Source organism: Cupressus sempervirens, chromosome 10 (genome assembly GCF_028749045.1).
Source record: "Cupressus sempervirens isolate cs-2001-9-10 chromosome 10, ASM2874904v1, whole genome shotgun sequence".
In the NCBI taxonomy this organism is placed as follows: Eukaryota; Viridiplantae; Streptophyta; class Pinopsida; order Cupressales; family Cupressaceae; genus Cupressus; species Cupressus sempervirens.
Genome location: NC_143127.1, coordinates 161094341 through 161166429, shown reverse-complemented (window position 1 = coordinate 161166429; position 72089 = coordinate 161094341). Strand labels below are relative to the sequence as shown.

Below are 72089 nucleotides of genomic sequence, written 5' to 3'. Positions count from 1 at the left end.
CCAATCCAGCTCAAGATTGTTAGGATTCTCTGATTCAAATTGGCTCTCTTCCTTTGATTTATCTTGGAGTCCCCTTAGCTTTGGGGATTCAGCTAAAGGAATATTGGCAAGATCTTTTGGATAAATTTCAAGTAGGGTGAGCCATTGGACTCATAGATGGTTGTCTTCCACTAGGAGAGTTATCCTTCTCAAGACTATGATTCAGGCTCTTCTAATTTATAGGTGTCTTGTGCAAGCTCCTCCCATTGGGGTTATGAAAGATTTTGATGCTCTGTCTCGATAATTCCCTTGGTCAGGCAATCTTCTCTCTTCTAAGTGGAGCTTAGTCAATTGGGAAATAGTTTGCTTGCCAAAGTTTGTTGGGGGTTTAGGCCATAAATGTATGGCTCTTAGCATCAAGGCTTTAGTTGCTAAGTTATACTAGAGGTGGTGCAATAATTAGGATCAGGATTGGGCTAAGATTTTGGCCCAAAAGTACTTTCCAGGAGTGGAGTATCAAGATATTCCTAGGTTGGGTCTAGATGGAAAGGGTTCCTTTATTTGGGATACTCTTAAAAAGGGAGCTCCTCTTATCAAGGAAGGTCTTTTCTAGATATGTAATGAGGGATCAAGTGCATTATTTTGGCAGGACTCTTGGGACGGCCATCCTCCCATTCTTTCTAGCTACCCTCACTTCCAGGCTCTTTGTCAGATTTTTACTACTGTAGGATGGATCAAGGTGGCTCATTTCAAGACTATCAAATTGTGTGGATTAGTGGATGTGGCTTGTTGGAAGGATCCTAGTGAGTGGCCTTTGGGGGGTTCCTTGGAGATTTGAGCTGATTTGGCTAGTCTCTTTTCTGATAGGTTGTGCAGCTCCTCTAAGGACAAGGATTTCCTTGCTTGGGGTCCAAGTCCTAAAGGCAAGTTCAGTGAGGCCCAAGGTTATGCTTGGCTAGATAATCAATGTCAGAATAATTGAAGTTCCCTAGTGGAAGAAGGTTTGGAATAAATTTTCTTGGTCGAAGTGTAATTTTTTCTTATGGCTAGTTGCTCAAAAGAAATGTCAGACTTGGGATAACCTTCAAAGAAGAGGGTTCCAGGGCCCTTCTCTATGTTCCCTCTGTATGTTGAATGGAGAGAGTGTTTCTCACTTATTTTTCTTATGTCCTCTCTCTAAAGAAATCTGGCATAAGTGGTGGGAAGCGTGGTGTCATGGGTGCATTCATGTTGAGTCTCTTATTGAATTTTGGGATAGCCTTGGCAGACCTCCGACAAAAACAACGTTCCTCTAGGTGGCTTGGGCTGTTGGACCTACTTTTATTCTTTGGAATCTTTGGCTTGAATGTAATCATAGGATTTTTTGTAATTCTAGTCTAGGAGTCACTAATTTGTGGCAGATGATTATGAACAGACTCCAAGAAACTATCTATGCCAAGTGTGATATGACTGAACATGTGGACCCTGGAGACTTCAATATTGTCAAGAATTTGGGATTGGTGGACAAAGGATCAAGATGCACAAGCGATAAGAGATCTCAGTCAATCAAGAGAAAGGTTTGTAGGGTGGGGAGATGGAGACAGCCACGGATGGATATCCTTAAAATTAATACTGATGGATCTTCCCGTGGGAACCCTAGGCAAGTAGCTGTGGGGGGGATTGGAAGAAGTAATGATGGTAATGTTATTTTTTTGTTCTCTTTTTTTAAAGGAGTTCAATCCAATAACATGATGGAGGCCCTAGCCATTAAGATAGCGATTGAGTGGGGATGCTCTTTAAGCTAGAGGAAGATGTTAGGAAGATGTTGTGTCAGTTAGATTTTTAGATTGTTATGGATATGATCAATAACTAGAGTGCAGATGATGTTAATTGGCAATTAGCCTCTATTATTCATGAGATTCTTTATCTAAGTAGCTTTTTGGATTGGATCTCTTTCTATCATATTCCTAGGAAATGGAATGGAGTGGTTGATGTCTTGGCAAAATGGGCGTTGAAGAAAGGAGATGTTTGGGATATTTCAAGAAGGGATGGACTTCCTACTAAGTATATTGGGACTTTTGAGCAATTAGTAGAAAAGGATACAATTTAATTGTTCTTGTGTTTGAGATTGGTTCCTTTGGGCCTGAGGCGTTTTGTAATTTTTGACTTTGATTGAATAAATTTTTACCCCTCTTTTTCAAATATATATATATATATATATATATATATATATATATATATATATATATATATATATATATATATATATATATATATATATATATATATATATATATATATATATTCATTCATATTTCAACTTTTTAAGTATACATATAACATAAGAACCACAAAAGAATTCAAATTCAACCATGAGATAAATAAGTTATAAATAGAAGAATAACTTGTATTATATAAATTATATATTACTTTTAGAAATAAGTATTTTTAAGATATTAAGTATCTTAAAAATACTTGTATATGTATATAACTTTAATTTTTTTGATTTAGATACATCACATTTTATCATTAACATTTTAAAATAAGAAAAGTCTTTCAATCTTTTTAAATGACAAATAAAAATATTATTTTGAAATATTTGTGAGCTCAATAAGATATATAAAAAATGTAACTATATAATTTTTTAATTTATTTTTAAATGTATATGGTAAAAAAAAGACTTAAAGAATATTTTTATTTTTATTTATTAATATTTTTAATAAAAATAAAATCAATATTTTTAATAGAAAATATAATTATAGTATTATATTATATTTATTTAATAATTTGTATTTATTTGAATTTGTAAAATATTTTTTTGAAAAAATATTTTACATATTAATAAAATAAATATCAATATAAACATTGTACTTATAACTAACAATAAAATAAATTTTAAATTAGATTTATTTTTCTTTTGCCAAAACTATGCTTATTATAAGACAAATATATTTAAATCAACAAATCTAAATCTCCACTAAATCCATTATTATCACTCATTTTGTTTGACCGGTAGAATGAAACATAAATCATATTATAAACATTGCATATTTATATCAACTAATATTTAGATGTGATATATTAAAGAAACAAAATGAAATTTGAATGAGTGAAGTTAGTTAGCTTGATCACTAGTTAAAAATAGTACGATGCCTATAGTCTACGACAGGAACTAATAATTAGGTTCAATTAATATAGGTAAGGTAATAAGCTTACTATTACACTTCAAAGCTCATTTATAATTTACAAATAATTAATCAAATAAAATAATAACAAGTGTCATGTAGTGGCTAGTACTTGCCTTATGAGAAATAAAGTAATAATTTAATAATTGAAGTAATAATTTAATAATTTGTTTGATATATTTTTGTAGCATAATAATTAATTTTATAATATTAATTTTCATTGAAATGACTAATCTTAGAATTATAGTAGCATAATATTAAAATTTAACAATGAGATTTTTATTATAGTTTAGCTTTATTTAAATATTTTATTTGAAATAAATTTAATTTTCTAATTTTAAAATTTAATTCATCTTTTTAAAGTGTCAAAGCTCCCATTAGGTTAACTTAATTTTGACTCTGAATGTATTACACTTTTAAATATGAAATTATTCTTGTGTGCATTTACCATAGATCTTTCACTTTGCACAATGAAATATATTAATGATGATGATGATAAATATAATTTGAAACAAGTATAATGTGCAAATAATTCATTTAGGGAAGGGTATTCTAACTTTTTATTTAAATTAGTATTATGTAAATTAACACTGCATGAATGTTGGCAAGTGCTCTTAAAAGTTGGCTTAAAATGTGGAGGCTTCAGAAAAATCTGTTTATAAGACCTCAAGTTTTTTAGCCAATAAGATAGTTTCTAATTAATTTGATTGATTTATAAATGTAAGAAACATGCATCTTACTATATTATTTTTTATTTTTTAAGATCAGTAAGAGGCTGAAACAAAGATTCATTATTATTACGTGTTGTGATTAATTATTATTATTTATTAAGTTTGTGAAGAGTTGAACCCAAGAGTTCACAATTTAACATTTTGTTGTAGGCTCTTGCCTACTATATAAAATATTTATTATATTATACTATTTGAAAATAATTAATTTTGATTGGTAGATATTGGAAAGTTTAATCACTAGTTAAAATAAAGTGATTGCAATAGTACAATACCTATGGCAAGTACTAATAAGTAAACTAAATACTTGTGTTGGCATGAAAATCTTAGATATTACAAGTGTTTTAGCCTGAAAATAAGGAAGTGAAATAGAGATAAAATCTGTGATTTATTCATAAATGTATTAGAGAGAAAAACTAATTTTCAAAGTCATAATAATATGTTATTACCATTGTTTTAATTTTAAAGTTATATTACTTTTTAATTAATAGTTTCTAAATAAAATTTTATTAAATCTATTCTAGTGCATATGAAATATTTATTATTATTATTTCATTTTAAAAACTAATCTTTTTTTTAACTATACAATAATTTTTTATTCATGATATTTTATGTAAATATATTTTTATGAATATGGATCATCTATTTTAATATTACTTCAATTTTAAAACATTGAAAATTTTCATACAATCAAAGAAAATAAACCCACTATAACATTTTTTTAAATTGAAAAGATTTGGTATGTTAACACTAGCTCAACTGACTAGCATAAAATCTTTGATAAGTTGTGAAAATCTCCCATCCCACCTAAAATTAAATGCTTCAAGTGGTACCTCTTGCTTGATAAGTTGCCTATTGTAATATCCCTTGCCCAAATTGACTGATTTTAGCTCAAGGAATATTGTCAAATACTTGTATTGCTGCCTTTTGATGCTAAGAAATTTAGAATGTTCACAAATGATATTACAATGCCTCTTACAATGAACTAATATGCAAGTGCAATTCTTTTGATATTTTCAATGCATATACATTGAAACTAGATATGGAATGCATACCTACAACCAACTGACATTTTGACAAACAATTGACATACAACTATTATGCTGATCATATATACTATTAGATGGACATTTCATCAAACAAATGGTATGCAACATGTATCTCCTTTATTGAATTCATTCTCATGTACAATGTTGTTATCAGTTTTCCAAGACAAATGGCTTACAATAGTGACTACATTAATGCCAAAATCTAATTTTGAATTATCATAGCAAAATCATATGCCCTAACAAATTATAATGTTAACTACTAATAGCTGCAAGACGAACTTGATAATAGTGATGCCCAAGGATGGAAATGAATCAAGCATAAGTATTGTAGTGCGACATCGTTCTTGCATACTGTAGCAGCCAATAATAAATGTATGCTCCAATTTAAGCACAAATAGAACTCTTGAATTGAAGCTCTCTTGAATACCAAATTCAATGGATATTTCACCACCTCAAATGGTTGCAACACTGAAAAGTTGACATTCTCCAATGGTTGATTGAAATTGGAAACCTTAGTTTCTTCTCCCAACTTTATATTAAATGCAATTCATGATAATTAGATGATTAACAATGAAGCTCCTTCACCCTTCTAGAAGGAAATAAAATATTATTTAATTGCATTCTCTAGAGGCTTCCCCCTTTCCAATACAATAATTAATTGTATTTCTAAAAGATGCCCTCTCTAGAAGCTTCTCCCTTGCAATACAATAATTAATTGTGCTTCTATAAATTAAATTAATTAAACATAAAGCCACCTTTTAATTTAATTTTTTTAAATTACTTTATAAGAAATTAATTTATTCAATTTCTCCTTATTTCTTCACTTAGCCTTCGGAGAATGTAAAGGCTAAGAACTCCACTAAGTTGCTAAAAATATGGGGACATTACAGTCTGCCCTCCCTAAAATTACTTGTCCTCAAGAAACTTCAAGTTTAGATGCTGCAAAATCACCTCATTCTCCCTTGTTGCATCCTCTACTGGCAGGTCCTTCCATTTCACCAAATACTCCCTTATAGTATGTCGCCTCAAGTTTCTTTCCTTGAAATCAATGATAGTCTATGGTGCCAATACCAATTTTCCCTCCTCGTCCAAGGGTGGAAGCACTATAGAAGGAACAAAATGATGTCCTAGAGCCTTCTTGAGGTGTGACACATGAAAAACATTGTGCACCTTGCTCTCCGCTAGAAAATCTAACTCATAAGCCACCTATCCCTCTTTCCTAATAATCCTGAATGGACCATAGTATCATGGCTTAAGTTTCTTAGCACCACTCTTCTTAAGAGTGGATTGATGGTAAGGCTACAACATAAGATGCACCATATCTCCAACCTTAAAAGTCTACTTAGTCCTCTTCTGGTCTGCATACTACTTCTGTTGATTCTGTGCCTTGGTTATATTATCCTTGAGAGTCTTAAAAATGTCTTGACTCTCCTGTAACAAAACACCTGAACTAGGAACTCTACTATCACTCAAAATTAGATCCATAAAATTGGGTGCCTCATACCCATACAGGGCCATAAAGGGTGACATCTAAATAGAAATGTGATAAGAGGTATTGTAGAAATACTCACAGAGATAAATCTGCTTTACCCATGCCTTTTGTTGCCTTGCTATATAATTTCTAAGATATCCCTCCATCCATTTATTCACTATCTCCATCTAACCATCTGTTTGAGGGTGGTAGCTAGTACTCAAAGCGAGCTCTGTCACACATAACCTAAATAGCTCCTACCAAAAGTGACTCATAAACATGTTGTCTTTGTCACTCATAATGCTCCTAGGTAAGCCATGTAATCTTAATATCTCCTTGAAGAACAACTTTGCCACTTGTGTAGCAGTGTATGTAGCAATGATTGGAAAGAAGTGTGCAAACTTCGTAAGGCGATCCACAACCACATATATGTAGTCCCTGCCTTGGGCTCTATCCAATCTTGTGATGAAGTCCATATATAAACACTCCCACTTCCTATTAGGAATCAAAAGTGGCCGAAGTAAACCACCTAGATAGGAGTGTTCCTACTTATTTTGTTGGCAGGTGGGACACTCTCTAACATACTGAAGTACCTTTGCTTTGAGCCCTTTCCATGTGAAGCTCTCTCTAATCTATCAATGTGTCTTTTAGAAACCAGGATGTCCTGCTATAGGTGAATCATGAAAAGATTTCAAAACCATCCTCCTCACTGTTGAGCCTGGAACCAAAAATATTCACCCTTTGTGAATGATGAGCTCATTCACAAGGGTGTATCAACTGTCTTGAATAGTTCCATGTATGAATCTAGTTGTCCACGCATCCTTTGTATACTCTACTAGGATCAAGTGTCTCTAATCCTCTGATATATCTGTTAATAAGCTAAAATGGGGCCTACGTGATAAAACATCAACAACTACATTCCATGTCCCCTTAAAATATGTAATATCAAAGTCATAGGATTGTAACTTGCTCACCCACTTCTATTGCCTATCATTGAGATCTTGTTGCCCCAAAAAGTGTTTTAGGCTATTATGGTCAATTTTGATACAAAGTTTGCTAGCTACCAAATATTATTTGAATTTGGCCAAAGCATGCATAATGGCTAACATCTTATCATATATGTTGAAGCTCTGCTTTGACCCTCTTAATTTCTTGCTCTCATAAGCAATAGGGTGCTTCTCTTGCATAAGCACCACTCCAATGCCCTCTCTAAAAGCATCATAATGTAGCTCAAAAGATTTGCTAAAATCTAGTAATGCTAACACTGGATAGGAAGTCATCAACTCCTTAAATTTCTCAAAACACTCCTATGCCTCAGGAATCCACAAGAAAGCTCCATTTCTCATCAAATATATCAAGGGTGTTGCATGCCTAGAATATCCATCCACAAACCTCCTATAGAAACCACATAATCCTAGAAAGCTCCTTAATTGTGTAAGGTTCACCCATGAAGACCACTCCACAATGGCATGAATATTTTCAGGATCCATGCATATGCCTTCTGTACTAATGATGTGACCCAAATACAACAACTCTACCATACCCAAATCACATTTCGACCCCTTTGCATACAAGGCCTCTCTACCCAATATATCCAACATCGTGTCAAGGTGAACCAAGTGCTCCTCCCAAGATCTATTGTACACCAAGATATCATCAAAGAAGACAACTATAAATTTTCTCAATTGTGGGTGGAAAACCCTATTCATTGTTGCCTAAAAAGTAGCAAGTGCATTAGTTAGCCCAAATGGCATAACTACAAACTCAAAATGGCCACAATGACATCTAAAGGCTATCTTCTTGATGTCTTGCTCTCTAACTCTAATTTGGTGATAACCTGATCTCAAATCTATCTTTGAGAAGAACCAAGCTCCATGAAGCTCATCTATCAACTCATCAATCTTGGGAATGAGGTACCTGTTTTTAACTATCTTCCTATTAAGCACCCTGAAATCAATGCACATCCTCAATGTCCCATCCTTCTTTACCAACACCACTAAAGAAGTGAAAGGAGACTTACTTGGTCTAATGTGGCCCATAGCAAGTAACTCCTTTATGGTTTTTTCAATTTCATCCTTCAACCTCTTCGGATGCCTGTAAGGTGTAATCATGATGAGCTTAGCCCCCTCCTCTAACTCAATGATATGCTCAATACCCCTGTTTGGTGGTCTACCTAGTGGAATGTCATTGAACACCTTAGCGTGTTTAACTCTAAGCTCCTAAATATTAGGAGGATATTCAATCTTTTGTTGTCACTCCTGTGATGGAATTAACATGCACTCTGCTGCCCACTCTACCTGATCATGTCGAATCAATCTAGCCATCCTCTGGAAAGAGACCATTCTAAAATCACTGGCCATGATTGCCTTAAGAATCTATGTCTTCCCATTCACTTTAAACCTCATCTCCATCTCTTTGATATTTAGAGTGAACTCACCAATATTGTGCAACCAACTCATCCCAAGGACTATATCTGTATCTCCCATAGGCATAACATGGAAATCTATCTTAAAGGCATAATTATTAACTTCCAATGGGAGTCTAGTGATCTTACAATCACAATTGAGGACATAGCCATCACCTACCCTCACTTTAATTCCACCAAACTCCTCTGTTTGTATGCCACGCTTCTCCACCAACCTAGCATCAATGAAATTATGAATGGCACTAGTATTAACCAAAGTTATAACTTGTTGTTCACCAAGTACTCCTCTCATTCAAAATGATCCTTCCTACTTAATACTAGTGAGACGAGCTTCCCTAAGTTGCCCGTCTCCTTCCCCATTCATGGACTCCATTTTAGACAAGTTTTCAACCTTGTTTTCCTTTTTTTCACCATTTATTTCCTCTATATCAAACTACTTGTTTGAATTATCTGATTTTGATTCCTCATAGTATGCCCACATAATTTTGTTAGCTTTGTCATTTGGTCTAAGAGGACAGTCATGGTTTGCATCATAGGGTCCCTTATAGTAGAAATATAATTTTTTATTCCTCAAATCATTTAATGTTTTCCTGTCAAAAGGTGTTGGAGTTTCATCTTTAGAATTAGTCCTCTCTATTTTTTTATAAAATGGTTTGTTATCCTTACTAGAAGATGCTCCTTTGGACTGAAATTTGTTTGTTCGGACTGCATATTCCATACTTCTTGCCTTTTTCATAGCTTCCTGTAAAGAAATGGGATCAAATGCCTTTATCCAACCTCCCAGTGGTTCAGATAGGCCCTCAATGAAAAGAACTATCAATCTATGCTTTCAAATGTTTGGCACCATGACTACCAACCGCTGGAATTGACCAATGAAATACTCCAAGTTGACTGTTTGTTTTAGCTGTGCTAATTCCCAGAAGTAAACCTCTAGATCTTTCTTGTCAAATCTTTCAACCAACTTATCCACGAAGTCCTGGTGCTCTGTCACTTGATTATGTTGAAGTGTTACCATACCATGGTACCACCAATCATGTGCTACTTCTTCCGAATGCAAAGTGGCATATATGATAGCTTCAATCTATGTCATTGGCCTTAGTGCCAAGAATATGTCAAGCTTATGAATCCAAGCTTGACTTGTCATCTTACCACTCCCATCAAATTAGGCATAGTAAGCTTGCATGTAGCCCTCTTCAGCTCACTATTTTGACCCCTAGGCATCCTATCCTGTTTGAGTGACTCGTAATGTTCTCTCCTTTGATTTACAAAGTGTTCAAAGGTCATCCTCTCCCGAACCTGCAATGTCAATAATTCTCATTCATCATTTGCAGCCATAAGGATATCTACAAATGTCTCATCCCCAACTTCTTTTGTTGGTTCTTGTACTAGTTCCTCTCTAACAAAAGTAGGACGTGTGGGCCTGTCTGCTATTCTAGAAAGAGTTCTATGAGTTTTAGGTGATCCCACTGCACTCCTATTATCCCCTTATTCCAAATTCCATCTATTTTGTGGGTTCATGCACTCAACCATGGTTGTGTGTGCCTGCAAAGCCTAAGCCATTTGCTCTTGTCCTATAACCATTGCTCTAAAAAATTCCCTTGTTTCTTGATCCTCATTCCTATTGTCTCTTGGTGGGTTATGCTCTTGCTTGTCACCCATGGTGTCTGGTTGCCTGATAACATTTTGTTCCCTATCAAACAAAGCTCGTCTGATAGTGAAAAATCTATGAGAGCCCACCCTAGGTGGCTTGTGATTGCTAAACCCTCAGGATGGTAGGATTTAGCTCTGATACCAATGTAATATCCCATGCCCAAACTAACTGATCTTAGCACAAGGAATATTGTCAAACACTTGTATTGCTTCCTTTCAGTGCTAAGAAATTTAGAATGTTGACAAATGATATTACAATGCCTCTTACAATGAACTAATATGCAACTGTAGTTCTTTTGATATTTTCAATGCATATACATGGAAACTAGATATGGAATGCATACCTACAGCCAACTGACATTTTGACAAACAATTGACATACAACTATAATGCTAATCATATATGCTATTAGATGGACATTTCGTTAGATGAATGGTATGCAACATGTATCTCTTTATTGAATTCATTCTCATGTATAATGTTGTTATGAGTTTGCCAAGACAAATGGCTTACAATAATGACTACAATAATGCCAAAATCTAATTCTGAATCATCACAACAAAATCATATGCCCTAAAAAATTACAATGTTAACTACTAATAGCTGCAAGAGGAACTTGATAATAGTGATGCCTAAGGATGGAGATGAATCAAGCATAAGTATTGTAGCGCAACATCATTCTTGCGTGCTGTAGTAGCCAATAATAAATGTATGCTCCAATTTAAGCACAAATAGAACTCTTGAATTGAAGTTCTCCTAAATACCAAATTTAGTGGATATTCCACCACCTCAAATGGTTGCAACACTAAAGAGTTGACATTCTCCAATGGCTGACTGAAATCAAAAACTTTAGTTTCTTCTCCCAACTTTATATCAAATGCAATTCACAATAATCAGATGATTAACAATGAAGCTCTCACCTCTATTTATTCTTTTCCTTCACCCTTCTAGAAGGAAATAAAATATTATTTAATTGCATTCTCTAGAAGCTTCCCCCTTTCCAATACAATAATTATTTGTATTTCTAGAAAGTGCCCTCTTTAGAAGCTTCTCCCTTGCAATACAATAATTAATTGTGCTTCTAGAAAATTAAATTAAATAAATATAAAGTCACATTTTAATTTAATTTTTTAATGACTTTATAAGAGATTAATTTAATTAATTTCTCATTATTTCTTCACTTAGCCTTTGGAGAATGTAAAGGTTAATAACTCCACTAAGTTGCTAAAAAGATGGGACATTACACCTATAAGGAATCACCAAGCCACACTTGATATTTTCCTTATTTGTAGAATGTTTGAAACTATGAGGCACATTTTCTTTAATTGTAGCTTTGCTAGAGAAATTTGATTGATGTTTTCAATTTCTACTACTAAACATGTTTATACTCTTGATATTATTACAGGTTATATTCATTGGCTTAGAAAAGATGCTAACCTATTTTAGCAAATTCTGTCATCTTTCATCCTTTGGTTTATTTGGAAATTAAGAAATGAGGCTAAGTTTCAAGGCACCGATAGGTTTCTTACTGGTTTTCTTAGAAAACTCACTCATTTCAAAATTGCTTGATATGTTTGTTGCGTGATGAATTTGGAATAGGAGAACTTGTCGAGGTTTCTCAGAGATGGACATGCCTCTATGTTCATTTATGAGATGAAGGATGGTTTTGAATGGCCCAGCATTGTGGATAACCAGACTGCATTTGATGAGGCACTTGAGAAGCTAATTCAGGACATCAAAGATAACAAAGGCTCCAACTTTGATAAACTTGAGATGTTTACCCAAAGCATGGAGCGAAAGAAGGTGGTTTGGATGGAGGGCTCTTTAGGCTGGACCACTCAGATAGCGAATCTTGACGATGTTCTTCATTAGGAGACTCCTCCCCTATTCTTTTTGAAATTTTTTATCACACGTTTTGTTACATGCTCTTTCTCTTTGTTTATAATTTGCACTTATTAAAATTTTGATGACTTAGTACTTTTCTAGCTGATTCTGGTGGTTGGTGGGTTGAGGCATAACCTCCCTTGTATTGTTATATTGACTCTTTGAACTCTTAATCTTTAATATATAAATAAAAAGATCTAAGGTTGAAAACCCAACAAAAAATCATGGCATACCATTCCAAAAATACAAACAAATCATACATGTAAAGTTTTATTTTATATAAAAATGTTCTTGTTATCTTTACAATTGAATTCAATATTATATCTTTAACATTTAATAGTATATTGATGTCAAAATCAAACTTATATTATCATCTTTTAATACATTTATTAAAAAATAATATCTTAATTTAAATTAAAAAACTCATTTAATAAAGATGTGATACAATGACTTTTAAAAAAAAAAAATTGAAGATCTAAAAATATATTAACAAAAAAAAAATATATTTTACATTTTTTATATGTATCATTAGAATATTGCAAATCTTCAAAACATTCTACAATCTTAATAATATTCTAACTTATTATAATATTTTGAATCCTACAAATTATATTCTGAAAGAAAAATCGGTAAAAAATGATTTGTTGAATTTTACAATTGATTTTTTATCCCACAATTAAAATTAACCATTGTAAGATTACTTCATTGGTACTTAGTTTTTTAAGATTTGAAGGAAAAAAAAAGGAATGTTAATATTTAGATTTTAAAGATATATTATAGTTTAAAGGTTAGTATGAAGACTATTGACAATGATTTGACTTGTATATACTTATACTGTAATATTTACATTGTACTACTAATAATAAACATTTATAAATACTATATTCAGTAATATTTATGTACACAATCACAATTACAGCCTTAAGAACTTCAAAGGCAAATCCATATTCTATTTGCATAGAGGCGCGAACTCTAGCTCCTCAAGATATCTAGCTCCTCAAGTTGAAATTAACTATCATTGTGTAATAAAATATAGCTTAAAGTCAATGGGCCCTTGGTGAATTTGAATGGCTCACAAAGAGCCCACTAGGGATCAAGTCTTGCTGAGTGCAAAGCCCAAAGACATCATAAGAAATGAGGCCGGGCTTGTGCCTTGAGTGAATTTTGGGTACCTATAACTTGATAAGTAAGAGATAATTTCCACAGCAAGTCGAATTGTGATGTGAATATCAGGATTTAACTGTGTGATTTTGAGTCAAACTCGATGACCCATGTTTCATGAGTAGTGATTCAACATGAATCCATCTCTCATGAGAATAAATGGAACATTTAGCACTCATTGGATCTAGGTGATGCTCATAAGGGTGAAGCACCAGGACTTCCCGGGAGGTCACCCATCCCAGTACTACTCCAGCCTGAGCACGCTTAACTACAGAGTTTCCTCCATAGTTAAACCCAAAGCTTGCAAATTTGGTATCATCGCTGTAATTAAAGAAGCAGCGCCTAATATGCTTCTGCAAGAATCAGAAATAGTTAGAGCCGTAGTTATACGTACGTGTAAAGAACTTAAACATAGCGATGGAATGATAATACGATCTGATGACAATGCAGCAGTTGTCATTGATCAGAAAGGAAATCCAAGAGGAACTCGAGTTTTTGGTTCAGTTACTGAAGAATTGAGAGAATTGAATTTCACCAAAATAATCTCATTGGCTCCTGAAGTACTATAAATACTGATAAATTATGTAAAAGTAATGTCAAGCATATTCCTAAAAAAAGATAAACATGCCTTTATATTTAGTAAATTATTAAGAATTAGTTCGTCATAGGTAACAATTTGCAAGCTTTGGGTTTAACTATGGAGGAAACTCTGTAGTTAAGCGCGCTCAGACTGAAGTAGTATTGGGATGGGTGACCTCCCGGGAAGTCCCGGTGCTTCACCCTTATGAGCATCACCTAGATCCAATGAGTGCTAAATGTTCTTCATGTTGAATCACTACTCATGAAACATGGGTCATCGAGTTTGACTCAAAATCACACAGTTAAATCTTGATATTCACATCACTACCTATAACTTGTTTGCAGATGACCTCCATAAAAAAAAAAATTTGTACCCTACAATTTATAAAGCAACAGAGACGACGTCAAATTCCACTGCTTAATGGGGAACACAGGGTTTAACACAATGTAGTTTGCGCATTCCCCAGAAAGGTAGGCCGGTATTACAAACAATGATTATTATATAAGTTTGGTTCCACATTTTCGCTCCAAATATGGAGTGGATGGTCTATATTAATAGCCAAAATGCCTTCGCAAAAACCTTAAGAAGTAACGTGTCTATGAAATCAAAATCACTCACGCGAGCAGCAGCGTCAGCAATTGAATCACAAGATGGCGATGAAGTGAATGCCCTTGAGATGAGCACAATGCAAAAGGGTATGCTATTGAAGGACGAGGTAAATCCCACAATCATCTCACTCAATCTTGATGTCTGTATCTCTCACTTGAAGGTTTCTGCTAATGCTAAAACAACAAAACAAGGCAAACAAGTTCATGCCCACTTGATAAAATGTGGGATTGAGTTAGATAGTAATGTTTTCTTAGCTTCTAATCTTGTGAACATGTATGCCAATTCTGGTAGTATTTTGGATGCTCGCAAAGTATTTAACGGAATGTCAAACCCAAACAGTTTCGCAAGGAACGCAATAATTAGGGGATTGGTCACTCGTGGAAATTGTGAGGAAAGCCTAAATTTTTACTATCAAACAGAGGCACGAGGTTTCCTGCCTGATAAATTCACCTTTCCCTCTGTTATCAAGGCCTGTTCGGTTTTGCAGTCTGTTAGGCAGGGCAAGGAGATTCATAATCGTATAATTAAAGCTGGTTTGGAAGTGGATTTATATGTTGGCAGTGCTCTTGTGGACATGTATTCGAAATGCGGAATTCTGGATTATGCACGTCAAGTGTTTGACAAAATGTCTCAGAGAGACGTGGTCTTATGGACTGCATTGGTTGCTGCCTATGCTCAGAATGGAAGCTGTGATGAGGCTATGATGTTGTTCTGTCAAATGGGAAATGAAAACTTAAAGCCTAATACCATCACTTGGAATGTAATAATTGCTGGCTATGCCGAACATGGACCTTATGGCGAGGCCTTGAATCAATTGCGTCAAATGCAACTGGCGTGTATGGTTCCAGATGTGGTTACGGTTGTTAGTGTGCTGCCTGCGTGTGCCCACTTGGCAGCTCTACAGAAGGGGAGAGAGATACATGGTTACATTATTAGAAGGGGATTCGAGGCTGATGTTTTTGTTATGAGCGCTCTTATAGACATGTATGCTAAGTGTGGAATTATTGATTGTGCCCGGCATCTTTTTGACAAGATGGAAATAAGAGACGTGGTTTCATGGAATGCAATGATTGTTGCTTATGGGATGCATGGGCATTGTGAAGATGCCCTCTTTCTCTTCAATGAGATGCAGAAACAACAAATTAGCCCAACTCGGGTAACCTTTGTTAGTGTCCTTTCTGCTTGCAGCCATGCTGGCTTACTAGATGAAGGTTTTAAATGGTTCAACTGCATGATCCATGATTATAACATTACACCTGGATTGGAACACTATGCTTGCATGGTTGACCTTCTCGGACGTGCAGGCCATCTTGACGAAGCACACAAATTTATCAAAAACATGCCAATTGAGCCTGGTATTGATTTGTGGGGAGCATTGCTTGGTGCTTGCAGAATTCACGGCAATGTAGAGTTAGGAGAAAGTGCAGCAGAACATATTTTCCAGTTAGATACTGATGATGCAGGATATTATGTTATGCTTTCAAACATTTATGCTGAAGCTGGTAGGTGGGATGGTGTGGCAAAGGTCAGATTACTCCTCAAAGGGCGAAGATTGAAAAAGAGACCAGGGTGCAGTTGGATTGAAGTCAACAACACACTTCAGGAATTTTGGTAGGAGTGAAGTCTCACCTTCAATATGGTGATATATATACAACATTAGAGAGATTGGATGGACAGGTAAAGGAGGCAGATATGTGCCTGACAGTTTCTTTGGGCTATAGTTTGTTGACAAGAACGAGAAGGAAGCCATTCAGGGTCATGGTGAGAAACTTTGCATTGCTTTTAGGTTTACAAGAACATGCCTTGGAACACTCTCTGGATCACCAAAGACGTTTGTTTGTGTGATGATTGTCATCATCCTATGAAGTACATCTCCAAATTTTTTAAGAGAAATAGTTTTGAAGGAAAATAATTTTAATGATGGAATGTGTTTCCATGGGATTATTGTAGATTAAATTTGAAACAGGCAAATATATTGTTGCATAACAGAAATTTAACATACAACAATCCACTTGTCTTTATAGGCAATGCCTACAGTTACTGCTTGTATTGTTGCTTTGGATGGTGGACACACTAGAGCAAATTGGCAGGGGGATGTGAGTAGTCTTATAATTCTTTTATGCTATATTAATGCATTATTTGTTACAGTTGCAATAACATATAATCTATTCTAACCATCATCGATAGAAAATAAAGCCATAAAACAATGCAGTTTGATGTTCAAAAATCACAATTAAAGGTTACATTGAGTGTCAAAGAGAGGTACAAGATGGACAACATTTATATAAAATCAGCATGGTCAAGGTAACGCAATTGTAGCTCCATTATTTTTATTATTCATTGTTGTAACTAGAAGTCCTGCAGGTCTGGTAGCTTGGTTGACAATAATATTATTATCAAGTTTCAAGTTTTCACTTTGCACCAGGATAAATTCTCTGCTATGTTTAAAATTTAACAGTAATTTTCAGTCAGATGCAATTTTAGCAACAAAGAATTTGAATGGGGATCGAGAACAGGAAAACCAGCAATGGTGGCCAACCTGGCATTTCTGTAGATTGGGGTGCTGGAAATGCGCAGCAATCCTCACAGTGGAAAGGACAGAATGTAGGAGAATTGACAGACAAGCAGGAAGGTGGTAAGGATCCCAATGACGGGGACCCACAGGGTGATGGGGCTCCCATTGAACCAGGGGAATGTCTAAACAATGCGATCCCAATGGAGCAAATGAAAAATCTATGGAGGATAAGGAAAATCCGGTGAAGGGTGTGTTATCCGCTGGGGCCAAGGAAAAACATGTAGGGTGTCCTTGGTCATCTCTTTTTGGAATCAAGCCAAATGGAAGGTCTGCCTTCCTTCAGGTCAACTATATTTCTAAACCCTCCACTGGTAAGTTTTCCATTTATATCCCTGATCGTTTAATAGATCACATGATATCTACTATGACGCTATCATTGGGAGGAAAATTTTTGGGTTCAAGACCCGATATTGATGTGGGGAGGGCTTTTGCCAAAAAGGAACGACAGCTGAAGGGACAGATTGAAGTAGCGGCTATGCCAAAAGTATGGAAATTGCCAACATTGATATGGCAAGATGCCTGCATGCAAATGGCTTTCTTTTAATCTTGTTCGCTCTCCATATTTGAAGAGGATGTAGAGAAGTGCTAATGAAGCCCCTGTAGGGTATTTAGGTCTTGGTTTTGAGAGAGTACGACTACCTTGTTGGATTAAGAGGTCGAGTTGATTGATGAGCAATTGAAGACCATCAAGGACTCATGGATTGAGACAGGGATAACAATTGTTTTAGACGGGTGGAAAGATGCTAGAAATCGTCCATGGATCAATGTTTTGTCAGTGTCCCCTAAAGGGGCAATTTTTTTGAAAGGAGTGAATTGTGAGGGGCAGTGTATTTTGCTAATATTCTCATCTCTACAATTGAAGAAGTGGGTGCTAGAAATGTTGTCCAAGTTGTAGTAGACAATGCAAAGAATTGTAGAGCTGTTGGTTTGTTGGTTGAAGAGAGATACCAGCATATTTTTTGGACACCTTGTGCGGTTCATCCACTCAATCTTATGCTACAAAAGATTCAAAAGAGTATTGAGTGGATTGAGAAGGTGTATTTAGAAGTTGAGGACATCTAGATGTTCATCACAAACCACCACATGACTAAAGGAATATTCAAAATGTTCTCACGTTTGGAGCTGATGAAGTTAAGTGAACTTGAACTCAAGTTAGTTATTTAATTTTAAAAAAATAGCATCTTACAATTTTTTATTTTTCGATTGTGCAATGTGTATTCTTTTTTGAAGTATGTATCTAATAGTTGTATTTCTTTTGTTCTATTTTATGTTACAGGTTGCTGAGACATGATTTGCATCAAATATAATCATCTTGAGACGACTTATGGAAGTGAAAGAGGCACTTTCCAATATGGTAATCAGCAACAGTTGGGCTATATGGAGGCAAAGCAATAGTGAGAGGGCATCCAAAATAAAGCATAGGATATTAGATGACTTATGGTGGGAACATGTGGAATATCTCATTAAGCTCACCAAGTTCATTATGATCATGCTTAGGTACATAGAGATGGATAGGCCTTGCCTTGGAGAGATCTATGATGGCATAAACTCAATGCTTGGGAAGATCAAGCAAATTGTAAATGAAAAAGAGCAAGATCCTCAAGAGACCTTCTTCAAACAATTGCAAGCAAGTTTTGTAGAAAGATGGAACACAATGACTACTTCTCTACATTTGCTTGCCTATGCATTGACACCCAAATACTATAGCACCCAATATACTGATCTACTAGGAAGGCTACCACCCTATAGAGATTTAGGATACAAGGCAGAATTTTAAAGACTCTTTCCTAATGATGATATGTGAGATTTGATTACGGATGAGTTTTTACTGCTGGTGGATGCAAAATCTCTAAGTAATGATGCTCTTCGTCATCGGTTTAGGAAGGATGCTCATAGTTGGTGGTACCTCCATGGCCAAAGATTATAAACGTTGCAGCCCTTTGGAATTAAAGTGATATCACAAGTAAGTTTAATTTTAAAAAGCTTACGATTAGTTTACTTTGTCTTTATAAATTGCTAAAAATTCTAAGTTTCAATATACATAATTTAAATTTTATTTTAATTGTTTACTTGGTCATGTCTTCATAGGTTGCTAGTTGATCTGCTTTGGAAATAAATTGGAGCACATATTCTTTCATCCACTTAGTGAAGTGCAAAAGGTTGCAATCAAAAAGAGTGGAGAGCTTAATATTTGTGCATTACAACTTGTGCCTCCTCTCGCACAAGACTAAAGAATACAGAGAAGGGGAGACAAAGAGGTGGTATGTAAATGCAGAGTTGGCAGAGTTGGATGCTTTTGCTTCTCAGCTTACAATTGGAGGTTTTGATGCCCATACTATTATTATTGCTGCTGATACAAAGAAGGGAAGAGGTGGTATGTAAATGCAAACTTGGCAGACTTGGATGCTTCTTCTTCTCAGCTTACAATTGAATATTTTGAAGATTTTGATGCCCATGCTATTATTGTTGCTGCTGATCCCATTGTCCTTAGCTCTGTTGCTGAGTCAACTAATGCCGAAGAACTAGGAGGAGGAGAAGAAGAAGAAGAAGATGTAGAAGATGAATATGAATACATTTTTAATGCATTAGTTGAAACTTGAACTTGAAACAATGATACTTGAACTTGCTGTTATGATTCATGAATCATGATTTAATTATAATGTTTTGAATCTTTGATGGTATGATCACGATTTATGATGCTATGATTACAAGTTTGAAGTTTATGCATATGGTGTTTTTGTTGTTTAAATGATTAAATCATGACTTTATGATACTATGTTACAGTCTAATTTTAACTTATGCTTCTAGGCTTCATAAATTGTTTATATATAATTTTTTATAATTATTACATGTTTTTGTGCAAACAAACTCAAGACCCTTTCCAAAAACTTTTGGTGCTAGGGAACCGGTTCTTTGAATTCAAACTTTGAGTCGAACTCAAACCGGTAACTAAGGCTTAGATGATGAAACCCCCTGGACGAAAGTGAAGAGTAAAAAGGGGAAGAGCTAAGGGTATTGTAGGTGGTCATCCTCATCCTTCGGCAAATCTGGTCGATAGGGCTAACATTTGGCCTCCTCCTAGTATGGAGAAACTACGAGAAACATAGTTAAGGCGGGGATATTGGAACTCCAAAACGAGCTTTGGGTAGACCAACTTAGAGACAAATCAGAAAACAGGAGAGTAGACAAAATATAGCAGATGGTAAATAGTTAACCAACCAAAAAATGTGTTCCTCGCCTAAAAAATGAAGATATCTCATGGAATATTCAAGGGCTTAATGACTCTTTACAAGAAGGAAGTTCTTAGGAATATTGCTAGAGATCACAAACTAGACATTAGTCTGAAGCAGGAGACCAAGATGTCTAGTGACAAGGTTGAAAAAATAAAAGTCTTCAAGAATGGTGATGTTTTTGGTAGTGGTTTGGAGGGAGCCTCTGGAGGGACAACCATGTTTTGGAACCTTAACCACATTAAGGGAGTGTTGCTAAAAGTTGAAGATAATATTGTCAACATTAGGTTTCATCATATTAGAGATGGATTCACTTGGATCCTATTTAACATCTACTCCCCTAACACTAGGACTATAAGAGCCAGATTTTGGAATAGGTCATGGGCTTGCAGGCGAAATTTTACTGGAAATTGCTGGCTTGTCATAGGAGTCTTCAATACCCCCCTTAAAGACAATGAAATGTTTGGAGGATCTCAGACCCAATTGGACAACAACTAGAGTTGTCCATAGAAAAATTAGGAATGAGCTGATTCAAGTACGCTAGGATAGGGCTTTGGTCTTGCATGACTGGCTGACTAAGTACCTATGTTCTCTTTATTATTTCTAGAGTTGGCTTTGACCTCTTTCCTATTTCCTTCATTGTGGAGCTGATTTGTGGTAAGAGAAACTTTGCCTTTAGATTCGAGAAAATGTGGCTTTCACATCCTAATATGGAAGATTGTATTAAGGAATGGTAGAATATAAATATAGATGGGAATGTTATGTTCAAATTGGTTAAAAAACTAAGACATACTAAGGATACGGTGAGGGAGTTGAACAAGGTCTTTTGGGACATCTTCGCATCAAAAGTGGAAGTTCAACTTGAACTAAAAGACATTCAAGACAAAAATTCAATCTGTTGGTTATAGTATGGACACAATGGCTAAGGAGATGAGACCTTGGTTAAATACTACGATATTATAGCCAAGGAGGAGGTGTTCTAGAAACAAAGATCTCAGGCCTTGTGGCTCTCTGCGGGTGTTAGGAATACAAAATATTCCCATATGATTGCCCTCTAGCATAAAGTGGCTAATAAAATATCTCATATAATTACTGATTTGCTTCTCTTCCTTATTTGTTGATATCAATCTTAGTATGGAAGATCAAATGTGTTGCTTTCAGTGATCCCATCCATTTTGAATGAAGACCATAATAAGTTTTTGTCAATCATCCCTATAATCAAGGAGATCGAGTTAGTAGTCTCTTCTTTCGAAGGTGAGAAAGCCCCTAACCCTAATAGATTCCCTATGTTTTTCTTTCAAAAAATTTGGTACATTGTTGAAAAAGATGTTTATAATGTGATCAAGGAGTTCTTTGGGTCTAGATGCTTATTGAAGGAGATCAATTCTACTTTCATTGTTCTTATGCTTGAAAAGCCAAGTGCAAATTCTATGAATAACTTTAGACCGATCAATCTTTGTAATTCCTTATATAATTTTTTTCCTTAAGTGTTGACATCTAGGATCCTTTATGTGCTTCCTCAACTCATTTCCCCGCAACAAAATGGCTTTGTCCCTATTATGTCTTGAAATTTGCACCCAACCAAACTCAAAGAAAAGAACTAGAAATTTTTGGTAACATTGAACCACTCATAGGCAGTGGGATTTTCCTATGAAACTGAGTGGATCTTCGAGTTATAGGCCGACTCCTTGAGATAAACACCTAAGCTCTTGTAACTATCAAATGAATTGAACTTGGTAGGAAAAGGGAGAAAGATGGAGAAATATACCTAAAACTAAACTTAGCTAATAGGTGATACACCAAAACTCATGAATACTAAAGACATGACTGTTAACAAGATAGTGAAAATCCTCCTATTGATCAACACTTAAATCCTATACTGACTTGCATTAATATTTCATAGTAAGGTCTTGATAATGAGAGTTAAGGAACGTGAAAACATTCACAAAACAATCCTGAAAACAGAAGACACAAATTACAACTTGCAAGCAAAAGCACAAACTGCAACTAGGTGATAACCGAGATAGAATGATAAGGAATCCCGAAAATTCACTTAACATTGAATCGATCAGATATTACTCACACACAGTAATAGAAAGGATTAAGGCTGGATTTTAAATTAGAAAAATATCACTAAATGATTCAGTACATGTATATAGTATCCTCCAAAAAGAATTACAAAATATACAGAAAATGACAAGGACACGAAAATATGTCACAAAATTCCTCTCTGCATAATCAGAACTCCCTTTACAATCACTGTCCAAAAGACTAAGTAACAATCCTCATGGGTCGAATTCATGAAAGAAGGCTCCAAAAAAGGAGTCAAATCTTATAAAAAATGACTCACTGCCTTATAACCCACCAAGTCATAAACTAGACACCCCTATGACTTACTCCTTACTGCCCTTAAAGTTCTCCAACTGATCATAAAGCCCCCAAAAATACCTAGTCAAAACCAAATCAGACCCAAACTGAACCTTAGAAAAACTCCTCATGACTTTAAATGATAATACTAAGTCTTTGAATATAGCATTCCTCATAACTCCTAAGACTAAGTATTGCAACATATGTCATATTGACCCATTAGTCATAAGACAAATTCAAATTTTCCTCTTTCACTTTTATTTGTATTTAAGAAATAACAACAATATTAAAGTGACTTATAAATGTCATTTAATACTTTGTTTACAATATTAACTAATGCAAATAGAAAACCTTAAAGTAATTAAATCTCCCCCTTCCCAAAACTCACAGCATACTTTGGAAAAAAAAAAAGAAAAAAAATTATCCAAAGTTATTGGACTTCAAAAATATTACAAATGACTTGAGGAAAGTAAAATGAAAAAGCTTTCCCAACCCTAAAGCCATTCATTTCATAAACCACATTCTCTGGAAGAGTTTGAGAAACAACTGTGGCTAGGTTTCCTGTGTTTTTAGCAGCCATCATTGGAGGGTTTGTTCCAGCATTTTGCATTTTCTTGTTGTCGCTATTGATCTTTCGGGTTGGAGGTAATTTTCCATTTGGAGCCTCTGCAGAGTCTTCTGTCTTTTCTCTGCTGGACACATTTTATGCTGCTGTTTTTGTGTTGGAAGCTTTTGTGGCTTGAAACCGTCATGCCTGGAAATCTGGATTTGTCAATTCTGATGTACTGGCACGTTTTCTTGCCGTGACTGCTCTCTGTTTTTTCTTTGGCACTTGTTCTGAAGTTTGACGTCAAAGATGGACATATCTGCTTGCGTTAATATATTTTCCTCTGCCATTTGACTCAAAGGTGAAGTTTTCTTGTTACATTTTGAATATGTTTCATGATGTTAAAGACACCATTTTCTGTTGGAACCTTTTGTGGCTTGAAATTGGTTTTTGCTTTGCTTATATCATTACTGCCGCTGCTGCTAGGGTTGTGATTCTTCATTCTGGTTCCTCATATGCCTTTTAAGCTCATGATTCGGCACTTAAAGAAAACAAATCTGAAAGTTCTGGAAAGATGCTTGACAGGAGCTTGTTATTGATGTTTTTCCCTTTACTGTAGATGACTCCTTGTGGGTTTTTCAAATTTTTTGCAATTTTTTGTTGGCATTATTTGGAAGGATTCAAATTTCTGTAGTGTACTTGCAATTACTCCAAATTGTATAAGTAAGAAAAATGCTTCTTTTATACTTGCTGGACATTCCATGTTATTCTTTATTTGGAGGCTTTGACGTGAGCTGTGATTCTGGACACATTTTTTGTTTGATTTTAGCCCACCCTTGAAGGTTTTACTCCACCTTCTTGCTTTTTCTGATATGGAGTTGGCTTCACGGGCTGGAGGTAGTCTGAAAAATGTTTTCATTTGCAAAAGTTTTTAAACATATAACTTTACTCCTGCTATTCATAAAATCTTCCCCCCTTTGCTTGATACTGTGACATTTCTCTGCCTCTTTTGCTTCTAAGAGTCATGATTCCTCATTCTGGGGTTTGCATATTGTAATATGACATGACTTTAGCTAGGAATCTTACTGCCGTGGCTGCACATCTTCTGGGTATCTGTGTTATACATCTCTGAACTTTCATTCCAGCTGTGACTGTCACTTACTACTATTGGAGTTCGTTACAATTTCTGAGCTTTTTTTGGATATTAAAGCCGCCATTACTAATCTTTGCTGTGAATATGATGCAGGAGCATCTTGTATCCGAAATAAAGGGGGCATGTTGAAAGTAAAATTTAAAATTAAGGGAAAAAGGAGAAAAGGAAAAAGAAAAAGAAAAAGGAATTTCTATTTTCGAGGTGCATAGGTGGCGTAATAGAAAAATAAAATAAAAAATGATTGTCATTCCATTTATCGAGGTGTGTACGTGGAATTTTAGAAGGTTGTGGATATTGTGTAGGTGGAATCCTAGAAGGTTGTGGATATTGTGTAGGTGGAATTCTAGAAGGTTGTGGATAAATCATGCATTGGGTGGTAAGTGCCTATTTAAGCAAGGCATATGAGCATTTCTAATCAAGCTGGAAGGTGTGAAGGCTTCAAGGTGTGAAAGTTGGGAAAGTGTAAGCTCTTCTTGTAGAAGCTCTTGTTGTGCAAGTTAGTTGGAAGCTCTTAGTGAGGAAGCCCTCTTATATTGTAAGAATTTGGGGTTCTTTCATTTGGAGAATATTTTAAGGATTTTCAAGTATAATAAAATTGCTTGGGAAGCATTTGTCTCTCTTTGTCTCCATATTGTTGCAATTTTGGTTATGAGATGGTAGGGTGGTGTGGCCCTTCATCAGAATGCCATAGATATTATACTGTCTGCTTTTACCTTGTATTTTCCTTCATGCACATTATGGAAGATTTCAGCAGCAAATCCTTTCTGTTCTCCAACTTTTATATTTATATGTGCTTTTTCCTAACTAATTCTGTATTGACATCCATTTCATTTGTGAAAAGAAATATTGCTGGAATAACTGACTGTCTTTCAGCATGTTCTGAGCTCAAGTTTCTACCTCATGATTCACTCTTGTCTCTCCTTGTTGGAAATTCCTTACATCAGCTTGGAATCACCTCCTCCAGTGGCCCTTCTTAGCTCTCTTGATTTAGATTCTTAGCTTGCTGTTGACTGTCATTATATTTTGCTTATATTTTCAGAGTAAAATGTAACCATTCTTCTGCTGATAATTGTATTGATCTTTCATATTTCCATACTTTTCAGCTTGTCATTGAACTATATTTATGATATTCATGAAATTCTTTTCAGAACTGATTTCAAACAGCAAACAGTTGTAAAAAGGTATCCTTGAATGTTTAATCAATCTTTGCATAGTTGAACCTGTATTGACCAGTGCCCATGTTGCTGCTGTGTCTTCTTTACTTGGTAGCAAAATAATATTCCTATCTTGTTCAGCTTAGATTTATGGGATTTTGACAATAAGATGAAGCCACTCTTGTTAATTCTTGGCAGTTTTTAGTGTTCAAACCTTCCTTTTGTCTTCAATATGCTCATAATTTACTTCTTTGCTGCACCTGTTCTCTTGTCCTCAGAACACACAAGATGTCTATTTGCTTTTTGTGATGTTTATCTTTTGTCAATACCAAAATGCATTCCATTGTTAAGCTTTTATTGTTATCACACTTGGTTGTATGTACTAAAGTAAAAGGTTTCAAAATTGTTAATAATGTCCCTTTGATACTTCTGTTCTTCTGTTCTTAATCAATTCATTGGTGCTTTTTCTAGCGAGTACGCTGGTCTCAATAACCCTTGTGGGAACCTACTGTTAAATTTGCGTACCCGTTAGAAATAGGATGTTGCATAGGAAACAAACACGTTAGTAGTAAAGCATTTTGTCTTGAAAATATTTCCTTCCTTGCTGATATATATTTTATTTATGAAAATGAATGGCATGTTAGGAAAGATGAATGAGGCGAATGAGACACTTGCATTGCTTAGATCCATTGGATCTAACAAATTGCCTTATGAATGCAGGGTCCGGATGTGTGGATGGAGCGTAGCACGAGCAGCGGATGGATGGAAAACGACCAGTCATTACAGGCAATGACTGGTGCCCATGACTTCTACTCTTTTGCTTTCTTTTCTGTCATTTACTTTTGTAGAGTAGAATTGATGCAAGAGCATCTAGTGGTGTAAGGGCAATCCTGTATCACCCAAAAATATCCTTAGTGTTAGTTTCTGTTTAATATGTTTTCATTTTTGATTACCCATTTGGGTCAATTAAAGATTCCAACTCTCATAGTTCCACTATTGGTTTTCTGGGTTAGAGTTTTTGAGCACTTTGGGATACGTGCCAAGGCAGAAAATAGGTTATTTTATAATTGAGCCATAATTATGATGAGTTAGAGGGTGTAAGTTGGAGGGATGATTATACTTGTAATTTAAAGCACTCTAGACAAAGAATCAGGTCAATAGGCTTTATGGTTTGAAAGTTATTGCAGTTTTAAGTTGCCTAGAGACCTCCTAAGAGCGCATCGAAGTCAGATTTGAGGCACTAAATGACCTTGTACGGGCCCAAAAAATGGGGGATGAGCGAAGCTGGTCTATAGGGCTATAGAGCGTTTAGAGAGCTTTTCAGAAATGTAAACAGTTCGTCAATCGAAGTCCTGGATCAAAAGTTATGCCTCCCAGAAGTTGGACTACCATTTTTGGATTCTTCTTATTTTGCACCGACTTCTGACGTGTTTTCTAGAACCTTTTGTTTTGGTGGTGGATGCCAAATGGCATATTCTAAAATGTATTCCTAACCCTAAACCTAATTTGGTTAAGGACATTTTTGGCATTGTAAAGGTAGTTTTTTGGTGGAGTTTGGGAGAAGGTACTATGAGAAGGGTTTTTTCCAGAATTTGATAATATTGTAAGCCCATAGGGCATGTCGTGGAGTCTATTTTTGTTGTACTGAATGTAATAGCATATCATTTCCGATAATAATATTCCCCTTTCTTGTTGTGTTCATTTTTGTCTTGGATTGTGCCTTCATCAAGTGGTATCAGAGCAAGTCTTCCTGAGTGTGTAGACAGAGCGCTGACTGTGAGGCAGTTTGCACAAGGACCGTGTGGTTGTGAGTTTTGATACACGAAGGGAGCGTGGTGGAAGGGTTGAAGTTGTTACTCTTGAGATTAGAGCCCTCTAGAGACAAGTCCAGGCATTACAAGAGGAGATCCGTAGAGGGATGAATGTTACCGTAGGCGACGAAAGTGAGGAAGAAAATGAAGAAGGAAATATTGGGCAAGAAGGGGAAGGAGACGGAGAAGTCCTAAACTAGGTGGAGGAGAGGCTTTTTAGGGCCATTGCCAAGCTTGGAATAAGACCTAAAATTGACGTCGGCATGTTTTCAGAAAATCTAAACCCAGATGAGTTGATCGACTGGATCAATGAGGTGGAAGAATATTTTGAGTATGAGGATATCGAGGACCTTGATAGGGTTAAGTTTGCGAAGGCCAAAATGAAAGGCCATGCCAAAAATCTGGTGGCAAGAGATTCAATTGGAAAGAAATAGGAGAGGAAAGGAGAAAATCACAAGATGGGATCGCATGGTGGACAAACTAAAGAAGCAGTTCGTTCCTACTTATTACGAGCTTGATTTGTTTAAAAAGATGCAAGGGTTAAAGCAAGCAGAAAAATCTGTCCAAGAATACACAGAGGAATTTTACCGAGTCCTTATTAGGGCGGGGCATGCAGAAGCAAACAAAGAGAAGGTTGCTTGTTACCTTGGGTTAAGACCTAGCATTCAGGAGGAGTTAAGTCTGTTTAGAATGACTAACATGGAAGAGGCATACCAATTTGCCTTTACGAGTTGAGGAGAAGCTTAACAAAAAGTTTGATGGAAGGCAAAGAGGGTGCAGTCAAGGAGGAAGGGGAGGTGGTAGGTTATTTGGAGGCTGAAATGAGAACCAGAAGAAAAATGAAGATGTGGGTACTAGCCGAAATTAGAGGAACAAGGGTTTTGACCGCTCCCGTGATCAAAACTTTGGAGATCAGAGAGGAAGAGGTAGAGACAAGGACAAGGTTTAGGAAGAGGAGGTATCCGTGGTACCTGTTTTCATTGCAATGAAGGTCATCATGCCTTTGAATGCCCTCAACGCCAAAGAAGGACAAATAGGAGAGTTGATGGTCAAGCAAGGATTGCTCATGTGGATGATGATGCACAGTATCACATTTAGAGGATGCTGAAAGAGGAGAGGTTCTATTTAATGAAAGGGTCTTACTGAGCGGTGAGATTGAACTTGGACAAAGGAGTTTTTTTTGTACCAGGTGCAAGTGAGGGTAAATGTTGTGATGTGATTGTTGACGGTGGAAGCACTAACAACTTGGTGTCAGAGGAGATGGTCTCAAAGCTAAAGCTCAAGAGGGAGAAACACCTCCAACCCTATTGGATTGCTTGGGTGCAAGATGATCATAAGGTCCTGGTTAGTGAGCAATGTTTGGTAAAGTTCAAGATTGGGAGTTACCATGACGAGGCTTTCTGTGACATCATTCCAATGGATGTCTGCCATTTATTGTTGGGAAGGCCGTGGTAGTTTGATAGGCATGCTATACATGACGGTCATTCAAATACATACTCTCTGACAAAGGATGGAGTTTGTCATAAATTGAAGTCCTTGATAAAGGAGGATGAAAAGGTATGCAGTAGTGCTAGGGTATGTCTTGTTGATGGAAGAAAATTTCTGGATGGCATGAAACATCAACATATATGTTATGCTTTAATTCCTAGAAAAGATAAGGAAGGTAGTAGTGAAATTCCGCTTGAAGTATCAAGTCTATTAAGTGAGTATGGAGATGTCATCTCTGATAATGTTTCAGAAGGGTTGCCGCCAATAAGGAAAATCAGTCATCAAATAGATCTAGCCCATGGAGCTAGTTTGCCTAACAAGGCTTCTCATAGGATGACTCCTAATTGAGATTGAGGAGCTAAACAGACAAGTTCAGGAACTGTTGAGGAAAGGTTTGATTCAAGAAAGCCTGAGTCCATGTGCAGTACTTGCAGTGTTGGTACCAAAGAAGGATGGAGAGTCGAGAATGTGTACAAACTCTCGGGCCATAAATAGAATAACCATCTAGTATCGGTTTCCTTTGCCAAGAATGGATGATCTTATGGACTGTTTGAGTGGAGCTCAGTACTTCACAAAGATAGATCTCAAAAGTGGTTATCACCATATACAAATATGAGAGGGAGATGAGTGGAAAATTGCATTCAAGACCAAGGAGGGTCTATATGAGTAGTTAGTCATGCCCTTTGGACTGACCAATGTGCCAAGCACCTTCATGTAGCTTATGAATGAAGTACTAAAGAAATTATTGGAAAAATTTGTTATTGTCTATTTGGATGAGAAATTGTTGATTAATTTGAAGACATGTAGCTTTGTCAAAAGGAACTTAATTTGAGGCATTATTTGTTGCCAAAAGAATTTGTTTTGTATATTGATCACCAGGCATTGAAGTACCTAAATAGCCAAGGTAAATTAAATCAAAGACATTTGAAATGGGTAGAGTTCATGCAAAGCTATACATTTGTATTGACACAGAAGCGGGAGGTCTAATAGGGTTGCAGATGCATTAAGTAGGAGAGAGTTATTGGTGGTAGTAATGCAGGTTGAAGTGGTTGGGTTTGATGAACTCAAGAATCTGTACCCTGAGGATCCTGACTTTGCAGAGGCTTGGAAGGCTTTTAAAGAACCTATTACTCTAGACAAGACCAAGTGGCTAGATTACATGATTTAGGATGGTATGTTGTTCAAGGGAAGTCAATTGTGTATTCCAAGGAGTTCCATGAGGGAGAACTTGATCAAGGAGAAGCATAGTGGAGCTATGGCAAGACAATTCAGTTGAGATAAGACCATTGCCATTATTAGAGAGCATTATTTTTGACCTCAATTGTCATAGGATGTGAAGAAGTTTGTGCAGAGTTGTCAAGTATGTCAAACAACCAAAGGATTTAGTCAAAATACTGGACTCTATCAGCCATTGCCTGTTCCATCGAAGCCTTGGGGGGACATAAATATGGATTTTGTTATTCGATTCCAAGGACACAAAGGGGTAATGACTCAATATTTGTGGTGGTTGATAGTTTCTTCAAGATGACACATTTCATTCCATGCCCCAAGACTCATGATGTAGTGCATATTGCAGATTTGTTTTCCAGAGAGGTGGTGAGGTTACATGGTCTCCCAAAAAGTATTGTTTCTGATAGAGATACTAAATTTGTTGGGTATTTCTTGAGGACTTTGTGGAAGAAGTTGAAGATAGAATTGAAGTTTAGTTCTACACATCATCCACAGATTGATGGACAAATAGAAGTAGTGAATAGAAGTTTGGGCAATTTGCTGAGGTGTTTAGTAGGAGATAAACCGAAGGGATGGGACTTGATTCTACCACAAGTAGAATTTGCTTACAATAATTTTGTAAATAGGAGTATTGGTAGATCGTCATTCCAAATTGTGTATGGGAGTAGTTCAAGGACTGCACCAGAGCTGAGATGGAGCAAGGGGATAGGACAAGTGTTGAGGCAAAAGACTTTGCTAAACATGTCAAGAACCTACATGAGGAGGTGCAAGCCCATATTACCAAGATGAACCTACAGTATAAGGCTAGGGCAAATCAAAAGAGGAGACATAAGGAGTTCCAATTTGGAGATCAGGTTATGGTATACTTGAGGAAGGAACGATTTCTAGTGGGTACCTACAACAAGCTGAAGATGAAGAAATTTGGCTCTTGCAAAATTTTGAAGAAACATGATTCAGGGAATGCATATGAGGTGGAGTTGCCAGATGGGATTCACATTTCTCCTATTTCCAATGTTGCAAATTTAACAGAATATCATGATGGTGGTGCAGACGAGGAGTTGATGCTGGAGCCATGTCCAATTCCTACTTTTGCGAAGGAAGAGATTGAAGAAATTTTGGATAGTCGTGTGGACCGGAGTACCAAAACCAGGCAGAATGAAGAATACCTGGTGAAGTGGAAAGGATGACCAATAGAAGACTCAACTTGGACATCTGCAATGGAGGTTGCCCATTTGGGTTTTCCTCTTCCAGCTATAAAGTGACAGGGTCACTTTTCAATCTACCCTAGGTATTTGATGTAGGAGCATCCAATGGTGTAAGGGCAATCCTATATCACCCAAAAATATGCTTAGTGTTAGTTTCTGTTTAATGTGGTTTCATTTCTGGTTACCCTTTTGGGTCAATTAAAGATTCCAACTCTCATAGTTCTACTATTGGTTTTCTGGGTTAGAGTTTTTGAGCACCTTGGGATACATGTCAATGTAGAAAATAGGTTATTTTGTAATTGAGTCGTAATTATGATGAGTTAGAGGGTGTAAGTTGGAGGGATGATTATACTTGTAATTTAAAGCACTCTAAAAAAAGAATCAGGTCAAAAGGCTTTACGGTTTGAAGGTTATTGCAGTTTTAAGTTGCCTGGAGACCTCCTAAGAGTGCTTCAAAGTCAGACTTGAGGCACTAAACGACTTCGTATAGGCTTGAAAAATGGGGGACGAGTGAAGCTGGTCCATAGGGCTATAGAGCACTTGGAGAGCTTTTCGAAAATGTAAACGGTTCGTCAATCGGAGTCTCGGATCAAAAGTTATGCCTCCTAGAAGTTGGACTACCATTTCTGGATTCTTCTAATTTTACACCGACTTTTGAAGTGTTTTCTAGAGCCTTTTGTTTTGGCGGTGGATGCCAAATGACATATTCTAAAATGTATTCCTAACCCTAAACCTAATTTGGTTTACTTACGAACATTTCTAGTATTGTAAAGGCAGTTTTTTGGTGGAGTTTGGGAGAAGGTACTATGAGAAGGGTTTTCTCCGAATCTGATAATATTGTAAGTCCATAGGGCATGTCGTGGAGTCTATTTTTGTTGTACTGAATGTAATAGCATATCATTTCCAATAATAATATTCCCCTTTCTTGTTGTGTTCATTTTTGTCTTGGATTGTGCCCTCATCAAGAATATATTACTGTGTGAGAGAATTTTATTTTCAGCATTCTTTTGTAAATATCACTTGTATATTTAGAATGAATAAAACAAGGACATTTGTTATTCTTTGGCTCATAATGAACATGATTTCAATATGGATGAACTGAATTAAGATGTAAAATGCTCGTGTAATTGTATGGAACCTTGCAATCAGAACTAAATTTCAGCATGCGTAGAAATTTAGTAACAATCCCTAGAAGACAGATTTTGAATTCTATTATCACGATCCATGAGAATGTTCATTCTTTGGCTTGCTCAAAGGAACAAGGGTTCCTTATGAAGTTGGATCGCTCCAAAGCTTGTGACTAGGTTGATTGGTCCTTTCTTTCAAAGTCCTCAAGGCTTTTGGGTTTGGAGTGAGGGTGTCACAACTTATTAGGCAACTCATCTCCACTTCATCCTCAAATATAATTCTAAATGACACCCCTTCCGTGTTATTCATGCCCTCAAGAGGTCTAAGGCAGGGAGATCTCTTTTGTCCTAATTTATTTGCCATTATGACTGAAAGCCTTGGTAGATTTGTGTAGAAGTCGGTCTATCAAAATGATATCCAGGGTCTAAAATCCTCTTCTTCCTCCTTGAGTTGCTCTCATGCACAATTTGTTGATGACAGTATCATGATGGAATCCTCTACAACCAAAGAAGCAAGAAAGATGAAACAATCACTAAACATTTACAGGACGGCCTTTGGACAACTCACTAATTGGAACAAACATGCTCTTATTTTCATTTACACTCCTATTGAGAGACAAAGCAAAGTTTCTAATATTCTAGGATGTGCGATTTCTGATCTTCCGTCATCCTATTTGGGGCTTCCGCTTGGTCTAAAATCAACAAACTCCTTATGGGTTTCTCTAATGAACATGTTTAACAAGAAACTTGTTGAATGGAAGGGTTCTTTGCTGAGTCAAGTTGGTAAAATCCAATTGTTAAAATCTGCTCTACATAATTTTCTGCCTTGGGCCTTTTCAAGATCCCCTCCAAGTTTGCTAAGTATCTAGAAACTGTTGCCTTTGGTCGTGGGGCAGAGGAGAAGGATTGCGTACCTCTTATTGCTTGGATCAATGTCTGCAAACCTTAAAACAATAGGAGGCTTAGTTATCAGGAGCATTAGGATCTTTAATAAAGCCCTATTGGGAAAACAAATATGGAGAATTTTCAGCGATTCTAGGGTGTGGAACTAGATTAGGAGTAAATATTTATCTCATTGCCCCTCTTTGGTTGGATTCATTAACTCTCTTGTGGTTGTGAATGACTCTTATTTGTGGGACAACATTTAAAAGGTTAAGGAGATTGCAGCCCTTGGTCTTAAATGGAAGGTGAGGAACAACACTTTTATTCAGTTCTAGGAGGACAAATGGCTATTGGACCAACTTCTATGAAGCCATCTTGATTTTGCTCCTTTTATGGATCCCTGCAAGGCTTCCTTTGAGTCTCTGTTTGGTGAGTACTTGAAGGATCATAACTGGGTTCTTCTATTGGACATTCACCCTTCCTTGGCTCCCTTGCAGGCCCTACTCAATGTTTGGACAGTTAGAAACGAATCTCAGGATTCGATTATCTAGTTTGGTAATCCTTGTGGCAGCTTCATTGTTTCCTCTATTGTCTCCCTTTTGTCTGGTTCTTCAACCAACTCTTCTTTTTGGGCTAAATCCAGGGTGAGATTCCTTATTCCCAAGGTTAATATCTTTTTCTAGAACTCTTTTAAAATTAAGATCTTAACTACAGACAATCTTTGTAAAAGAGGACTCTATTCCCAATAGATATTATTTGTGTGTGGAAGCGAAGGAGATTGCTTGCCATCTTTTATTGCACTATTCATTTTCTAGATAGGTCTGGTCTGGTCTTGGATCTTTCAAAAATGGAATCTATGTTGAATCTTATTCGTGCTCGACACTATTCAAAATTTCTTTTTTCAATGGAGTTGTCACTCTTCAAATCTTGTGCTCAAGGCTCTTTGGGTAATCACTGCTGCCCACTTGATTTGGGGGCTTTGGAAAGAAAGAAGCAACAGGAGATTTAGAGACGTTGTCTCCCCATCCCTTATGGTTGCAAAGAAAGTTATTAGAGCAATTGGAGAACGCATCAATCTACTTCAATTTGAGTTGAAAGGTACTTGTATGCCTTTATGTATGAGGATCTTAGAATTGCAAGAGACTGGAACCTCACCATAGATGTTTTTGAAGGTATAGGCAAAGTCAAGAAGAGCAAGGAAGGTTCACTCTACTAGCTTCCTCCAATCGGCTGGGTCAAAATTAATTATGATGGGGTGGCCAAAGGGAATCCTTGGCCGTCTCGATGTGGGGGAGTGTTAAGGATGAAAAGGCAATGCTATTTTTGTATCGGCGCTTCCCTTGGGACCTTAGCCTAACCACTTAGCAGAAGCCATGGACACCCTTCAAACTACTAAAATTTGCAAGACGTCTTAGTTTCAAGAATGTGTGGATCAAAGCGGATGATAATAACATTATAAAATGTTCAAAAGTGGAACACAAGGCCTCTTGGTTAATAGACCAATATCAATACCTTTGATAAGTGTTTCATGCACACTCTTACCATGAGACTAATAAGGTTGTTGATGGTCTCGCCAATCTAGGGGTCCAATTACAAGACAAAAATATGAGATGGAGAAAATTATTTGAATAATGATATTATTTTGCTCCTCGAATATGATAGATTTAACGGCACAATCGGGAAGATTACTAGAATTAATGGAAACAACATATACCAACGTGGAATTATTGCAGAGAGAAGTGTTTGTCCAATGAGGCAGAGAGTCATTATTTCCTTTTGCATCTCACGTGCATTGTGGGCACTTTTTCAATTTATATCCTAGTTTTTCATTTTGGCCTTGCCAGTTTCACTCTGAATCAACGTTTTCTTAGGCTCTACTAATCTAGAGATAGGAGGAGATTTGAATAGTTGAAAACTTGAACCAGCAGCTTGTGAAAACTAGAAAAACAAAGAGGAGATTTGGTACAGGGTAATTGAAAGTAGAGTTACTCCATATGTTACATCCCAATTTTTGATCCAATTTAAAATGTTCATATAGCTGTTGAGGTTTCATGTGAAGTTAGTTGACAGTTAAAATTTGTTACAATCATGTGAAATAGTAAGATGGTTAATTGTTATAATTTTATATAAAGATGAAATGCTAGCTAACTAGTATGATGATATTTTAAAGCTATTTTGAGAAGTTGATTATTTATCATGAATTCATGGGAATTGAAAAGGCGGTTAGCCGTTATGATTGTTTATGATTAATAACTTGTTATGGTAATATTTCCTTGTAGGGAGCATGTCAAAGGGGTGGAAACATTGTCAAAAAAGAATTGGGCATAGGGGCACCATCATCACTGGGCAATAGGTGTGAATCTTAAATCACCATGGCTAAGGGTAAACAACTAGGCAAGCAAGAGTATACGTTGGACAATATCATGAGGTACTTGGATAACATATAAAACATTTAAATATTTAAACATAATCAAAATTCGTACTTTTGATGATTTATGTTGGTACCCTCATCATTTCATTATATACATATATAAATGGACAAATGTATATAAAGGTATGATGCTACCATGGTATTAAATTACCCAAGCTCGTCTCTCTCTCTCTCTCTATATATATATATATATACTTTGGGAGGATATGAAGATAAAATAAATTCACCAAATTATGCACGTATATAGATATGTGTATCTTAATAGGTATAACCTTGGACACAATAATAGTATGGTGACATCATTCGAAAATAATATATATATATACACATAATTATAAGTTATTCTTTTAATAAGGAGTCCTTCAAATTCTTTCTTTTAAAATTATAAGTCTTTATGAGAGACGATGAGTACACTTGGCGAATTTTCTTCTTTTGAATCAGTGAATCAAGAAGCTGATAATCTTTCTTATAACTGCCATCAAGAGCCACGGCTTCAATTGAAGCTGTCTATATTGTTTTACATTTAAGCTTGATAATGTGCCTAGCAGCTATCATCAATATTGTTTTCCTTTACAAATCTTCCTTTTCTCATTTTCTTATTCTTTCATGCGGTCGATATTGGAAGTGAATCCGAGATTTCTATTTCTGTTATCAAAGGGACTCAGTATTTTGAAATCCGTGTTGGCAATCAGATTTTGAGAGCCGGCCAGTCAGGATTAACCAAGTTCAAATCCATCATTGATTAGATTATGTGAATAGCTTCTATTCTTTATTTGGTATATTTATTGCATCGGAAATCTAGATTCAAGGGAGTTTCAAGGATTTTCAATGTTATTTGTTCAATGCTTGACTGTGAAGTGAAATAAGACTATCAAATAGTTCATTCGATCAGGCTTACCAAGTTATCTGACCATGTTGAGTCTGAAATCGAATGAATATGTCATGTTATGTTTCCATTTTTGAATCAGCTTGTCTTCTAATTTCTAAATTATAATCCTCTAATTTTTCTTGAGACAAGTCCTTGAGTCTCAAGGACGAGTTCATGCCAGTACTAAAATATTATCTTCCATCAGATGAGTTCAACAAATGAATTGATATCCTCTATGAACAAACACCCAGGACTCACCCCGGCTAGATGGCCAAGCAATAGGGTGAAGAGGTGGAAATGAAGTTCTGCAAAAACAAGGAACAGGAATCAGAATTGATATGATAACTTTGTTTTTAAAGAACTATTCAATAAGCTCATGTTTGTCTAATATGTACCCTGTTGCCAAGTCGAGTGGTGGAATTAAGAACCAGAATGCTTAGTGGTTGGACAAGGTGTTCCATGTCTATTCCAGGTAGGGAGGGCCTTTCTCGAATGAGATTTGTGAAGATATTTTGAGGGTTTGTGGTTTGGAGGTTAAGCCCTTGACATTGTTTCCCCTCTCCACAAGATGCCAAGACATGCACCAAACAAAGATGAGTTATGCATTCAAACATTTGTTGGTAACAAGTATTTTACTTTGATGATCTTTATACAAGTAGAAGATATGATGGATTGATTTATATCATTGATTCAGTGATTTTCTTTAATGAATGTAACTTTTCTCGTCAATGTAATTAGTAACCAATTAGATCGATTGATCTTCCAGTTGAACATGGAATATATCTATATGCAAGAGATAGGTTTATCTGATGGATTGCTATTTCAATCTTCTGTTTATGTGAATAATGAATATGAGCGTATTTTCTAACTAAATGTTATTGCCATAGTTAGCAATGGAAGGAGAAGGGATGATACAGTGGTATTTGATGCCCTAAATGATACGATGGTATTTGATGTCCTAAATGATACACTGGTATTTGATGCCCTAATTGATACAATGGTATTTGATGCCCTAAATGATACAGTGGTATTTGATGTCCTAAATGATACAATGGTATTTGATGCCCTAATTGATACATTGGTATTTGATGCCCTAAATGATACAATGGTATTTGATGTCCTAAATAATAGAGTGGTATTTAATGCTCTAAATGATATAATGGTATTTGATGGTAATGGTGTTTCAATATATTGGTATAGCTATTTGTTCCTAAGTGGCATATATGTATTAACCTGGGTTTTGTAGAAACATCCCTAGATGGATTTTGGTTTTGAATTCTATGTTATGCAGATTTTTTCCTTGTTAAAATCATTGATGGTGTTTTCAAATTGTTAGTTGTGAAATTTTTTGTTTAACTGTTTTGTAACCATTAATTTCATTCACATGAACATAACTGTTATAACTATCTTCTTATGAATATGAAGTATTAACTGTATTTCTTGATATGATATGATGTTAGTTAAGACCCGGGAAAAGAGGATGTTACACCATATCTTGAGAAGTTGCATGGGCATGACACGAGGGTTACCAGATTTTTCACCCAGGAATGGACCATTGACACCTTCACCTTATTTGGTAAGGAAATTATTCTTGATGAGAAGCTTATTTTTGGGATTTCTTGCTTACCCATGGAAGGAATTAAGTAGTTTAATGATAGGAAGGTCTCATAGAATGCTATGAGAGAATTCCCAAAGACAGAGGCGGAAAGAGAAGCTTTGGTGAAAGGTAACAACACTTTCTTTGACCTTAAGAAAATTAAGCCTTTGTGGTGGGAAGTTTTAAAACCTATCATCGAATATCTTAGTGTTGATGGTAGATACACTAGGGTTCATGATTATCATTTGCTTCTACTAAATCATTTTAGGCACAAAATTTTGGTTATCTTTTCCATACGTTTTACTCTCTTCCCTTAATGCTAGCATCAAGAATCACATGAAGAACCCCAATAATTAGGCTCTCCACCGAGGACTTATATTGTTAATTTTCAAGCACTTTAGGGCAAGGGTTACAAAATGCCCAATCAAGCAAATCTCGACTGTGGAGGTGGAAGGGAAGCAGAGTTTTGAAAGGTTTGAGAGGGGGTGGAAAACTGATTATGAGGAGGATGTTGTAGAAACTCTCAGTTCTCCCGGTAGAAACATTAAGACCCCCTCCTAAGAAGAGAATTGTTGAAATTCCTAAAAGGATTGTGTTTGACGATGATGAGCGAATGTAGATTGATGAGAGTGTGGAGAAGTACATCCCCCCTTCACTGTTGGTAGGAAGAAATCAGTGATCTCAAGGGCTACCATCTTTAATGTTGAAAATACAGTTGAGAAAAAGAAAAATAGCACCAAAGGTGATGACAGAGGGCTTGTTGGGTTGGAAACCCTGGAAAAGAAGAGGAAGATAGGCACTAAGAAGAATGTGGGGGAAACCAATAATGGTGAACCTATTGAGATGGGTTTTACCACTTTGCTCATTGTGAATTCCAGAGCAGGTATCAAGGATAAAATGGCCATTGTATTTGTTGAGACTTTGAGATCGCTGCAAGGTTTAAGATTGCCTATTTGGTATGTGTGTTCCAAGTGCATCAATCTCTCTTTATATTGTGGATGAGATATGGATAGACATGTCCCTTCATGGGACATGTCCATTCATTAATATTTAATTAATATAACAATTTATGATTTAACTACACATACACACACATATATTTATTATATATATCACACACACACATATATATAAAACTTCAATTTAATCCCTTGAGTTTATCCAACTGAAGCTACTAAACATTAACACTCCCTCTTAGCTCAGGAGGATAAACACATGATAGATATTACCTACTGGCAATCTTTACGGATAATACATTAAGGAAATTTTGATCAAAAGTTTTCCTCTATTTGATATCATGAGTACTGGCCTTCAGAATATCAACATATGATATTCACCGAATACTCTAAGTAATGGTCTCTAGTATATCAACACTTGATATTCACCATGTACTCAATAAGGTAATGGTTTGCAAAATATCAACATATGATATTCATCATTTTGATATCATATTTGAGTATTGGTCCAGAGAATTTCAACATATGATATTCACCAAATACTCTTTGAGTAATGACCTTCAGAATGTTAAGATGCAAGATATTCACCAATCAATGTGATTAATGGTCGCTTGAACATCAATTTGCATTACATTCACCATGTACTCAAAAAATATTTATAAGGTATGTGCACACGCATTCTCATAATGCATACCATATAAACATCCACCATGCAAAGTATAATCTATCATGATTTGCATAGTCATAGTAAAATATCCATCTTAATAGAAAATTAAGTTATTGTAAGATCGTCACCTTTCAATAACTTCTGCAAATAAAAGAGACATCATTTAGAAGTCGTCACTTCCTCATGATGTACATAGGGGGTAGGACCATTAAAATCACATGGTCACGAGGTATATTCATGAAGCATAGTCCTCTTGACTACTACAATTTATTGATCACTAGATAATCCATCTCAACATGGTTTACTCCCTTTGAATCAATATGACCGAGATTAATGAAAGTTGATTGAATCATATCCTTATTTTGTTCCCTCAGACGGATGTGTCAGACTCTCTCTGAACATCAATCTTTTGAGCTACTTATCCAATGTTGCCTCTGATGAAGTGTCAGACTCTCTCTTTTTCCTACAAGAACATTCTTAGAAGAAAGATCAAGGCAAATAACTCTTATAGTACATGTTGAGAATATAAATAAGAGATGATCTCAAGAATAATAAGATCATCGCAATATAGATTAATGTCTAACTCAAATATATGCTTTGAACATATAAACATATATTCAATCTTCCTTTATATATTCTTTAATCCATATTATTTCCCTATAATAATCTAAAGTGACCACAAAAATAAATAAAAGTAATATTGAAAATAAAAATACTTATCTCATTATTTATTTATTTTCCTCTTTTCCACATCTTTATCCACAACCATTCACCTTTCTTTAATTATGATTGCCATTTGTGGTGGTCTCTTGCCTCTATTTAATCATATCTTTTCTTCCTTCCTTATATATGTTGGAGACTATTCATTTCCCAATGCCCCATTGGCATTTCGTGATCTTGTCTCGGTCCAAGAAAGCAATCGACTCTCAACTATCAGGTGTTTGGCCTTGAAACTTTTAGGGTTTAGCCCATGTGGGGCAACACAAATTGAAGTCTTTGTACAAATGCCCTATTTGAGTCCAGCAACTCCATGTATGGCTTATAGTTATTTAAACACACATTTGGTAGTGCTGTTTATATCATCTTTGACGCCCTTCATTTACATTATTTCCTAATTTCTATCTGATTGATTCATTATTAAGATGGGTACTCCACACATTATTAGATAGCATTGAAATGAAGTGTTAACACATTCTACAACCCTTGTGGGCCCTTCTCCCCTTGCAATGGTCTCAACTGTTAGTTCCAAGTCTTTCGCCCAAATGGCTCACAAATTCACAATGAAGGTAAAATATGTTGATTGCACGTATATGTCTACTCATTCCCCCACAGTGTAACCCGAGTGCCCAAAGCACCCTATGTGCGTATGCACCCGAGTACCCTTGCTGACCGAAAATGCGCTGCCGCACCTCAGCCATACCGGTCGAGCACCCGGGTGGTTCGTAGGTGCTCGGGTGCGGGGGTGCTCGTGGGGTGCAGCCAGCTGAATGGCCCAAAAAGTTTTTAAAAAAATAATTTTTTGTTTTCTTTTTAAATTTATTTTTTTTGCATGCTTAGAGAGCACTTGGAATGATTCCATCCTCATTATTGACATTTTGTCATTTTGTTGATTGTACTCACTTTGACATGGCTACAATACATTATTTCATTTCATTGTTTCATGCTACTTGGCTCATTTTCATCATGAGCATCTTTATGATATATCATATATGCTATTCATATTTGAACAATGAATTTTGAATCTTGCATCTTGAACTAAATTATAATGTTAAATGGTCATTGGTAATGGTTGTGAAGTTTCAAGTTTCAAGTTTGAACTTATGGTTTGTGAACTGCATTTCAATTTTCTCTATTCAACTATATTTGGTATGTTATATAATATATTGAAGTATCATTTCATAATTAGCATTTTCAGTCATACATATATATATATATATATATATATATATATATATATATATATATATATATATATATATATATCTCCCCCCTCGCCGCTGCACCCCCGCTGTCCCCCCGCCATCCCCAAATTGAGGCCATTTTTTTTCCGCACCCGAAACTTGTCCCGACGTCCCCCCACACCAGCACACCCTTGTGCCGAGGTAACACTATTCCCCCACATTCAGATTATTTCTTCCAGTTATTGTTTGTTGAATGGTAGAATGCAATCTATTGTAGGTAGTGTAATTTACCCATTAATAATAAGCGTCCAAACTTCCCTTCCAAAAGCGTACTTTTTCTTCAAGAGAAAATGCAAGCAGATTTTTTGGACTCCTCTTCACTTGGGTGGAACACAGGTACTTGTGGCAAGCTCAAATTGGTCCCTTTTCTCCTCTATTTAGTGAAGTCATAATCACTGGCAAAGTGACTAGCTGTGTGCGATGAATTTGTCATTGAGCATTAACAAATTATTCTTGTTTTCCATCAGATCTATGGCATTTATCAGCATATTTGCAATTATGGCTCGCTGCAAGGCATAGATGATCCTCACGTATGTGTTGAGCAGCTTGGAACTTCAAATACTCTTATCACCTTGCGGATTTTTACAGTTGGAAAGCACTCCTTATATATCAATTTGATCACAAACCAGAATTCATCCAATAGCAAGGTTCATTTAGACTCCCAGAAAATTGAATTCCCATTGCGTGTAGAGGGCCTTCTGCAATGAACAGCCAAGTCGAATCATAAAAATTATTCAGTTCTATTGTGAGTGGAACTTGTGGAAGCAAAGCCTCTTCTTTCTCTGAATGCACTGCAAATTACAGCCCCTCATCAATTTGCTTCACCAATTTTGACGGAGGTTTAATCTCTGGAGTCCCATGAGCTTTATCAGCCATTCTCAATAATAGATGGCAAATGATTAGTTCCTTCTTCCAGCTTCTTGTTGAACAACTTTTGCAAATTTTTCAAGCTTCCTTGACTTCTCAGAATTATGAGACGGGATATTTATAAAAGCCCCATTGATTAAATCAACCATTCATTGTACTGTCACTATCATATCCATACATTGTGGATTTTAAGTCTATTTTGGTTAATGGTATTTTAAGTCTACAAACCGATTGATGTAATGCCAGATTCAAGACCTTAGCAGACTTCCCCATTTAATTTTTGCAGTCTTACAGGCCTCAGAGCAGGCTCTGATACCATGTTGAGATTTTGAGACCGCTGCAAGGTATAACACTGCCTGTTCGGTATGTGTGTTCCAAGTGCATCAATCTCTCTTTATATTGTGGATGAGATATGGATAGACATGTCCCTTTATGAGACATGTCCATTTATTAATATTTAATTAATATAACAATTTATGATTTAACTACACATACACACACATATATATTTATCACACACACACACACATATAATTATAATACATACATACATATATATATATATATATATATATATATATATATATATATATATATATATATATATATATGTTTATCCAACTGAAGCTACGAAACATTAACAATATCCCCTGTTTCTGATATTGGCAAAGCTTTCGCTGAGCATGTCCCTGCTTTTCTGGGTGGTGAGGAGTTTGATGCAGTTGGGGATAATACTAAGAAGGCGATGACTCACGGGAGCATAATATGTACATAAATGATGTTCTCAATGGTGCCCTGCAGTCTGTCAAAGATTGTCCCCTGGACTTTTACAGGATCATAAATTGGGTCTTCCACTAAGTTAAAGACATCAAAACCAAACATACAGCTTTCTCCAATAAGCTGGATTTCTTGAAAAACTTGGTATGGAAAAGGATGGTACCTTCTCTGATAATGTTAATGACCTCACTAAAGTAGTGAGTGATTCTGAAGCTATGGCTGCAGATTTTGACAACAAATTTGAGGACATAGATATTCCTAAATTGGAGTCCTCCCGAAGAAAATTGGTGAGGAAAGCTACAATATTCTCAAGGCTTCTGCTCAGTGCTTAAAATTCCTTGTGGGAAAGCTAGAACAGATAAATCAAGAAAAGGCCATTGTGGACGTGGATGAGGAGAAGGCTGCTGGCCCTGAAAAGGTTTCTGGTCTAGGGAAGAGGACTTGTGCTAGCACAAGAAAGAAGGCTCTCAAGACTAACAAAATCATTGATCACCTGAAGAGTGCTGCTGAAAGGATGGAGCATATGAAGCTGGAAGCTGCTGAGCTTCTTAAAACCTTTGCATAGCTTTGCTCTCTGCTGGTTTTTTGTGGTTGCATGTTGCTGGTTTTTGGTTTGTGCTGGCATTTCTCTGCTTGTGCCAACTTTTTTTGATGGTGGTTGTAGTTCCACTGTTTCATGATTTTGGCTGAGCCTTAATGCCTATTTGTTTTTAATGATGCTGTACTGGGTTTTGGGTCCCTTCAAAACATCTTTTTCGCTTAATCAAAAACAACATTTTTCAGTCATCCACAAGTGCAGGCTCATTAAGCACCCCCTGGTGATAGCATCTAACTTTTCCTCTCTAATAGGACAGGTTGATAAGAGATTCTTGTAATCTACTTTGGCAATTTTCCCTCAAGGTTATGGTTCATGATTTGAAAAAATACCAACCAGAAGACCTCGAGTCCTTTTATCAGGGCATTTGTCTAGACACCTTAAATACAACAATCAAATGCATGATTTCTAATTCATGTTTACTTAACAAACTTGGATTATGCTTAAACATACAACTATTCCATTTTTCCACAATATCAAGGATTCCAGAGATATTTTCTAGAGAATAATGAGTAAAACCAAAGTTTTATCATGAAATTAGAAATATGTTATGCCTAAGCTAGCTGCCTCTCTAGAAATTGATAGATTTACATATCTCTTCCAATATACTTATCCTATTCGTTTAGAACTTCCTCTAATTTTTTTGAGCAAATCTACACTCATATAACACATACAGAAGAGACTCGAGTAAGCACATGGTTTACATGAACTGATAATTAAACTGGAAGAAGATTGTACCAACAGGTAAAAATTTCAAGGAAAATTCCATTTAAATATTAAAAGTTGTCCTTCTCTGCTCCAACAAGAAAACCTATTGCCAAGCATTTTGACTACATGGAGGAGAGGATTGACAAGACAATAAGCTTTATATAGATTACACATTTCCATCAAATTGTTTTACTTTGTGTTTGCCAATGAATATTTTCCATTGCACTTTTTAATTGTAGCAGGTATTACCAAAATCTTCTATAAATCATGATTTTACATTTAGTAGGGATTTTGGTTCTATCTTTTTTGTTCCCTCACAGTTCATTTTTTCTATGATATAGGGGAGCATTGATATTGGACCTCTATTATGTTGTCCCCGTTTGTTTTGTGAATGCAAGGATAGGGAGAGAAAACATCCGTTACCCATTACGAGGAAGCCCATCTCATGCCCAAGTCATTCTTGGAACACCCCTTAAAATTTTAATGAAAGGGGGATTCTTAGATAGACATTCTTGGGATGGCTTGGGGATGCTGATATGCCCCACAATGCCTAGGAGTTACTAGATTTTCCTTAATCCTAAGGAACAGTTGATCATTACAGTGGCATCTAAAATGAGACTAAGACATAAAAATAAAAGTTACATAAAGGATATCAATAGCCATGCAAGTGTTGTTAGTACCCTATCATTGTTATCTGACATGTTGGATGATTAATGATGGCTATGAACTCCATGGCAACAATCCTTGCACAAGGAATTAGTAAAAGCTATAATGCTAACAGATGTCTGAAATGTACTCTTGGGCATCCACACATGCATAGTAACATGTGTATGTACAATGAAAATATTTGCAATGTAATTGTAAGAGTGGGCAGTAGGAGATGCTGATATCCTCAAGTAATTCCATACTCAACACATGCTGCACCAACTCTAAAGAAGATTTTGCAGTGTAATTATGCATACTCATCTTGGTGAATTGCTGTGTAACTATGCATACTCATCTTTGTGCACTTCACCACTAACTGAGACATGGTCTATTGTGATTAAGATAGACCAAATTTTGGAAACAATATCTTCACAAATCTTTTTTATGCCTATGTAAAGGGTAGTAAGAGAGGGTACGCTCCCACAATATTATGTGTCTGATTATAAGTGTTAGGGTGTTTGAGTCACTTCTTAGCCTTGGGTGGGATCTTTCTCATATTTTCACATCTTCCTTTAATTCCCCACACCCTTGCAATCCTGCTCTTTTCCTTGGGCATCTGCAAAGCCTAACTGCCCCCCCCTCTTGCATTGGGCATCTCCAAAGCCTAATTCTTGCTCTGCCGCTCTACCTATCTTGGGCGCTAAGGCCTTTTATTGTGTCCCCCACCCTCAATTTCAGACTTCAAAAACTGAATAACAACATTCCAAATGAAATGACTTAAAAATCTCTAAATTTCTTGGGATTTTTTTGTTTTCCAAATCTTGTTGCCTAGTAATGAGTCCAGTCACCCTCACTGAGTCTAAGAAGAGGCCGAGTCTTGGAACTATGATGTATATGATACGTATGCATACATGTTTACATTTCTGTTTAAGAATTGTCTTAAGTTGATTAAATTACCTTTCAAACACATTTTATGGGATGGTGTACATGCACTTCAAGCTCACTGAAACAAATTTGCACCTTTTACATTGGAAGATTTGAGCCACATAAGGTATGGGATAGGAAACTACAACATAAAATTTCATCCTTATGAACTACAAAGAAATTGATTACAATTTGAAATCATTCAAGTAAGAATTTAGATATATATTCACCTGAATTGAATTTTGTGCACGAGGTTTGTGAAAACTTTGGTGATTGGAAGTGGCACTTGCAACTACATCTGACAAAATTCTACTCCCAATTATGCTTTGATGAATGCCAATTTCCCACAGACAGGGAGGATGCTAGCAAGGTAGAAGAGTTTTTACACCTACCAGCTGCATTTTCTTAAAAGATTCTAAGAACTTCACAACAAAATCATTTTGAATGTATCCTATAATCATGGCATTCCATGAGACTGCATTTCTTTAAGGCATTCTATCAGATAGTTTCCTTGCCTTGTCTACGTTTCAACATATTTCATGCATGTCTACCAGGGCACTTGCAACTACATCATCTGACAAAAATTCCTCTTCTTTTATTTTTTTGGTGAATGTCCATTCCCTGATTGAAAGATCCCATTTTGGCACAGGCAGGAGGGTGCTGGCAAATGTTGTATTTAGCTTTATACCTGCCATTTGCATTTGCTTGAAAGTGTTTAAAACCTTTTCAATAAATCCATTTTGTGCATATGTTGCAATTGCAGTACACTGGGACATATCTCTTTGAGGCATTCTGTCAAACAGTTCTGTGTCTTGTCTATGGATCCACATTTTGCATATGCAGATATACTGTGACACATGTAACTATAATATCTTATAACTTATAAGGTGATTTTAAGATTCAACTGCATAGCTGTTCAGTCAAATTATGTGATGACTTCTTAGAAAACATCATATAATTTGACACACTGAAAAACACCCACTCAATAGCCTATAAAATCAGACAATCACAAAATTTGTCTGTACTTTCATCTTTGGATGGATGTCCATTCCCTGATCGAATTCCCTTTTTGATAAAGGCTGGGTGTATGCTTGAAAATGTGAACTTCTATTATCCTGTATTGGAGATCTCTTTGCATATGGTGAAAGTATGACTGCATTGTAAGGATGCCTGCGTCGTTTGCTCTGCAACACAAATTCATATTTTTGTACAGCTATTTGTGTGGAGTCATGGACTTGTGCAATAATTTAGATAAATTAGATTTTGCTCAGGTCTAAAGTCAATACAGAGGGTCTAATCTACACATTGGCTTTTTCAGATTTCAAAATAATTTGAGAAAACTGTATAAATAATTTCATGTGTATTTTGATTTATTAATTATTGAATAGGTACTACTCCTAGTAGCCAATGAGAATACTGGGCTTGTTGAAGATGCGTATACAAGTTTTTAAGAAAATGCAGCCGGTCCTTCTGTTTAAACACGTGTGTTCTGTATAGAAAAAATCCATTTTTTTTTTTCAGCTTACTTTACATTAAAATGAATTAGAATGAGTCCATCTCTTTTAAGAATGAGTGGTCTTCTTAACATTCATTACATCTAGGTGGTTGTCATGGGGCTGAAGCAACCAGGGTTTTATGAGAGATCAATAATCCCTCTACTGCTCCAAATCAAGTTTGCTTAATAATGAAGTTACCCCCAAGATTATTCGTGTACTACTTATTCTCTTGAAATATGAAATATGAGTCATAATTGACACACTGCAAAAAATACCTCCTAATTATCAATTTAATACATAATGTACATAATATATTTACACGCATATATATATGCAAAATTCAAATACATCTCTATATAAAGAGGGAAAGAGCAAGCATAATGGACTCAATATATATTTAGTATAATTCTTCAGAATCACAACTCAGAAAATTTTCTGTTTGATTTTACTTGAATCATCCATGCAAAATGAATATCTGGGTAAATTGGTTTCATTCCATTCAGATTCATGTGATTGACGGTAAAATTAATGTTGAAATATCCATACAAACTGAAGATCAGGTTAAATCACTTTTTCTTCTTAAGAGTTTTCTTCTGTGCAAGGATTGAATGTTTGAATTGTGCTTTGAATATTTTTCTGGAAAAAGGCTTTGGTTTGGATGACGTCAAAGTGAGCCTAACACCCTTATCATTTTGTCATATTTGGCAGGTTACTTAAACCTTATGAAATGAATTAGCCTAGGTACCTTATGATGAGAAGTAATTCAGCTTCTGTATTGAATTGCTCTCATACCAGGTTGAGCTTTACACACTTGTATTTTGCGGGTTTCATCAACTTCTGAAGAAAATTGTTGCAGGTATCTTTTATCTTTTGAAGAGAATTGGTACAATTATTGTATTGGATTGCATGCATATTGGTTTGTCTTTAAATTAACTGATGTATTCTAGGTATTTATGCTTGTATACGCTGGACCAGTGGAATCAATGGCACTGCCTTTCACAATACTTGCATTTGCAATCCCCATCTCTTGTTCGGGCATTTCTGTTACTATAACTATGAAGTCTGATGTAACATGCAAAGAGAAAGGCAAGGTATGTCCTTGTTTTATCACCTTATATTAGATTTAAGCTCTATATAACCAGTTTGGCATATGCCTGTAGATTATTTTCCCAAGTAGAGGATTGGATGGATTGATATGCCATCCAAGTTGATGGGTTTTAATCTCTTCTAGAACTGATGGGTTTCTGATTTAAACAAATATTGGAGGACCTGAAGTTTTACAGGAAATTTATGGCATGACATTTTTTTAATCTTTCTTGCTTTTGAAAAATGGCTTTGAGTATTGATTCAATATTTCTGGCAGGTAATTCAAAAGAATGATCTTTACGAATGACTTTGAAGAGAGTTCTCGAGGACACCTAAAGATGAATATTAGCTCAATGTTGGGAGGTGTTAATAAAAATTTAGTATATAGGAAAAAAACTTCCCTTTTCAGAGTATTCTTTAACTTTTTCGAAATTTAAACTGAAGTCTGTTTATTTATTCAGTTTCAGTAAGTATTTTTTTCCTATCATCTCTTTTAATTATTTGAGCAATTTTTTTAAAAAAAAATTTCAGTTTTGAATTTCAGATCTAATAATATGAATGACTGTAAAGGAATGGAAACAAAATCATATGGAAATGGGAATATATCAATATAGCATAGTAACACGGGGACACGTACCCCTCCCCCTTTTTTGCCTCACGCATCGGGGACTTGGGGACTTGGTTCCCCCGTCTCCAATGGCTTCACTAGATTCCACCACCTCCACCAAGGATGGGGGATGTCATGGTGTTAACTATTTCCTGATTTGACTATTTATGTTCGATGTTCCAATTCAATGCAATGTTCAAGCATTTACTCTTTTACACCTTATATCTTATATTGCAATACATCTTTTCATGACTAACATTTTAAGTACTTTATGTATAGTATATACAAACCCCCTTGGTCCCCCACCGCTACCCCCCCCCATTATCCCTCTGTCATCCCCAAATTAAGGCCCCTCTGTCCCGCTGTCCCGGAAACCTGTCTCCTTGTTTTCTCGTCCCCCAAGGCGGTGTAACTATGCAATATAGGGTTTAGATATGTACATGCAATTTTGTAACATCGTGATTAAAACCCACAATTTTTGTTAAGGGTTATGATCTAGCATCTTGGATACAATATTTTACATGGCAAACCCTCTTTGAAGACAATTGAGTCATTAAGTTCCATACTTTCTCTCAACACATCATTCTGCCCTAATATATACCACATCTACATATTGTTGTACACAAATATTTCACTTTCATCATTTTTAGGCCAACAATGATAATGCTTTGGCATACTTGTCATTATTGAGGATTGCCAACTTGAAAATAAATAGATATCAAACTTGATGAGTTTACACAATCACGTGGAAGTCTTATGATGCAGGAGCATCTTGCATGGAAAAAAAAAAAAAAAAAAATTGAAAAAGGAAAAAAGGCCAAAAAAAAATTTTTAAAAAAAAAATTAAAAAAAAAAAATCCTGGAGGAGAGAGAAACGTGACGAAAATTAGAGGAGAAATAATAAAAAATAAAAAGGAGAAAAGAAAAGAAAAGAGGATTTTTATTTTCGAGGTGCATAGGTGGCATAAATAGAAAAAAAAAAAAAAATAGTTGTCATTACATTAATCGAGGTGTGTAGGTGGCATCTTAGAAACTTGTGGAAAGTTTCTTAAATCTTGCATTTAATATTTGTTGTGATCCATAAAAGAAATGTAATTTTCTAATTGGGCCACATGGTGGTGCTTAGTTGTAATTCTAGAAGGTTATGGAAATTTTAGAAGGTTGTGGATATTGTGTAGGAGGAATTCTAGAAGGTTGTGGATAAGTCATGCATAGGGTGGTAAGTGCCTATTTAAGCAAGGCATATGAGCATTTCTAATCAAGCTCAAGTGGAAGCTCAAGGGGAAGCTTGGAGAAGCTCAAGGAGTAACTTGAGAAGTGGAGGCTTGAGGAGGAGAAGCTCGGGAAGTAAAAGTTGTGAAAGGTGAAGCTTGGAAAGTTTGGAAGGCTTCAAGGTGTGAAAGAGAAGGAGGAAGTGAAGAGTGAGGTTTCCTGAGTCTGTAGACAGAGCGCCGAAGGTGAGGCAGTTTACACTTGGATCTTGGATTAAGTTTGTGAGAAGAGCTAGTGACTGCGGTTTAGAAACAAGGAGGTTGCTTGCTGGCTTGCGAGCACAAGTTGAGATCTTGGAGGTTTCTACCAGAGTGTCGATCTGGACTAGCTTGCGTTTGGATTGGATTTTGAGAGATCTTGTTGCATTCTTTGTCATGAGTTGGTAAGGGTGGTGTGGCCCTTCATCAGTGGTATCAGAGCCATATTTCGTCAGTGGTATCAGAGCGTACCTTCATCAGTGGTATCAGAGCCATATTTCGTCAGTGGTATCAGAGCGTACCTTCATCAGTGGTATCAGAGCCATATTTCGTCAGTGGTATCAGAGCGTACCTTCATTAGTGGTATCAGAGCTGTCCTTCATCAAGTGGTATCAGAGCAGGAGATCCTGAGTGTACAAGTAGATCGCCGAAGTGTGAGGCAGTTTGTACCAGGACCTTGGTTGGGTGAAATTTATCAGAGCGGGAGATCCTGAGTGTACAAGCAGATCGCCGAAGTGTGAGGCAGTTTGTACCAAGACCTTGGTTGGGCAAAGTTTATCAGAGCTGGTGGACTGCAAATCTGTGGTCCTAGACTTGTGATGTGGTTCCTGATTGTTCGTGCGAGGTGGCAGGTTGCGATCTGACTTGCAAACAATTTGGTTGTCACAAGGAGCGCGGGAAGGATTTGTTGCAGAGGGTTTACGAAGATCTTGGGAGATGGCTCCAAGAGGATTGGACCCTAAGATGACTGCGAAAATCCATGATATAGTGGAGAGAAATTTTTCTAAGATGATTTCTCGGTTGGATGATAGATTGGCTGATCAAGTTAAGGAGGTTCGTGAGAGAAGATGGCATCACAAGGTTGAGGTGGAAGAGGTTGGTTTTGCTAATCAGTCTGTGGAATCTGATGCAGAACCTGTAGAGCAAATAGAGGTTGTTGCTGAGGATATTCCTAACCTTGCTAATGTTGGGATGGAGGTTGGTTTTCATGATCAATTGGTTGAATCTAACATGGAGATTATGGAGCACTTGGAGGTGGATGATCCAGTTGTTGGAGGTGAGTTATGTATTGCAGAGCATCTTGTTGTGAGCAATGAGGTTGTTGGTTTTGAGAGTTTGGCATGTATTGATGGAGATCTACATGTTGGTGCTGATATGAAGTTTGTTGTTGCTGATGCGGGGTTTGTTGTTGTTAGTGTGGATTCACTAGTTGTTGATGTGAATGGGAGTTTGGTAATGAAGCATTACATTCAGTTTGTTCTTGTGCATGAGCTTGTTGATTGGATGGTTGAGATGTTGGTGTGGAAGATTTGCATGGTGGTTTTGTTGTCCCTATTGAGGTGGAAGCCTTTGGTGAAGATGAAGATGGTGGTAGATCTTTCTTTTGTGGAGTCAAAGTGTGGGACACACTTTTCTATTTACCGGGGGAGTCTGATGCAGGAGCATCTTGCATGGAAAAAAAAAAAAAAAAATTGAAAAAGAAAAAAAGGCAAAAAAATAAATAAATAAATAAAATAAAATTTCTGGAGGAGAGAGAAACGTGACGAAAATTAGAGGAGAAATAATAAAAAATAAAAAGGAGAAAAGAAAGGAAAAGAGGATTTTTATTTTCGAGGTGCATAGGTGGCATAAATAGAAAAAAAAAAAAAATAGTTGTCATTACATTAATCGAGGTGTGTAGGTGGCATCTTAGAAACTTGTGGAAAGTTTCTTAAATCTTGCATTTAATATTTGTTGTGATCCATAAAAGAAATGTAATTTTCTAATTGGGCCACATGGTGGTGCTTAGTTGTAATTCTAAAAGGTTATGGAAATTTTAGAAGGTTGTGGATATTGTGTAGGAGGAATTCTAGAAGGTTGTGGATAAGTCATGCATAGGGTGGTAAGTGCCTATTTAAGCAAGGCATATGAGCATTTCTAATCAAGCTCAAGTGGAAGCTCAAGGGGAAGCTTGGAGAAGCTCAAGGAGTAACTTGAGAAGTGGAGGCTTGAGGAGGAGAAGCTCGGGAAGTAAAAGTTGTGAAAGGTGAAGCTTGGAAAGTTTGGAAGGCTTCAAGGTGTGAAAGAGAAGGAGGAAGTGAAGAGTGAGGTTTCCTGAGTCTGTAGACAGAGCGCCGAATGTGAGGCAGTTTACACTTGGATCTTGGATTAAGTTTGTGAGAAGAGCTAGTGACTGCGGTTTAGAAACAAGGAGGTTGCTTGCTGGCTTGCGAGCACAAGCTGAGATCTTGGAGGTTTCTACTAGAGTGTCGATCTGGACTAGCTTGCGTTTGGATTGGATCTTGAGAGATCTTGTTGCATTCTTTGTCATGAGTTGGTAAGGGTGGTGTGGCCCTTCATCAGTGGTATCAGAGCCATATTTCGTCAGTGGTATCAGAGCGTACCTTCATCAGTGGTATCAGAGCCATATTTCGTCAGTGGTATCAGAGCGTACCTTCATCAGTGGTATCAGAGCCATATTTCGTCAGTGGTATCAGAGCGTACCTTCATTAGTGGTATCAGAGCTGTCCTTCATCATCTTACTACTCTGTTTGTTACCTTATTAATGTTAGGATGTTATGGGGTTGATATCCTATGTACCTAGGACCATGGCATTATGAGGTAATTAAGTAGCGAACTTGTGGGTCATAGAACTTAGGTCTATTTTGTATGGGTACCATGACATACTTTTGTAATGAGCTGATGGTTAACTTGTGAAATAAATTTCCAACTATTTAGTGTTCCCTCCTATTGGACTTTATCCCAAAAATCAATGATAAACAACAATAATGAATAACCATAAAAGATGTAAGACACACACATAAATATCTTCAGAAACCCCTTCTAGAATGAAAGGAAAAACCTAGTCACACAACAAAAGATCATTTTATTGATAATATGAATATCCAGTGTATAATGTCCTTCGCTTGACACAAAATATATAACAAGAGAATCTTCACATTCAAAACGATGGTCTCTTCAATTTTTCAAAACATAATTCTTTATTTTCAAATACAACTCTTTGTATTTTCATGCCTCAACGCATCTTGAATGACACATTTTTTTATATTAATATTACAATTTAAACATAAGTGTCATTTTCAGTTGAAGGTAACCATAACGGTAATAACACCCTGAGATAAAGATCTTTATCACAGCGACAAACTTTAACATGACACTAATAGAACAATTTGTTAATAATCATTGAATCACTCAACATGATAGACTTATAACAATTACTCATAATCGTGGAATCACTTAACATAAAGAATTACTAACAACTTTCATCACAGACTCACTCAACGTGATGATGTCATGGAATCTCTCAACACGGCAAGTTAGTAAGGTTTACAACCAACATTTTATCCCACTCTCTCAACATGATATTCACTCCCAGAGTGAAAGAGTTATCAGGTTGACCTTATAACTATTAGGAATTAGAACTCATAATCAACAAGAAATACAATCACAGCTAAGACTCGTTTCCATCAAGAGTCTCAAAACCTACTATAAATCGAATCATAGTTGAAATTCTTTTCCAACACAAGTCTCAAAATCTATAATAACATGCATATATAAAATTGGCAAAGATTCCATAAATACTCCCTCTTAATCAAGAATTATTTTGATCACAACAGTAAGCACGAGAATTTAATCTCCCTTTGAGGTTGAACATCCCCCTTTAAAACACAAGCTCCCTCTTTCTCTATGAAAATTAACCCAATTCAGTATGCAACATCCTCATCTCATTGATTCTCTTATTGCATCCTGCAATGAAGAGAGATTAGTAAATCGATCTATCATACATGGAGATGAATATTGAAAAAAAACATTATTTCTAGTTATATAAAAAGTATAAAAAACTTATCTTTATGTAGCCTAGCCTTCTTGTAATTGCATATTCACAACGTGCAAGGGAATACTCATCCCTTGAGAAGATAAGCAATGCATGTACAAGGCTTACATAAAACTCTTCACAATTAGAGTTGAGAGACCCATAAGCATGCAAATAATGGGACACGTCCAGCCCTACTTTTGATATATAGCTTCTAGAAGAAACCCAACGTATCTTTCACCTTTATTGAGTGTTCTTATTTTGATGCCCATCAAATCTAATGAACTTTACTAATTCTCAATACAAGAAGTATCGACACACAATGTATACATGTGGTATAAAAACAATGTTTGAACCAAATAAAACAGGAAATTTTTATACAAATAGACACCACAAAGATTGCTAAATCCTTCGATGTATAACTCAATATAGAAGTGGATACGATGCAACTCCCCATTCCATACAATAATATAGCTCATCGTCTACCTTTCCAATCTTAAGAATAATACATGAAATATCATCTTAGCAAAAACTCACACTGCTTGCGATAAGAAAGACACCACACATAGATTTCAATGATGAAAGCCCATTAGCAATTTTGATAATTTATCTAACAAAGAAAGTGAGTTCAATATGGAAGCCTTAAGTCTTGATTTGACTAGTTTGAAATTTTGATTCAAATCATAAAAGAATGCTTGGGATAATCCTGTTGTAGCGGCCACTATCTATATCTATCAGGCACCAAAGAATAATGTTGAACAATGATAAGTTAAATACACTCGTCCACCAAAGAAAGGTTTCCTAGTGGCTATAATAGTGAAAAACTTGAAGCATCCTAGCTGCAAGGATCTAATTTCCCCTTACAAAATAACTAATGTGGCTCCCCATAATCAGGAATTCAACTAACAATTGTTATTGTCCAATATACCATATGGCATGCATCGACATAAAACAAACCCCTTAATTAGGGTGACTTTACGAAATTGTTTCAGGGGAACATGATTCTCCACTCCTCTGCAATCGAAAGACAAAAAAAACTATTGATAGAAAATCATATCGAGCATAGGGAGAAGATGTATCTCGAATCCTTCAACAACTTTCATCAATATGCTCTACAAATTTCCTAGAGGTATTTGACACTTGCCTTCTGGTACCTAAAGAAACCCACTTTGCTTCCAAACACAACAATTAAAAAAATGCTTGTTGCCTTTGCAAAACTGAGCTGACTTAACCCATTCCAAGACTATCTTTCCTAACCTCTGATTGATTCCTTTGACTTGTAAAATTGACACTACCAACATTGATAGAAAACATGTACATTAGTCAAGAAGAAAAGTTTGCATAGATGTAAACCAAAGAAAAATTTAAGTAGACAAAATAATATAGAAGCAAGATGAGAACGAAGTGATGCCTCCATCATCACAAAAAATAGTAGGTAGATACGAGCCATTCATATCACACAAGCCTTGACAAGTTTCGTTAATAAACCTGTCTCTTAATCTTTTCCCTAGCAAAGATATAACGTATATTGCTCTGGCTTTGAGCTTCAGCATCTTATATTATGTTTATCTTTATTTTCCTGACTATTGTAGCTACAGTGAGAAGTCATCACCATTGTAGCCATGAGTTTCTTCATTGAGCCGAGACTACCATTCAAACACTTGAAACACCCATTCTACTGAAGATAGAAATAAGTGTTTGAGCAAGATTGAGCTCTCTAAGTTAAATTTGTCGAGAATCCAATGTCCAGAAAAACTAATACCGGGCTCCAACTAGCCTTTTGAACAAATACCAAAAAAATGGACTATCATCAAGAGTGAGCACACAATTTTGAATAAGAAAGGAGTGGAGATAATGCGCATGATGAACACACATCCTCATGTGCAATGAAGAAATGTGATGAAGGGATCACCGATGACAATATTTCATAACTCTCAATAACCATGTAGCCCAATTTATTCAATCAAAATTAAAACTGAATGCGCACTTTGGCTTGAAGCTTGATGCCCTCTAATCATTTTACATAGAGCTATGTATGATGTTTGATTTGACCAATATTAGAATTAAAAAAAAATCTAACAAACACAATGATCTCATATATGAAGCCTACAACCGATGTGCAGTATGATTCTAATACCATGTTGGACTTTATCCCAAAAATTAATGATAAACAACAATTATGAAAGATGGAGCTGGGAGGGACCAAGCGCAGTGGGCAATGTTTGGATTCAAGCCCTGGTGCTTTGAGGGTTTCTAGAGTTGGTAGATTAAGCTTTGGAGGAGGGGAGTTGACTGATGATGATGAAGACTCAGATGGAGGGTGGAGCTTGTTGTTGCTGAATTCCCTTGGGCTTTTTTCTATTTGCGTTTTGAAGGCTAATGGGGCCCTCATCTTGGGTCTTCCTTTCACATGGAGCCTACAATTGTGGGCTTCTTGGTGGTGTGTGACTTTCCTCTCCCATTCTCTATTCTAGTGCGGGATGACTAGCCTGTCTTGTAGTGGATGTCTCGCTAAGTTCATTAGGATTTGTCTGGATGGTACCCACTTTAGACTCTACATGCTTGGCTTTTGTCCCTTTTTGCATATTGGTGGGGACACCCGATCCTGGTGGCACCGTGGATGATGGGTTGGTTGCCTCAGCCCAATAATGGTATTGTTGTCAATGACGAGAGCTTCACATGTTCGAGGGGGTTGCTCCCTGTCTGGACCCTTCATACCTTTAGGCATAGTGTGACCCTTTTAGACTCTTTGGGACACTATAACATTTGGGGTCAAATTGTGATGACAATTTACGACGATGGTGTAATTTGTGGTCATTTTCATGTTTTTTTTGCAATTGTTTTCGATGTCGTCACAATACTGACGTTGGTGTCGTAATTGCGACGCTCTCGTGAGTATAAACAAAAAAAAGGAAACACGACATAAATCATTCCCCATTTGTTTTGATTGTGGAGAGTTGCGTGCGAAAGAGGGTGGAGAGCTCCAAACGAGGGTGGAGAGCTCTGAACGTTGCCGTGCCCTTGTCATTGGTGCATTTCGTTGCTGTGATCTCTAGATTTTGTTGCCTTGCCCTTTGCGATTTCATTTCTGTGTATCTTTGCATTTCGTTGTTGTGCCCCTTGCTCTGTGATTTGGTTGTCGTGCCCTTGTGATCTTTGCATTTCGTTGTCGTGCCCTTGCTCTGCAATTTTGTTGTCGTGCCCTTACTTTGCGATGTCGTGCCCTAGCTCTATGATTTTGTTGTTGTGTCGTGCCTTTGCTCTGCAATTTCGTTGTCGTGCCCTAGCTCTGCAATTTTCTTCAAGGGAGCTATGTAAATGTTCGTTTCTTTTCCTTCTAAACATGTATCTCTTTGTATTTCCTTCTAAACATGTATATTTAGAGATAATTTTTAAGGTTGATGGGGACACAACCCAAGACAAAAATGAACGCAAAAGGAAAAAGGGGAATATTATTATCAGAGGTGATATGCTATTACATCTAGTACAACAAAAATAGACTCCATGACATGCCCTATGGGCTTACAATGTTATCATATTCTGGAGATAACCCTTCTCATAGTACCTTCCCCCAAACTCCACCAAAAATTGCCTTTACAATACCAAAAATATCCTTAAGTAAACCAAATTGGGTTTAGAGTTAGGAATACATTTTAGAATATGCCATTTGGCATCCACCGCCAAAACAAAAGGTTTTAGAAAACACGTAAGAAGTCGGTGTAAAATTAGAAGAATCTAGAAATGGTAGTCCAATTTCTGGGAGGCATAACTTTTGATTTGGGACCCCGATTGACAGACTGTCTACATTTCCGAAAAGCTCTCCAAGTGCTCTAGAGCTCTATAAACCAGCTCTACTCGTCCCCCATTTTTTAGGCTCGTACGAGGTTGTTTAGTGCCTCAAATCTGCCTTTGAAGCACTCTTAGGTCTCCAAGCAAATTAAAACTGCAATAACTTTCAAATCGTAAAGCCTTTTGACCTGATTCTTTTTTTGGAGTTGTTTAAATTACAAGTATAATCATTCCTCCAACTTACACATTGTAACTCGTTATAATTATGGCTCAACTACAAAATAACCTATTTTCTACATTGGTACGTATCCCAAGGTGCTCAAAAACTCTAATCCGGAAAACCAGTAGTGGAACTATGAGAGTTAGAATCTTCATTTGACCCAAATGGGTATCCAGAAATGAAAACACATTAAACAGAAACTAACACTAAGCATATTTTGGGTGATATAGGATTGCCCTTACACCACTAGATGCTCCTGCATCAGACAACCAGGGTAGATTGAAAAGTGACCCTATCACTTTATAGCTGGTAGAAGAAAACCCAAATGGGCAACCTCCGTTGTGGATATCCAAGTTGAGTCTTCTATTGGTCGTCCTTTCCACTTAACCGGGTATTCTGCATACTGCCTGTTTCGAGTACTCCAACCCACATGACTATCCAAAATTTCTTCAATCTCTTCCTTTGCAGAAGTAAGAATTAGACATGGCTCCAACATCAAATCCTCATCTGCACCATCATCATGATATTCTATTAAGTCTACAATACTGAAAATAGGAGAAATGTGAATCCCATCTGGCAACTCCACCTCATATGCATTCCCTGAATCACGTTTCTTCAAAATTTTGCAAGGGCCAAATTTCTTCATCTTCAGCTTGTTGTAGGTACCCACTAGAAATCGTTCCTTCCTCAAGTATACCATAACCTGATCTCCAACTTGGAACTCCTTATGTCTCCTCTTTTGATCTGCCCTAGCCTTATACTGTACGTTCATCTTGGTAATATGGGCTCGCACCTCCTCATGTAGGTTCTTGACATGTTCAACAAAGTCTTATGCCTCAACACTTGTCCTCTCCCCTTGCTCCATCTTCCTCAGCTCTGGTGCAGTCCTTGGACTACTCCCATACATGATTTGGAATGGTGATCCACCAGTACTCCTATTTACAGAATTATTGTAAGCAAATTCTACTTGTGGTGGAATCAAATCCCATCCCTTGGGTTTATCTCCTACTAAACACCTCAGCAAATTGCCGAGACTTCTATTCACTACTTTTGTTTGTCCATCAATCTACAGATGATGTGCATGTAAACTTTAATTCTATTTTCAACTTCTTCCACAAAGTCCTCGAGAAATACCCAACAAATTTAGTATCTCTGTCAGAAACAATACTTTTTGGGAGACCATGTAGCCTCACTACCTCTCTGAAAAACAAATCTGCAATATGCACTGCATCATGAGTCTTGTGGCATGGAATGAAATGTGCCATCTTGGAGAACCTATCAAGCACCACAAATATTGAGTCATTACACCTTTGTGTCCTTGGCAATACAAGAAAAAAATCCATACTTATGTCCTCCCAAGGCTTCGATGGAACATGCATTGGCTGATAGAGTCCAGTATTTTGACTAGATCCCTTGGTTGTTTGACATGCTTGACAACTCTGCACAAACTTCTTCACATCCTGTGATAGTTGAGGGAAAAAATAATGCTCTCTAATAATGACAATGGTCTGATCTCAACCAAAGTGTCTTGCCATCCCTCCATTGTACTTCTTCTTGATCACGTTCTCCCTCATGGAACTCCTTGGAATACACAATTGACTTCCCTTGAACAACATACCATCTTGAATCATGTAATCTAGCCATCTAGTCTTGTCTAGAGTAACAGGTTCTTTATGAGCCTTTCAAGCCTCTACAAAGTCAGGATCCTCAAGGTATAGATTCTTGAGTTCATTAAATCCAACCACTTCAACTTGCATTACTGTCAGCAACAACTGTCCCCTACTTAATGCATTTACAACCGTATTAGACTTTTTGCTTCTGTGTTTCAATACAAATGTATAGCTTTGCATGAATTCTACCAATTTCAAATGTCTCTTGGCTATTTAGGTACTTGGCTCAACACAACCCCAATAGCACTGCCACTCGCAATCCACCTTGAACACTTTGTTGAAATCAGCAAGTGCCAACACAAGTTGCTCTATCACCTTCTTCTTCATCAATTCAAAACTCCTTGCAGCTCTTATAGTCCACTTGAACTCTTTTCTATCTCCCCTCATTGTTTCGGTTAGGGGTGCACATATACTACTGAAATTCCTAATGAATTTCTTATAAAAACTAGCTAGACCATGGAATGACCTCACCTCAGTGGCAGACCTTGGAGTAGGCCATTCGAAGATGACCTTCACCTTCTCTGGGTCCATTTTGAGACCCTCAACTGGTACAACAAACCCCAAATAGACTAACTCCCTTTTGACAAAGTTACACTTCTTCAAATTAATCAACAATTTCTTTTCCCTCAACCTTTCAAGGACACTACAAATGTGCAATAAATGTTCATCCAAAGACTTACTGAAAATCAGAATATCATCCAGATAGACAATAACAATTTTTTCCAAAAATTTCTTTAGTACCTCATTCATAAGCCATATGAAGGTGCTTGGCGCATTGGTCAGTCCAAAGGGCATGACTAACAATTCATATAGACCCTCCTTGGTCTTGAATGCAGTCTTCCACTCATCTCCCTCTCTTATTTGTATCTGGTGATAGCCACTCTTGAGATCTATCTTTGTGAAGTATTAAGCTCCACTCAAACAGTCCATAAGATCATCCATTCTTGGCAAAGGAAACAAATACTTGATGGTTATTCTATTTATAGCCTGATAGTCTGTACACATTCTCCACTCTCCATCCTTCTTTGGTGCTATCACTGCAGGTACTGCACATGGACTCAGGCTCTCTCGAATCAAACCTTTCCTCAACAACACCTGAACTTGTTTTTTTAGCTCCTCAATCTCAATAGGAGTCATCCTATGAGCAGCCTTGTTAGGAAAACTAGCTCCAGGGACTAAATCTATTTGATAATTGATTTGCCTTACTGACGACAACCCTTCTGGAACATTATTAGATATGACATCTCCATACTCACTCAATACACCTGAAACCTCAAGTGGAATTTCACTACTACCTTCCTTATCTTTTCTAGGAATTAAAGCATAACACATGCTGATGTTTCATGCCATCCAAAATTTTCTTCCATCAACAAGATATAACCTAACACTATTGCATACCTTTTCACCCTCCTTTATCAAGGGCTTCAATTTGTGGCAAACTCCATCCTTTGTTACAGAGTATGTATTTGCATGACTATCATGTATAGCATGCCTATCAAACTGCCACAAGAATAAATGACAGACATCCATAGGAATGATGTCACAAAGAGCCTCGTCATGGTAATTCCGAATCTTGAACTTTACTAAACATTGCTCACTAACTAGGACTTTATGATCATCCCGCACCCAAGCAATTCGATAGGGTTGGGGGTGTTTCTCCCTCTTAAGCTTTAGCTTTCAAACCATCTCCTCTGATACTAAGTTGTCAGTGCTTCCACCATCAACAATCGCATCACAACATTTACCCTCGCACTTGCACCTAGTACAAAACAAACTCCTCCCTTGTCCAGGTTCAATCTCACCGCTCAATAATACCCTTTCATTAGGTAGAACCTCTCCTCCTTCTACATCCTCTGAATGTGATGACTGTGCATCATCATCCACACGAGCAACCCTTGCTTCATCAGCTCTCTTATCTGTCCTTCCTTGGCATTGAGGGCATTTGAAGGCATGGTGATCTTCATTGCAATGAAAACAAGTACCACAGAAGCCTCCTCCTCGCAAGGCAAACTGGTATGGCTCTTCAATGCTAGTCATTCTAACCAGACTTAACTCCTCTTGAATGCTAGGTCTTAACCAAGGCAACAGGCAACCTTCTCCTTGTTTGCTTCTACATGCCTTGTCCTAATGAGGACTCGATAAAATTCCTCTGTGTATTCCTGGACAAATTTTCTCACTTGCTTAAACCCTTGCATCTTTTTGAACAAATCAAGCTCATAATCAATATGAATGAACTACTTCTTTAGTTTGTCCACCATGCAATCCCATCTTGTGATTTTCTCCTTTCCTCTCCCATTTCTTTCCAATTGAGTCTCTTGCCACCAGATTTCTGCATGGCCTTTCATTTCGGCCTTCGCAAACTTAACCCTATTAGGGTCGTTGATATTGTCGTACTCAAAATATTCTTCCAACTCGTTGATCTAGTTGATTAACTCATTTGGGTTTATATTTCCTGAAAACATACCGACATCAAATTTAGGCCTTTTTCCAAGCTTGGCAATGGCCCTAAAAAGCCTTTCCTCTGCCTAGTTTAGGACTTCTCTGTCTCCTTCCCCTTCTTGCCCAATATTTCCTTCTTCATTGTCTTCCTCACTTTCATTGCTTACAACAACATTCATCCCTCTACAGATCTCCTCGTGCAATGCTTGTACTTATCTCTGGAGGGCTCTAACCTCAAGAGTAACAACTTTGACCCTTCCACCATGTTCCCTTTGTGGGGCCATCTTCTTGTATCAAAATCCACAACCACACAGTCCTGGTGCAAACTGCCTCATAGTTGGTGCTCTGTCTATACACTCAAGAAAACCTGCTCTGATACCACTTAATGGGGACACAACCCAAGACAAAAATGAGTGCAACAAGAAAAGGGGAATATTATTATAAGAGGCAATATGCTATTACAATGCCAAACTCTACCAAAAACTGCCTTTACAATGCTAGAAATGTCCTTAAGTAAATCAAATTAGGTTTAGGGTTAGGAATACATTTTAGAATATGCCATTTGGCATCCATCAGCAAAACAAAAGGTTCTAGAAGACATGTTAGAAGTCAAGGTAAAATTAGAAGAATCTAGAAATGGTAATCCAACTTCCAAGAGGCTTAACTTTTGATCCAAGACTTTGATTGATGAATTGTTTACATTTCTGGAAAGCGCTCTATAGCCGTATGGACCAGCTTTGCTCATCCCCCATTTTGCAGGCTCGTACAAGGCCGTTTAGTGCCTCAAATCTAACTTTGAATTGTTGTTAGGAGGTCTCCAAGCAACTTGAAACTACAATAACTTTTAAATTGTAAAGCCTTTTGATTTGATTCTTTTGCTAGAGTGTTTTAAATTACAAGAATAATCATTCCTCCAACTTACACCTTCTAACTCATTATAATTATGGTTGAACTACAAATTAACCTATTCTCTACATTGGCATGTATCCCAAGGTGCTCAAAACCTCTAACCCAAAAAACCAATAGTGTCTCCATAAATGAAATACATTAAACAAAAACTAACACTAAGCATATTTTGGGTGATACAGAATTGCCCTTACACCACTAGATGCTCCTGCATCAAAGGTGCTTATTACATCTTACCACAACAGAAAATTTGATCCAGCTGCATACATATTCCATAATCCAAATAATAAAACAATAAAACTCACTCAACTTGGGCTAAGTGACTTACCTCAAGATCCTCCACAAAATTAATGCAGATAAGAAAAATTGGGTAGAGTTCACAAGAAATTTTACAAAAACATATCATAGCAGATATTTTTAGAAAAAAACTAGTCATAACCTAGTTAAATGGGTCTAGTTGTTGATTAGCTAGTTTGATTACAAATTCCTGTAGAACTGTCATCAGATTATGTACAATAAAACAAACAATCAATTGTTCCCAGCTAACAGGATCAAATACAGTTTTCCAAGGTGATAAAATTGCATATGCCAAGAATTGAAGAATAACTTCAATGAAGAGTTGAGTGTAAGGAGTTGAAGAAGCAAGTTTTGCTTCTATGTAAATGCCATAATCATGAGGCTCATTCCCTTGTAGAAGTCTCTGCCACAATGACATTACCTCTAAACCATGCATACGATGTTGAAGTGGTTCCCAACCTTGAAACACTCTTATAAGCATTTGATACTTAGGATCATCATAGGGAGATTGTGCCAATACTTGAAACACTCTTATAAGCATTTGATATTTGTACTATAAATTCTCAAAGACACTTGCAAGTGATACCAATGTCATAGTACCTACTACAAATGTTTCCTAGATTCTATCCAATGGCTCCAATAATATCCTCTATCTTGTCTAGCTATTGTTTCTGTCATGTAGTCTCTTTCTAAAGCCTCTTCTTCTCCTTCGCTCTTGTGCCTTAAATTTTGATCATCAAACTTCTGAATATCTGCCTCTATCTTATCTAAAATCAACTTCACATTGTTTTGTAACTTTGGCATAGGTGTTCGATCATCAATAGCTTTCCTTTTAGCATTCAACTTTTCAAGATTGGTCAACACCCTCACTTGTGGACCTCTCATGTCAAGCACTTTTTGTACAGTTTCAACACCATGCTCTTTCTTCTGAGCAATTTCTTGTAGAACTTTAATTTTTTTGAACAATTGTAAACTTTTAGAAAGTGCATTGATGTTTTCATGTATGTATGTATGTATATATAATAACGAATAATAATAATGTTTTCATGTATGTCAAAATAATTACTAACATTACCATTGGATCATATAATAATGAAGTAATCAACCCAACTAATCAACAACTAGCCCAATTTAACTAGTGTTTCTGATGTCGTACCTATCGCAACACTTGGCTCCCATAATATTCTCTATGTTGTCTAGTTGTTGTTTCTGCCATGCAGTCTCTTTCTAAAGCCACTCCTTCTCCTTTGCTCTTGTGCTTTAAATTTTGATTATCAAACTTCTGAATATATGCCTCTAACTTATCTAAAATCAACTTCACATCATGTTGTAAGTCTAGCATAGGTGTTGATCATCGATAGCTTTCATTTCAGCATTCAAGTTTTCAAGATTGGTCAACACCCTCACTTGCCGACCACTCATGTCAAGCACTTTTTGTACTGTTTAAACACCATGTTCTTTCTATTGCGCTAACAATTCTTCAGGTGCATTTTCTTGTAATAGATTAATTTTGTTGAAGAATTGTAAATTCTTAAAAAGTGCATTGTTGTTTTCATATATGTATATATGTATGTATGTGTTAGCATGAATGTTGATGATACTACATTAGGGGAGTATCCTAAGCATTGGAGAGTATTGATATGTTGCATTCATGACTATGTTTGCCATTGATGTCAACATAGCAGTAATTCTTTAAAGACTAGAAAAATAGCAATCATAGATCTTATGTTGTGTAGTATCTGAGGAAGGTATAGGTGATGTGCAGTTAAGGACATGTTTTAGTGGTTGTCCTGATGACGTGGTTAGATGCACTAAGTTTGAGTCAATGGCGTACGGAAGTTACACTTGATTTACTGAGAGCAATAGAAACAAAGTATTGGAAAATAGTGTTCTGATGATTGATTGCTATCTTTCATCTGAGATGTAATGAAGAGATGCATAGTTTCATAGTGACAGAGGACAACCATGTGGTGACGTCAGCAAATGTCGCAAGACTTGGTATCACATTGTGAAGTTTTGTATAGACTATGAGCCGACAATGCTATTGTAATTGTGAATTAATTAATTATCTTATTTTAATTAATTGCCTTAAGGCCAACTCAACAAATTATTATGAAGATACAGTATAAAGAAAAGATGTTTTCCTTAGTTGTAAACTGTGTGTGGATTTGGTGAAGAGGATCAAGCAGAGTGTGAAGTAAAGTTGCGAAGTGTGAAAAGGAGCAAAATGCTCATTGAATGCAAGTAAGCAATCCAAAGGGATTATTGGATGCATAGTGTGAGATCTGGTTACAAGATCTAAAGGAGCAGAGGTTTGGTTGATAGGATAGAGAAAGATAAAGAAGTACAATTCAGTTCTATTATTCTGTAAGGAATAATACAAAGATCATTTGGACAGTGGGTTCATTAATCTTATCCTTGAAGTTGTTTGGGTAGTAGGTCCAGCTATCTTCCACAACTCCTGTTGGAATCTCCTAATAGGGATTCAAAGTCTCCTAACAAACTCATATGTACTGAATGATGTAACAGACTCCTAATAGGGTCTATCCTCTAACAAGGAATATTTATATTAGTACATCATCTTGTGGGTACCATCCCCACTGGAATTTTTCCTCTGATCAAGGGTTTCCCTAGTTAACATATCTAGTGTTAATTGTGTATGAGTATCTTGTTGTGGTTTCAACTTATATGACTCACATGGTTAAGTTTGTTTAAGGTTAATGATTGTGATAATAGTTGGATAATTGATTCACCCCCCTCCCCCTTCTCAGTTATGTTAGTGGACTATATATATTCTAACAATTGGTATCAGAGCATTAGGTCCTTGAAGATAAGGCTTAACAACTTTGGGAGATCGATGACGAATATGTTCAGGAAGGATAGTCCAAGATTCAGTGGGGCCAACTATGATAGTTGGAAGGAAAAGATGAATATTGATCTGTTGTGCATTGGTCCAGGATATTGGCTTTTAATGAAAGCGAAGAAGACAATTGTTGTAGAAACAAAGCTAGAGGAATGCAGTGAGGGAGTAAGAGATTTGTTCATGTGTAACATGAGAGCCAGAGAAGCCCTACTGTCAACTCTTCCAAAGAATGAATACAATAAGGTAAAAATATTTCAAACTTCTTATGAAATTTGGAAAGCATTAGGAGTTACTTTTGAAGGTGATGATTATGCAAAAAGAATGTGATTGCAAAATTGGATTTGTGCATTTCAAGATGCTAAGATGATGGAAGATGAATCTATAAAAAGTTATGTAAGTAGAATATCAGAAATTGTTATAGGAATCTGGTCTCTTAGTGGAACTAAAGAAGATGATGAGGTTATATGGAAGATCTTGAAAAGTTTGACACCGCCATTCAAGCAAATAGCTCAGATGATTCAACTAGTAATGCTTGCAACAAAGATTTCACAAACGAAACATTGCTTGGAAGATTAGAGTCCGTAGAAGTAGAATTGAGACAGTCTGGAGAACTAGCCAGAGTTGAGACAACTTTTAGTACTTTGAACATTCAATCTAATCTGTCAAGAAGTGCAAGTGCAAGAGGATATTTTGCCAATAGTAGCAGATTTGAAGAAGATAAGAAGATTGAGGAACAACCCTTCTAGTAAGAAGAGAGAAAGATGGTACGAAACTTTTTAAGTGTTGGACTTGTGATGAATATGGTCATTATGCATCTAAATGTCCTAAAAGAGAAAAATTTTAAAGGAAAATTTAACTCTAGAAGATATAAGGATAGAAATTGTTTGTATGCTAATGAGGATGAAGAATCTGATGAAAGAGGTCAAAGTGAAAGTGATGATGAATTAGGATTTGTGGCTATCAAGGAAAATGATTTAGATAGAGAAATTAGAGAAGAAAGAGCTCTAATTTCCTAGGTTGAAAAGAAGTGAGATTGGATAATTGATAGTGGTTGTTCACATCACATGACTGGTGATATGAATAAATTTTTTAAATTTAGAAATTATGATGGAGGTATTGTTAGGGTTGGTAACAATGCAACTTGTCACATTATAGGGATTGGATCCATGACTTTAGATGGAAGGACTAACATTGACAATGTTTATTTTGTTGATGGTTTGAAACATAATCTGTTGAGTGTTGGACAATTGGTGGATAAGGGATATCTATTGCATTTCATAGAGAAGACCTGCATTATCAAGGATAAGATGGAAAGATGATTGGAACTAGAACCAAATCCAAAGGTAATGTATTTTAGTTGAATCCTACAAAGATGACATGTTTGGTTACGAAAGTTGATAATAGTTGGTTATGGCATAGGAGATTCTGTCATGTAAACTTTGACAATATTGTGAAGGTTAGTAGCATGTTTGCAGTTAGAGATTTGCCCAAGATAACAAAGCTTACTAATGTTGTGTACAAAAGATGTATTTTGGCTTAGTAGAAGAAAGTGTCCTTTCATAGTAAGAAGTTTACTACCATAGAGAAGTTGGAGATCATTTATACAGATCTAAGTGGTCCTTCAAGAACAAGAGGATTTCAGTAGAATGATGTGGGTAACATTTCTTAAAGAGAAATCATAAGCTTTTGAGAAGTTTAAGATATTTAAGAACTGAGTTGAGAATGAATCTGGTGTTAAGATAAAATGTTTAAGATCTGATAGAGAATAGTTTACCTCTAGAGAGTTTAACATCTTTTGTGAAGAGAATGGAATCAAAAGACAACTATTTGCACCTAAAACATTTGAGCAAAATGGAATTGTTGAGAGAAGAAATAAACCTGCAGTAGAAGCAACGAGAGCGATGATATTTGAGAATGATGTTTCAAAGACATTATGGAGAGAAGTAGTTAATACAACATTGTACACTAAACATGGTGTAGATTAGACAAGGTATGAGCAAGACATCCTTTGAATTATGATTTGGTCATTCACCATCAGTCAAATGTTTTAGAATATTTGGGAGAAAATGTTACATTAAGAGAGATGATGACATTGGTAAGTTTGATCCTAGAAGTGATGAATGTATGTTTCTTGGCTACTCATTAAAGAGCAAGGCATACAGATGTTTCAACTATAGAACTAAGAAAATAGTTGAGTGCGCAAATGTAAGAATTGATGAAAAGTTTGGTACTAAAGAAAAGATTGTAGATTATAATTTTGATGAAGAAGAGGATAATTGTGGAATTGTTAAACATAATGTTGAAGTTCTTTTTGAGACTAACAATGACTTGCAGAATGATGTATCTATTGAGCATAGATAAGATAAGATAAAATAATTTTATTAATGTCCAACAAAAGACCACAACTTGGGTCTATGGGACTGGAAGCTTAGAGCTAAGAAGATAGCAGACAAACAGAGTACCAAATGATGTCCACAAAAGAACAAGCATAATAAATGAAGAAGAAAGTAAGAGACATCACAAAAAATATTAGGTATACGTCTTCAAAGGGAAAAAATCCAACAATGACTAATATGGCCGGCGGCTACCAGGGGCCCTGTGGTATAGTTGAGTGCGACGAGAGGAGTGTTTCTGGCAAAGAGGTCCACTACGAGGTCTCACTGATTTGGAATGGCTCATGTTAAGGAAACTGCATGGTCGCTTCACACCCTGAGCCAGAGCTAAGGGCAAGAAGGTCATGATAAGCTATGCTTGGGTTTGACTCATGGGTAATGGTAGTTGTAAAGTATAGTCGTGAAGCTGTAAGGACTCACGAAGATAGAGCACAATGCAACATTGATCCATGTACCCGAAGAAATTTGAGAGGGATTTGCAATCTCTAAATAGATAATAAAATCTCCCTCTAATCTCATAGGATATGGGGCATAAAGAAGAACATAGATTTGAACCTAGAGAAGAAATAAGAGTTGAAATGATGACTCCTACCTCTAGTAGAAACATGACAAAAGAATCACCCTCCAGAGCAGATAATTGGGAGCAAGGATAAAGGTGTGATGAAAAGGAACATAGTGAATGAGGAATTGTGTCTAATTTCTCCAATAGAATCTAAAAGCACATATGAAGCTTGTAAGGATAATCATTGGATTCAAGCAATGAAAAAATAATTGGATTAGATTAAGAAGAATGAGACATGGGAATTAGTTCCTAGACCTAAAGACAAGAATGTGATTGGAACCAAGTGGGTATTCAAGAACAAGATGAATGAGCAAGGAGAAGTTGTGAGAAACAAGGCCAGACTTGTTTGCAATGCTTACTCACACCAAGAAGGCATAGATTATGAGGAAACTTATGCACCTGTAGCCAGAATAGACATAGTAAGGATGTTCTTGGCTTATGCAGCAAGAAAGAATTTCAAGGTTTATCATATGGATGTCAAGTCAGCCTTTTTGAATGAAGAACTTGAAGAAGTCAATATTAAGTAGCCTAAAGGATTCACTCTAACAGAAGAAAAAGAGATGATATGCAGATTAAAGAAAGAACAATACGGTTTGAAGCAAGCACCTAGAACTTGGTATGCGAGGTTGGACAGGTATTTATTTAAACTTGGATTTAATAAAGTTACAATAGGTGGTAACTTATATTTAAGAAAAGTTGATGATGGTTCGTTTATCATTGTAATATTTGTGGATGATATAATATTTGGAGGAAACAATAAGGAAAGTGATAAGTTTGCTGAAGAGATGAAAAATGGTTTGAAATGAGCATGATAGGAGAAATGAAGTTCTTCCTAGGATTGCAGATTGCGTAGAGCAAAGATGGGATATTTATTTCATGAGCCAAGTATCTGAAAGACTTGTTGAAAAGATTTGGTTTAGAGAGTTGCAAACCTATTGGTACACCCATGATAACTGGTCACAAGTTATCTAGCAAAGATGAGACACATATAGTTGAGCAAAAGAAGTATAGATCTATGATTGGAGGATTGCAATATATGACTCACACTAGATCAAATATAGAAAATGCAGTTGGAATTGTGGAAAGATTCCAAGATAATCCAAAAGTGTATCATTATGCAACAGTGAAGAGAATATTCAGATATTTGAAAGGAACATCTGATTATGGGATTTGGTATGACAAATCAAGTGATTTCACTTTGTGCACATATACTAATGCAAACTGGGTAGGCAACATGGATGAAAGAAAGAGCACCAGTGGTGGAGCATTCTTTCTTGGAGGAAGATTGGTTTCTTGGTTGGGCAAGAAACATGACTGTATTTCTCAGAGTACAATTGAGGCAGAGTATGTTGCAACAAAAAAAATTGTAATCAAGTTACATGGATGAAGCAAATGTTGAAAGACATTGGGATTGAGTTTACAAAACCTATTATCATTTATTATGATAACACAAGTACAATGAGTATATCTAAGAATCTAGTATTGCATTCTAAGACAAAACACATATCCATTGAGTATCATGTTTTGAAAGAAAAGATAGCTGAATAAGGAGATAAGGTTGGAGTATGTAAGTACTAAAGATCAGATTGCAGATATCTTTACAAAACCTTTGCCTAAAGATACTTTTGAGTACTTGAGAGGTATGCTTGGGGTTATGCCCTTGCCTACTTCTGAGTAGATGATGCAAGGAGTGTATCAATCCAGCGGTACATGGCACTATGATTAGACTTGACTGAATGTTGATGCTTCCTGTATGGGGGAATTTTTGGTATGTACTGAGGCATTGAGGACTCTTGGCATTTGGTATTTGGTATTAAATAGTGTCTTTGGACACTTGAGCTCATTGAAAAGTTGAAGAAGAAGTTGTAACAATTAGAAACAATTATTATTTTGTATTTGTTTTGAGACCTTTGGCATTGATGTCAATAGGGGAGAGAATGTACATAAAAATCACATCCTGAGTTATGGGGAAGAAGTGTTATCTCTTTAGGGAGATTTAGAAAGATTCATGTA

The 72089-nt window shown here is 36.3% G+C and overlaps 2 protein-coding genes across 7 annotated transcripts; both read left to right on the top strand.

Annotated features, from left to right (window-relative positions):
• Positions 1 to 14503: 14503 nt before the first annotated feature.
• LOC149533091 (pentatricopeptide repeat-containing protein At2g20540-like) lies at positions 14504 to 48808 on the top strand. 6 transcript variants are annotated; one of them, XR_016356705.1, is made up of 4 exons: positions 14508 to 16461; positions 16725 to 16796; positions 35749 to 35897; positions 48670 to 48808. XR_016356705.1 is itself a non-coding variant. In XM_089803225.1 (2 exons), exons 1-2 carry the CDS (start codon positions 14624 to 14626, stop codon positions 16543 to 16545), a joined length of 1812 nt encoding a protein of 603 aa, XP_089659351.1. In that variant the 5' UTR covers positions 14504 to 14623; the 3' UTR covers positions 16546 to 16721. The 6 variants fall into 6 exon arrangements, 1 of the variants encoding a protein (XP_089659351.1); XR_016356704.1 differs by lacking the exon at positions 35749 to 35897; XR_016356707.1 differs by lacking the exons at positions 35749 to 35897; positions 48670 to 48808 and adding an exon at positions 24666 to 25189.
• LOC149533090 (uncharacterized) lies at positions 16803 to 49531 on the top strand. Its single transcript, XM_089803226.1, has 7 exons — positions 16803 to 18405; positions 18552 to 19238; positions 19364 to 19649; positions 26447 to 26512; positions 48757 to 48817; positions 48937 to 49052; positions 49325 to 49531. Exons 3-7 carry the CDS (start codon positions 19545 to 19547, stop codon positions 49352 to 49354), a joined length of 378 nt encoding a protein of 125 aa, XP_089659352.1. The 5' UTR covers positions 16803 to 18405; positions 18552 to 19238; positions 19364 to 19544; the 3' UTR covers positions 49355 to 49531.
• The last annotated feature ends 22558 nt before the right edge of the window (positions 49532 to 72089 follow it).

Bases quoted from the DNA above. Each gene is read 5' to 3' on its own strand.
- LOC149533091 (XM_089803225.1), top strand. From the start codon at position 14,624: ATGGAGTGGATGGTCTATATTAATAGCCAAAATGCCTTCGCAAAAACC. The intron at 16,312-16,421 runs GTAGGAGTGAAG...TTTGGGCTATAG, and splicing joins AACACACTTCAGGAATTTTG to TTTGTTGACAAGAACGAGAA.
- LOC149533090 (XM_089803226.1), top strand. From the start codon at position 19,545: ATGCAGAGTTGGCAGAGTTGGATGCTTTTGCTTCTCAGCTTACAATTG. The intron at 26,513-48,756 runs GCAATGACTGGT...CTCTCATACCAG, and splicing joins AAAACGACCAGTCATTACAG to GTTGAGCTTTACACACTTGT. The intron at 49,053-49,324 runs GTATGTCCTTGT...TATTTCTGGCAG, and splicing joins CATGCAAAGAGAAAGGCAAG to GTAATTCAAAAGAATGATCT.